This window comes from Puma concolor, chromosome B1 (assembly GCF_028749965.1).
Source record: "Puma concolor isolate L17-30 chromosome B1, mPumCon1.1.hap2, whole genome shotgun sequence".
Lineage (NCBI taxonomy): Eukaryota > Metazoa > Chordata > Mammalia > Carnivora > Felidae > Puma > Puma concolor.
The window spans coordinates 172,067,924-172,135,503 of record NC_141670.1 but is presented as its reverse complement, the minus strand read 5'-3'; the positions used below and the strand labels follow the sequence as shown (position 1 = coordinate 172,135,503).

Genomic DNA, 67,580 nt, shown 5'->3' with positions numbered 1-67,580 from the left:
TTTTGCCTTCTACAACTTGTAATTGGAGTGCCAGAAGGAGAGGAGAAAGAAGGGAGGACAGAAAATATGTTTGAAGAAATTACAGGAAAATTTTCCAAATATGATGAAAAATATAAACCCATAGTTTCAAGAAGTTGAACAAACCCCAGGTAGAATAAATATAAAGAAAACCAGACCAAGGCATATCATCATCAAACTTGAAAAAACATTGGTAAAAATCTTAAAAGCAGAGGACACATATGTCCAAAGATTCTTAGATTAGAAATATAGGAAAATTCACATCAGAGGCCCCTGGGTGCTCACTTGGTTGAGTGCCGGGACTCTTGATTTCAGCTCAGCTCATGATCCCAGTGTCATGGGATTGAGCTGCACATCCGGCTACATGCTGTCACTCTCAATCTCCCTCTGCTCCTCCCCCTTGCTCAGGTGCTCTCTTTCAGAAAGAAAGAAAGAAAGAAAGAAAGAAAGAAAGAAAGAAGAAAGAAAGAAAGGGAGGGAAAGAAAGAAAGAGAGAGAGAGAGAGAGAGAAAGAGAAAGAAAAGACAAAAAAAAAAAAAAGGAACTTCTGTGCAAGCCAGAAGAAAACAGACGGACATCTTTAAAATGCTAACAGAAACAAAACCTCTCAATCTAGAATTCTGTACTCGGGGAAGATCTCTTACAGAAGTGAAGGTGAAATAAAGAACTTTTCAGACACACAAAGCTGTAAGAATTCTTCAAACAGCAGGCCTCCACTACAAGAAAAGTTAAAGCAAGTTCTACAGGCAGAAGGAAAATGAAAACAGATGGAAATCTGGATAGAATGAAAAACACTGAAATAAGTGAGTAAATAGTAAAAATGTTTTCTTATTTTTAAAATGAATGGATAGTTGATGGTTTAAAGCAAAAATAAGTATATATTGTATTATAGGGCATGTATATGTCAAATGTAGAACTAAGATATATCGCAGCAATAGCATAGATACTAGCAGAGAAGAAATAGTGTACTGTTAGGAGGTTCTTATACCTGCAGAGGTGTTACAGTACTTGAAGGCAGATTGTGATAAATTGAAGATATACACTCTAATCTGTAAAGCAAACTTTAAAAAAGAAAACAAAGAGGTACAGCTAATATGAGCTTACAAAAGACATAAAATGGAATCATGAAAGATACACAAAACAGGGCAGAAAAAAGGAACAAAAAACCAAGGGATGAGACAGAAAAATCAATAGAAAATGGTAGATTTAAACAGAACTGTATCAATAATCACAGTAAGTATAAAATGAACTAAACACTTCAGTTAAAGGCAGAGATTGTGTGATAAGATAAAAAAGTAAGACCCAACGCTATGATGCCTATAAGAAATCCACTGTAATTATCAAGATTCCTATACACCTATATGCGTAATAGGATGGAATGAGTTATACCACATTAACATCAATCAAAAGAAAGTTGGAATAGGCATATTAATATCAGACAAAGTAGATATTAGAATAAAAAGTATTACCAGTTATAATGGAAGTTATTTCATAATGATAAAGTGGTTAATTCTTCAAGAGGTCAAAATAATCCAAGCATTTATGTATCTAAAAACAGAGTTTCAAAATACATGAAGCAAAAATTGATAGAACTGAAAGGAGAAACAGATAAACCCACATAGCACCCTTCTCACAGTAATCAATAGAAGGAGGCCAAAAAGCTAGTAAGTATATAGAAGATGTGAACAACACTAACAACTAACTTGACCTATTCAACATTTATAGAACATTCCACCCTAAAACAGAAATGCACATTCTTCTTTTGAAGGGCACTTGGGATATTTACCAATAAAGATCATATGCTTGGCCATAAAACACATGTCAATAAGAATTTATATCTTACAAAATATGTTCTTTGGCCAAAATGGGATCAAATTAAAAACTCATAAAATGTAGAATTAAAATATATGACAGCGGTAGCAACAAGGACAGGAAGAGAGAAATGGAGGGGTACTGTTGTATGATCCTTACACGATTCACAAAGTGGTATGACTTTATTTTAAGGCAGAGCATGATAGGTCGAAGATGTATATCGTAAATCACAGAGAAACCAGTAAAACACACATGTGCACACACCAAGAGGCGCAGCTACTAAGCCAACAGTGAAGATAAAATAGGATAATAATCCAAACAAGGCTGTAAACAAGGAACAAAGAAGAGACAAAACATAAATAAGATGTCAGCTTTAATTCTTATTTTAACTCAAAGAGGTAGATATCATTTCACAGATAAGGGAACTAAAACTCAGGGACCTTTATATAACTCGCCCAAAGTGACACACGCAGCATGTCCTCGGGGTGCCATGGCATTGTAGCATTGTGCGTGTGTATGCATTCTAGCTCCTTGCGCATGTAATTTGGAGAACCGAACCTATGTCCTCATCGTTTGTGCATATGATTGGCATTTATATTTCTGTGTGCCTATGTAACTAAAATGCATTCTCACTTTTCAAATGACAGTGAAGTTACACAGGATTATTGCTTGTTTTCCTATCTGTTCTCACTCTCCATCGCAGGTCGGGATATGCCAGCGTCTCTATAACTGAGGGAGTGGGGTGAGATGGCATAAGCAGCCTACACTGCTGTACAGCGCATCAGCTCACTGACTGCAAGTAGAACAACTTAAATTATTTCCCATAAATCTCTTCAAATCCTGACAAGCTTTTTGCTGTGTTCATCGTCTGTGTATATACATGGATAGGAGTACAGTACACTAACATGTTAAAAAATATCTTGGAACTCCATACAATATGTCAGCTACTGCGCTAGGCAGAAAATATGAAAAGGTGAAAAAATTAATTATGTCCCCTGACGTAAAGCTAAAAGTGTCACGAGGTGTACAGACTGAACAAGGAATCACACAAATACCTAATCATGATATTGTCATAAGTGCTATGGAAGCAACAGAATGCCATGATAGGTGGAAAGGATCATCTATTTGCTACCCCCCACCTCACCCCGAGTATTATTACCGTGCTAATGCTACTTGTTTGCCTTTCAAATTTCCGGGATATTCCTAGGGCTATTCATTGTTATCCACAAATTCAATGGGAATAGCCATTTTTTCTTTTACCAAGTGTTTGGAAGACTTTGAAACTATCACAAAGCCACCAAGCCAGAAGTTGACAGTAGGTAATATAGTTTACTAATAAAACAGTTCTTTCAACTTGAGCATGCTTGGACCCAAGCGATTTCTTTTTCACAAGATATTTCTAGTACTAGTAGTCTCTTGAGTAGGAAGGGCTGTCGCCTGCAATTATTTTGAGTTATTCATCCTTTCCTTTCCCCTCTGCTAAAACAATAATAATTTTTAAGAGTAAAGATTCAACTAGGAATTTTTCATTGTAACACAGGCTTTAACCATAGGATTTCAGAAGAAAACGCTTCAGGCCCTCCATTTACAAATGGGTGTGGACGACTTGGCTGTACCAGAGGGATGTCACCCCAGTACCAAAGGGGCACACCCAGATCCTAGCGCACTCATGGTGAGCTGTGTCCTGGGAGAAACAGCCCGGCTCAATGCCTAGGGGGCCCTCTGTCCTGTCTCGCCAAGACCAGATCTTGAAGGGATTGTTTCTGATTCTCTTCCACCACAGCCCATTGGCTGGAGCCGTGACCAGCTGCAAGCCCTAGTGTTGGTCTGAAAAGATCACGGGTTCTCTTGCTCCACAGTCTGTCTTTTCCCCCGGGGATAGAACCGGAGACCCAAGGGGCAGGGCCCAGAACTGAGCACTAGCACGGTGCCTAGCACATACTAAACAATAAATGCTTCAAAAAGAAAAAAAGGAAAAAGAAAAGGAAACATAAAATGGGTATTTGGCTTCCGATAGCTCGAAAGGGAGACAGAACTAAAGACAGTTTTTGTTGGTTTAGTTGTTGGGTAAGAACCACAGCAGGAAGAGACAAGAAGCAATGATTTTAAAAAGCACTGGATCATTATCTGGTTACTGGTTTGTAAAAGTAACTTTAGTTTAGGAACAAATTTGAGTGGCCAGGTTTTAAATATTCTCCCCAAGTATTTTCATGGGTAGGCACTTAGTACTTAGGCAAGAGGAACATCTGCTCGCTGAACGGATATGACTGCACAGGGTAAAGGCACTCAAACGACTCCGTTTGCCTTTCTGATTAGAACACAGGGGAGGTTGGGCGGGCGGAACACGGAGGGAACGGCGTGGGCGGCGGCTTCTGCAGTGTGTGCCTGCCGCCATGTAAATGGACACGTTTGTCCCGCTAACAGAATGGGCAGCATTGTTTCTAGCACAGAGCAATTGTCCTTCAAAAATGTTTCTTTATAAATGTTTTTATTAGTATAATATAAAGTTTTTAATATTAAAGAACCCACCATATTAAAGCTTGGCAGAATTTTGAGAAGGTACATGCGTTGGGTTTCAAGGTCTTGTGGGGATCAAAGCAGCTTTGTTTAAGTAATGATGTATGTAGCACAATGCTTTTTTAATAGTGTAATTTTCATCTTGAAAATGCCTCATCCATTTGTCTAATACCCTCTTTCTAGACTAATATTTTGGGCGTTTCATTTTAACACTTTAGAGCAGTGTATTTTACGCCAAAGTCTTTCTTATGTAGCCAACAAGTGCTATCAGAAGCAATGGAGAACTGTGAGATAAGCTATCAAGGAAAAGGTGGTTCTGAGCAGAGGAGAAGGTTCTAGGTTAAGAGTTTTTAACATGGAGACCACCGATAAGCTTTAGGGGACTCAAGAACCCTTGGGAATATCCTGGAAAATCCTTAGTGTCTGTTCATCTAGGGAGACAGTCCCTAGTTTGTATAGGATTCGAGTGGTTCTCACCCAAGAGTTAGAATCACTCTTGTAATAGGAGTCAACACAGACTAAGTCTGCTACAGGAACAATCTAATTCTGAGATCTTGGTAGCTTAAAGCCACAGTTGGTTCTCACTCATGAAGTTATTGCCCCTTCCAGCTCCTGTCAGACAACAGACACTTGTTCAGAGTTTACTCTGCTCAAAGGCTCCCAGGTAGGATCCCAGAGAGGGAGGGAAGCAGGTCCCCTGGACATCCCATGTCCTTCCCTCTGGGGCAAGTTCCTCACTTTTCCTTATCCATCAGATTCTCACCCTCATTGCAGGCAAGGAGGGGACAGAAACTTGGTGGGGAAGTGGCAGCAAGGTTGAGAGGATAGATTCTATGGATAAATTGGAACAGATAGTTTGAAATGTTTTTGTTGGTTTGGGGCAGGGACAAGGGACATAGATGACAGGAAGGGATAAAGGAGGTGTCATTTATTTTTTTTTTGTTTTTAATTTCTAAAATTTATTTATTTTTGAGAGACAGAGACAGAGCGTGAGTGGGGGAGGGGCAGAGAGAGAGGGAGACACAGAATCCAAAGCAGGGTCCAGGCTCTGAGCTGTCAGCAAAGACCTGACACGGGACTCAAACTCACAAACCACAAGATCATGACCTGAGCCGAAGTCAGATGCTGAACCGACTGAGCCACCCAGGCACCTGGAGGTGTCTTATTTCTGAAGTTAGATATTAAACACCACTACTGATGTTCTGGGAAGCATTCTAATATAATCTGGAATTCACCTATTTTCAGATAGAAATAGCTTTTATTTTTCAACGTTTTATTTTATTTTATTTTATTTTATTTTTGGGACAGAGAGAGACAGAGCATGAACGGGGGAGGGGCAGAGAGAGAGGGAGACACAGAATCGGAAACAGGCTCCAGGCTCTGAGCCATCAGCCCAGAGCCTGACGCGGGGCTCGAACTCACAGACCGCGAGATCGTGACCTGGCTGAAGTCGGACGCTTAACTGACTGCGCCACCCAGGCGCCCCGAAATAGCTTTTAATAATAAAGCACTGCTAAATGAACTTTCAGAGATAAATGCAAAGACAAGAAGGGGAAAAGAGGGGGTTGATGGTGGTAGAGAATAAGCATACCAGAAAAGCTGAGCTAAAGGAAGATGTAAGATACAACTTAACCCTAGGCTTCCTGACAGCCAAAGCAGAAAGGGAGACACCAATAAGAAATTTGGAAAACATGGTTTTAGGGGACTGCATTATTTTGATATTCATTTAGGCACTGCTGGGAGATAGCTGCATGAACTTGAGCAAATTACTAGAATTTTCCGGGCCTTACTTTTCCTTAAGTGATGGTAATTGCCTATTGAATCAGAAGATGTTGAAATTCCTTCTGTCCATAACTTCTCAATCATTATTACTAGGCCTTTCAGGGAAAGGGCTTGTTTTATACTTTTCACTAGGATTATACACTTTTTCATTAAACAATGAAAATACACTTTTTTATTAAACAAGTATTTATAGTTCCTTGTAAATTCATGAGAATTTTCCCCATTAAATATCCCTAAAGAGCAATGTGACAGAGTTCCCCAATCTTTACCAATTCTAGAGCTATCATATATTTCATATATCATATGCCTAGTTTTGGCTTTGACATTCTTCTGTAATCACAGAAAAACAGTCTACCCAAAAATACACCAGAAACTGAAAGGGTAATTATTTAGCACAAAATGCTAATAGAAAATACAATACAACCCACAATCAAACACGTTATTATGTTTGTTTTTTTTTTTTTTCAGTTGAATTGAAAATGCTTCTCTGTTGCCAGGAAGGAGAATGAATCATTGTCACTGGTACAAAAAAAGAGACAGAGTAGAAGACATTCATACCTCTGTTCCTCGGATCTCCCCAGGGCCTGAATTCCTCCTTAGCATCTGGCAGAGGCTGAAGAGTCTCTGTTTTCAGTCTCTTATTGGTGGGAAGAGGACCCTAGGTTTTAAAAAAGTGCCCGTATTTACAGTTACATGTTCTGGTCCCTGTGCTTCTATTCAAGCACACAGCCTACTATTTGTTATATTTCATTTTCATCAGTGTATTCTTAAATATTTTTGTGCCTTGATGAATTTTGACTTTTATAACTAAAGAAAGTAAACAAAATCAGGATCAATCTAGTCTATAAGATTTTTGTGAAGTGAGAATGAATGTTTATGTCTTAAAGCTATATTTCAAAACTATTGCATAAGCCAATTTATTAAAATTTGACATTTAATAAGTACAAAGACTCAGATTCTATTCTAGACATATTTCATTCCATCTTATTGATGATTGATCGATTGAAGCATTGTTTCTTAAACATCAGGACCAATGCGGGGCGCCTGGATGGCTCAGTCAGGTGAGTGTCTGGCTCTTGATTTCAGTTCAGGTCATGATCTCATGGTTTGTGGGATCAAGCCCTGAGTCAGGCTCTGTGTTGACAGTGTGGAGCCTGCTTGAGATTCTCTCTCCTTCTCTCTGCCCCTCCCCTGCTTGCTCTCTCTCTTGAAAATAAATAAACTTACACACACTAAAAGACATAAAGACCAACGAATAGGGAGGGCTGTTAGCAGAGGCATTGAGACTGTGTCTCTAATGAGCTTTAGTACTAAATATGAACCAAGACTTGCCTGGAACCCAGAAATTGCACAAGTGTTCATCTGTGCATTCTTTGCAGGATTTTAAGTGGCAGACTTCTCAGGCCATATTGAACGATAAATTATAGTTTGACCAGCCAGAGCCGGACAGAGTTAAGAGGTAGTTGCTGTGTTAGCCTAATTGTTGTAACTTTTTTCTGTCTTGAAAGTCCTACAGATACTACTACCTTCAAAGATGAGTTTTATTGAAGTAGGTAAAACCTATTCTTCTTACCTGTAGTTGCACTGCCTGGATTTGGACTGCCTGGATTAGTACCTTGGCTTCACCACTTCACCACTACTAGCTCTGTAACCTTGGGAAGCATTGGTTTACTCATCTGTAGAATGGGAATATTAGTTTACCTCAGACTCATTAAGAAGATATAGTGATAATTTTAGTAAAACACTTAACCTACTGACTAAATAAATATTAACTATTCCAATTTATTGAGAACTATAAGGTCACTTATGTAAAGAAGTCAACTCTCAGGATGTCGATGAGGTGGGACCAAAGAGCTCCATTATCAAATGTGCCTCATGTCCTCCCTGTGTCCTTTCTGCACTTGGCTTGGTGTCCCAGCATGTCAACTTGCATGGACATGAATGGGTTCCCTGCCTTCCGGTTTCCAGTTGCTTTCAGCTAGAGGGGAGCAGCAGAAGGAGTTGGAAAAGAGGAGGGAGACCAACATACTGACCCTCCAGCTCCCTCCCTACAGGCTCTGCCAAGTCTAACCATGTCTCTTACATGGAGATCACATTTCCTGGCGGGGAGCCTTCCCCACACGGTCCTAATTCCAGTGCTAGCACTCACTCCCCCTACCCCTCCAGGCTAATGACAGCACCCTGCTGTCCCAGGTCTGGACACTACACTCTCCCTTGTCATTTCAGTGCATCCTGCCTACACCTTTTTACCAAATGTCTTTATTAAACACTTCTCAGATCAACTGGGCCGTTTCCGGACAGGCTGAAATACCAGGTATGTACCACTACGACTGTGTCTATGAGAGGTCTGAATGACAGCTTTAAGATGGGGGAATAAAGGAAAAAAGAAAAAAAAGTAATTCAACAAGGATTTGGGAGTATAATAAATCATATATGAATAAATCTCTCCCTGACTTGGCATGTACTTTGGCAGAGACAGTCAAATTGAATTGTCTTGGTGATAGAGACACAGGCTCAGTAGTACTTATTTTCTCTCATTTTATGCCTGATTAAGCTTTTTGTATACAGCTCTATTTGGAGGAACAAGTTGCTCAGTGGAACTTGGGGTTTTCTCATTATTCACAATAGGTTTTTGTCATTTTCCTCCAAACAGGTACCCAGCCATTGGCTGTACTCCTTTGGTTCTTGGGATATGGTCCTTATAGTGCCAGACGCATCAGGCTTTCAATAAATAGGCTGTGCGAATGTATAATCAACTTTAAAGGGATTACATCATAATATATTCCATTCCTTAATTATGTAAACTGTGTACTGATCAGCATACTCTAAAATTGGCCTACCTAGCATTTTGACAATTCAGAATATTTCATTTTACAAATGGAGCCATATAAATGTGGCCATTTTGCCTGGTGTCTTGTAGCATATTTTCAAGGTTCATCCATATGGTATGGTAGTAGGTATTGGTATTTTACTCCTTCTTTTATGGCTGAATAATATTCTACCATGTGGCTACACCACATTTTTTTAACACCATATTTTGTTTATCCATTCATCAATTGATGGACATTTGGGTTGTTTCCATTTTTGGTCATTATAAAGAATGCTCCTGGGAACATCTGTATACAAGTTTTTGTGTAGACTAGAATTGCTGGGTCACATGTTAACTCTGTATGTAACTTTTCAAGCAACTGCGGGACTGCTCTTCAAAATGACAAGGTTTTGGTATCTCTGTATCCTTGCCAACATTTGTTATTGTGTGTCATCTTCACTGTAGCCATCCTAGAGAAGTGGCATTTCATTGTGGTTTGGTTTACATTTCCCTAACGACTAATGATGTTGAACCTCTTTTCATGTGCTTATTGGCCATTTATACATCTTCCTTGGAGAATGTGTATTCATCCTTTGCCCGCCTTTAATTGGGCTATTTATTGAGTTACGAGTTCTATATATTCTGACTACGAGTCTCTTATCACACATATGACTTGCAAGTATTTTCTCCTAGTCTGTGGGTTGTCTTTTCATTCCTCATAGTGTTCTCTGAAGCACAAAAGTAATGAAGTCCAGTTAATCTATTGTTTTTGATGTTGCTTATGCTTTTGGGTTTCACATATGGACAGATCCTATTCCCTAATCCAAGATCATGAAGATTTAATAGTTTTCTTCTAATAGTTCTATAATTTTAGCTCTTATATTTAGGTCTATGATCCAATTTGACTTTTTTTGCATATGGTGTTGACATAGGGGTCCAACAGCATTCTTCTTTTTTTTAAGGTAGTCTCTATCCCCAATATGGGGCTCAAACTCATGACCCCCAGATCAAGAGTCACGTGCTCTACTGAGCCAGTCAGGTACCCCTCTTTTTGATGAGGCGATGATGTGGTCCCAGCAACATTTGTTGAAAAGACTATGCTTTCCCCATTGAACTGTCTTGGCTCTTTGTTAAAAATCAATTGAACATAAATATAAGGATGTATATATGTTGGCTACCTGGGTTCCTTGCATTTCCCTATGAATTTAGGATCAGCTTGTCAATTTCTGCAAAGAATTCTGTGATTTGGATAGGAATTCCATTGAATCTGTAGATCATTTCCAGTATTGCCATCTTAAGTCTTCCACTCCATTTATCATTATGATCTAGATCTTTTAAACTTCCTTCCAACTGATGTTTTGTAGTTTCCAGTGTATAAGTCTGGCACTTATTTTGTTAAATTTATTCTTCAGTATATTATTCTTTCCAATATTATCGTAAGTAGAATTGTTTTCTTAAATTCATTTTCAAGTCGTTTGTTGCTGGTGTTTAGAAATACAATTAATTCTTGACTCTCATATCTTGCAACCTGAATTTGTTCCTAATACTTTTTAAGTATTTAAATCTGAAGCTTTACCCTATGTGTCTGGGGTAAATATTCAAAATATTTGAGAATATTTGATTACATATTTTTAATGTTTATTTTGCAGAAAGAGAGGGAGACCGAACGCGAGTGGGGGAGGGGCAGAGAGGGAGACAAGAGATTCTGAGGCAGGCTCCAAGCCCTGAGCTGTCAACACAGACCCCGACGTGGTGAACTCACGAACCATGAGACCATAACCTGAGCTGAAGTTGGACACTTAATTGAGCCACCCAGGTGCCCCTTGATTACATATTTTTAAGCTCGTTATTTAATAATCCTCTTTTAATGCTTTAGAATAATGAAATAATTTAAATTCCATTTTAATTGATATTCCAATTCAAACCCAAATTATTTGGATCAAATTACTGCTTCATCCAAAACAACTGGTTGAAATGTTGCATCTTATGGTGAAAAAAATCACATCTTTATGTTTCCCCTAAAATGAAACAAGTTTTTAGCTTTTACTTAGTCTGATTTATGAAATAACATTTATTCAAATTTATTATTCTGTAATGGTTGATATGCCTGATGTATATTTTATGCAATAACTAAAAGTGGGAAGCCACAACCATGCCACCCTATTTAGCCATAACTATTTTGTTTTTGTATTCAGATCACTGTTCAAAAACCATAAACAATCAACATTGTTCATTTTTAAAGGTCATGAGTAACAGCTGTAGGATTTTCTCCTCCTTGGTAGAATGGCTCTGTTGAGTAGGAAACAAGTGTGCTTGAAGTATGAATGTACAAAATAGCAGGCATAAGTCCTCCTGGATTCCATGCCTCTCTTAGATCGTCATTAGTTGTCTCTTTCATTCACTAGATTGCATGACTTTTCTGAATGATTTTTGGTCCATTCTCTGACATAAGTTGAGTATCTTGTATTTGGGTATTAAGTATGTAATATTTTCTTGGCATTCCAAGACAGGCAGAAAAGCCTTAGCTTCAGAGGGCATAATGTTCTTTTCAAAAACAAACAAACAAACAAACAAACAAATAAACAAACAAACAAAAACCACCACCACCTAGAAAACGTTCTTCAATGAATTGGGAGAAAGATGCAAAAGGCAAGTTGAAACACTTAACAGAGACTTGACATTTATTGTGCAATTTTATCTCCAACAGAACATGTGGCATTCTAGAGGTATATGAGGTAATAAAATCAATACTCCAATTAGAACACCTGAAATAATTGGCTCTAGTAACAAATGTTTCTTATAATTAAAAATATTGAATGTTTAAAAAACTCTTATAACATTTTAAGTTCCTAAAAGAAATGTGCCTAACACTTAAAAAACAACTTACTTTTCTATATAAATTGTTCACAAAAAATTCTTGCTAGTCTATATTACACTATGCATTTATAGTTTTATTAACATATCCCTAGTGGGTATTAATTCTACACAGTACAATCCAATAGAAATTATTCATAGAGAATCAACAAGACTCCAACAATAAAAATATTAGGATCAATGGATTTGTCACAGTTTCTCCACAAGTGTTCATCATAGAAAATAGAGTAAAGGCAAGTTGGCCCCAGTGTTAGGCTGCTACATGAAGTTCCAGAGAGGAGAGACACAGAGGCAGTGCTTACACTGGGCAAGGGCAGGCTTGACCAGTGACCTCAACAGTTTCAGGACCCATCACACGGTCTGGCATGCCCTGTTCCCAAGAAACACAAGCCAGGCCTTGGCAGGCTCTTGAACTTAAACACAGCCAAAGAGATGTTAAAGCCATAACTACAGGAAAGAATCGACAGATTACTGTATTTTCCTACAAAATCTTCACAACAGTTCTCACAGTGAAATCGTAAATTAAATCCCTCTCTTCCAAACCAGACTCATCAATCTAAGGCTACAAATACAACAAATGTGAAAAGTGAATGAAACATTAGCTCACTGATGCCCAGTGTCATTTCTAACATTTAGGAGTTCCCAAAGAGTATCACTTCACTGAGTTCAAATTTTTGCTTTTATATCCCTGCATTTTTGTACAGGAAATCTACAAAGCAGATGTGAACAAAGTAGCAATTTTAATTTATTCACTACTTAAAAATTTTTTCTAGTCTTTAACATGGAATCTTATGTAAGTCATGTCTTATGCAGAAACCTGGGCAGTTACCAGAGGATATATGGTTTATAAGTTCCTATTTAAGCATCAATGTATTTTAAAGGTGGTTTTTAAGAACACAAATATCATCTTTCCCTTGATGCCATAAATTAAACAAAATCCATCCCAAAGTGTTGATGGGATCTGAGAACTTTACTTTGACTACTGGAGAAAACTGAAGTAGTCACCCTGCTTATTACTAAGCCCAAAGTGATCCTCTTATTAGCTGAGTACCTTGAACAGTGTCCTTATCAATACACTGGGATAATAACAGGAACTTACAGCCTCAGAGGATGGTCAGGAGGGTTAAAAGGAGAGAATGCATTAAAGTGCTTAGTGAGTACCTGGCGCACAAGAACTCAATGAGTATCAGTTGTAGTTACTGCTGTTGTTAGTGGTTTGGGATGAGCCTAGTTTTCCAACGTGGCCAAGACCCACGTGGCCATTTATACTGTGGCAATTATTCTGAAAATGAACAGGTTTTTTAATGAGTCTTCTCAGCAGATAGATTTTCATTACAATTTGGGGAATTGTGATTCATAAACACCTAGACCTTGTATCAGCCAACTATGGATGGTCACGAGGAAAATGAATGTGGCCATTTTACCACAAAGATTTGGTAATTTAGTGGTTCAACAGCCAAACTAACCAAGCTGGTCATTAGGCGACCTGGACAGAGTCCAGTCCTCTCAATGCTTCTTGCAACTGAATACACTGTAGAGGGTAAAAGTGGTCTCTAATGCATAGATATTATCAGTTATGGTTTTGAATTTTACACACCAAGAGGCACGTATTGACGGGTCGTTACTTTTGCACTTCACACTGGTGTCAATCCTTCACTCTCTAAAAAAACAACCTAAATAGAAGACCCAATGCCATTGGCTGCCAATGCAAGTAACTTTGCAGAGGGCCATCAGCTGGGTAACATTTTCCTATTATTCCAAGAGATTATTCCAAGTTATTCCAAGAGAAGAGATCTTCATTCAGTCGTTATATGACTGAAAGAAGCCATCACTGTGTTTACAATAATATTCCATAGCGATACATACCGCTGTTTAGACACATTTACATTAGAGTTCTGACTCAAGCGTTCTAGTTGACATGTTTTGCCAGGCAGCTACGGCAAGTGTCGCCACATTAAACATACACCAGCAAGACTGGCACCATATGTGCAAAATCATTCTCTATTATATTTCTAGAAATTGGTATGTAAGAGCTGTCAAAAATTACAGATCTGCACTGTCAAACGACATAGCACTGAATGAGAAAAGTTACGTTTAAGTATTTCCTAAAAATAAAGTTACCCAAGAATGGGATTTTAACAAATGACTGAAATCTAAGAAAAAATGAAGGAGGTAGTGAATGGGTATTGGGTTTAGATTCTAGAGCACGGGTTTGACAGAATCCAAATGAGAGCAAATGTATGTTTGCTTTTCTGAAAATAGTGCCTGTTTCATCTCGCAGGACGCTCCCTCCATTTTCTGAGAGCAACAGAAGGGAGGACAAGACATTAAAGGTGGCAGGAAAATGGAGAAATCCAAGTTTGGATTATCGTCTAGACTCTGGATATTACAGGAATAGCTACTGGACTTTAAAAACCATTCTATCGACATCTGACACGTGGGGTAGTCAGACCAAATAATACATCGTGACACTTTATACCCCTATAATCCTGATAAATCTTTTAGTCAATGTATTTATAACTGATGAAGAGCCAAGAAAGATCCAGAATATAAATTCACTTACTTGCTCTACAGCTGTGAAACAGTTACCAAAGGAAAGGGCAGCAATTTTTTGCGGACAGTGTCATTACCCTCCTACATTCCTGGTGAAACCTTACACAAATGGTGACAGTAACCTAAACCCTGAGGTGGAAACTGGGGGTGTAACAGAGAGATGCCCAGGGTCAAGGGCTGGATGTAATATTTTCAAGTAAAAAGTACAAACTTTAATCTTTACAGATTTCCTTCAAAGCATTTAGCATGGGGGTTAAACCATGAGATTGTGAACAGCGCATCTCAAAGACTCTGTGAGAAACGTGCCTCTAGTTAAAGTGCTCACACAAAGTTCCCCTCCATGGGTTCCGGGCCTACATCCTCTGATGGGGATCACTGAGGTTATCCTGAGCCCAGCAGAACTGCATCTGGGGCTCCAGGTCAGTTTGAAAAGTAGGCATATACTCTTTGTCACAGGATTTTAATTTGGGAAAACACAAGACACATTAAGACACTGTCACTGTTGAGAACTCCTCTGATAGCTGGGATTAGGGGCTACAGCTAGTACTGATAAAAATGCCAAGTTTAGTCTTCCTGTCAGGCCAGCCTTGTGACCTCCTTCTGTCATCAAGGAAGTGGAGCATAGCTGCATCCTGAGCTGTTTTCACTCAATCCATTTTACACCAACAACAGAATGACCCAAGGAGGGTTCCAAAAGCTGACATGAGACTAAGTTTCTATCCATGAAAGCAATCGGTCCAATTGCCAGACATGTAGAAAATCCAACTCAAGAAAATAAGCAACATCTTAAGGACTTCAAAGAGATCAATAGAAAGACAGAGCAGTGTGTTCTTGGTGGTGAGCTTTTAAAATCTGGCTCCATAGAGGCCACATTGGTCTTACAAAAATAAGTGAACATCGTTTGCAAGCCCTGATTTACAAATCGGGTGACCATGCAGGCAACCACCATGAAGCAGGTTAACATAGCAGCCTTAAAGCTCAAATGGTGGCATGGACCAGACTTGAAGGAGAGGACATGGCAGAATATCCAAGCAGATGCTGTGCCACAGCCCAAGTGACCATCAGCATCTGGCTAAAGGAACACAGCTAGCGGGTGAAGGATGTAGTGGGACACCTGATTTGGGGCACATACTCTTAGGTACCAGGCCCGGGAGAAGCATTACAACTGGCTGTGTGATGTGAGTAAGCCACTCATCTTTCTGGGACTTGGTTTCCCCATGCGCGTAAGAGATGGCCAACATGTAGTTCCAATACTTTGGAATCCGTGAAGTACTGGAAAACAGCTGATAGACAAATAATCCACCTGGGATGGTGGGAAGGGAGGGAGACCAGGTGTGCCTGTGGAGCAAAGGCTGTGAGCAACCATGTAGCTTGGGAGCAGAGCTACCCAGTAGCCTTCTCGGGTGATGATAATTACAGCCAAACAGAAAGTTCCCGTCACGCTCTCTCACAGCAGTGGTGCGAGTCCTTCATCTTTAAACACGTCAACATGCAAGGCTACAGAGAGTGAGGGCAGAGAGGCTCTCCTCATCACCCACACTCAAGACCAGCATGACACAGAGCTCCACCATGATGGGCAGATGTGAAGACATGCCGAATTCTGAAGCTTGCAAGAAAACGTACGAGTTGGGAGTTTTTTTTAAAGCAGTAGTCAAATATTATTGCTAAAGGAAAAAAAGGACATTGAACTCAGCACTAAGGGTAACTGAAACCTAATACAAAAAAGCAAAGGTAAGTTGGAAATACAGATAATAATTTTCTTCTGGCCAAGATTTCCTCTCACCAAAGAATCTTGTAAGGCGTGGACTTCTCAGACCTCTAAAAACTTTTCAAAAAGTCTCTTTCTTCCGTGGATGGCCAAAGAACAGTCGTTCCCTGGTTCCCAACCAACATCACATTTGCCCTTATCATTTCTTTTACTTACAAATGTTAGCTAACTTGTCCAAAACGGGATTGAAATATTAGTTCTCCCCACACCACTGAACAGATCTGACAAAGAACCAGCTCTATAAACACTAAAGTTTTTAATGGATGAAACTAAGAATCATAACAAAAGCTAAAGAAGGACCGTGCATATAGCTGGTGCTAAGTACTGAGCATAAAGGGTAACTTACTGTCTCACAGAAAATGGGTCACAAAAACCTCCTCTTTATAAATGGATGCTCATAAACTTTCAGTGAATTTCCAACCCATTTTCAAAGCCCTTAGTCATGTTTGTAGAGGACATTGATAACCTGCAGTAACTTCTGCCCATGTAGCCCTATACTCTACAAAGAATGTAACCATCGGATCTGTGTGATGGAGGAAGCCTCTCCTGCCATCCAAATATGAAGCCCTCGGAAAGATTCTAGCACCTCCACAGTATTTATAGGTAAGGAATGCTCTCAAAGACAGTACTAATTTCCCAGAAGGAGCTCAACAAATTAAACAGGGGAACACAAGTGGGAGTGCTTTAGTGTTAACTTAGCCAGAGCTTGTCGCTCAAGGGAACACTGAGTGGGAAGGAGGCACAAAACATTGGGACGAAACATTTTCATCAGTGACAAGTAACAAAAGTTTGGTGCAAACTGTAAAGATCAACTCAGCACAGAGAGACCCTCATATTTCAGAGAAATTACAGACAAGCCTATTGCATAGCTGTCAGAATGGCCTCGAAGCTGTGTGTATACAATTCCAGAACATCTGGTCAATTCAGTGAGCCCCATCAGTCACACCACTTGTTTGCTCTTCAGTGCACCAAACAACTAATTGATTGAAATTCTCATCGCTCAGCCCATCACTCTGGCAATGTGTCAACAGAACCTGAGTTAAGGCCGTGGAAACTGTGGGTCTATGAACCTACAAAATTAAGCATTTGAAGGGGTTTTGGATCCTGGAGGTTTCTTGACTGACATAATAATGAAAGCTTGCTGTTTGTAAACACCAGAGATCATGTAGTGCCTTTCTAATCAACATGGTAGAATTTTAGGGGGTTAAAATAACTGAAAAAGAACCCAGCTGATTTCCAGTTAATCACTGTCTGGCAGTGCCTTTTCTCTGGCTTGTTTTTAATATAGGCTTTATCAAGGTAGAAACAGCATACAATGTCACCTAACCTAGGTCTTCGCTGAGAAGTATGAATTCAAGTCTTTGTAAACTATAGACAACTAATTTGAATTAAAGTAAGAGAATGTTTGTTCATTGTCCCTTAAAATAACTCCATGTCTCTACCTCCTCTCATGGGCAGGGACTCTAACTCAATCTTCTGTGAGGACCAGCTCTGCTCAGGAAGCAGCACTTACTTGAAGATTTCAGACAGCTGACCAGGAGTTCACCTATTCTTTTTACCTCCACTGTCTAGCTAGTAATCATTCCAAATCTCGTTTGTTTCTTTCTATAATATCCCGAAAGTCTGTTGCAGGTTCCAGAGACTTCCCAAATAACCCTAAAATGGATTTCTATTTGGGAAGTGTGGCAGTAGGTCAAGAGAGTTAAGGTTAGGGATGTGGAAAGTCTGACAGGAGGACATGCTTTGGACTCTCAGGTGATGATAACAGGACACTGACAACTGGAAATCTTCGGAGGACCAGCTACTACAGTGTAAAGATTTTGTCCACTAATCCCCAGACCCATCCTGGGAATTTTTATTGAAGACCTCATCCTGGGAAGCCTGGTGATCGATCCCTTCATAAAACGAGCCACCGTTGTGCAGGAAAGTCCCTACTGCCCGCCCCTGCCGGGCATGACCCACAGCGTCGCTGAACACTTTGTTTATTTGTTCCTCAGAGGGCATCCACCAGTCGGGGTTGGAGGTACAGTGCATCCTAATGAATTCTGTGGGAATAAACACAACAATAAAGAGAGAGAGAGAAAAACAACTGGTTTTTGCAGAAAATGACAGACAGGCTGCTTAAACATTTACAGAAGCTCTACAAGAAATCTTTATGGGAAATCCGATGTAATGCTATGATGATGTCACTCCTTAGACTCAACTCACTACATGTAAGTTTTCTACTCATGTGCAAAAGTACAAATCCTCCTAAGGAACATCTCCTATCGAAATGAAAGGTAAATGTGATCTGTAAGATGTACGAGATACACCATGCTTGGTAAGAGTTATGAAGTACATTTCAAACCTATGGTGGCATCTGTTCACATTTTTAGAATGTTAACTATTTCCGGAAACACAGCAAATATTGTTGGCATGGTATTCTTTAAGCTGCCACTAATCTGCAGATTAAGTGCAACAGGATTAACAAAATCTCAATGACTGAGAAACTGCCCAAATTGTAGCTCAGAACAGATTTTCACATTCTCAACATGTATCATAGGTTATGCTTATTTCTCTCATTAGAATGTCCATACATGTACTGACAAATTATTTCTTACATCAGATTTCTTCTAAATACTTAATTTCACCAGAAGGCAATCAGCATGCCTAGAAGGGTACATATATAGAAAGTAGCCAAGGCTCCCATAAAATAAACTCGGCTTCCAAATGACCTATTCTTCCTGTTTTCTCAGGGGGTCAGGCCACAGGCATAACTCCTACCTGGCTATTTTAATATGAGCCCTTATAAACTGAAGTGAGCATTTTGGAAAAAGTTCTAAGTCAAACTGTGTTATTTTTTGCATAGCTGATTCTAAGTCCAATGTGACTATTATTTACACAGTTTCCTCTCCAACACCGCTCCCTCTACAAGACAATAGGTCTGGTTGTAGGACTGGATTTGTCTAAAATTACTGCGTGCAATTCTGGCCCTATCTGCCTTTGGGAGATGCTGATGCTTTTCAAGTATTTGGACCTCAAAAATCTCAAGAACTGAACTGTGCCCATCTTAGTATATAGAGTCTAGCTCAGCTGAGAAGCAGGGGCATCACTGAGTTCACTGGCATTCCCTTCAATTTTGTTCCTGGGGTGAGAACCTCGCTCATCTCACCGGAGTCCCAGCCTTGGTTACCTTCCTCAAGGGAAATAACAATGTTTATTCAGCAACTCATCCTCCAAAACTGCCAGAATCAGATGGCTTATCCTTGGGTGCAGGCCTGGGAAACACTGAAGGCTAACTCCCTGATCCTCTTCTGTCCCCCTCACACCCCTACTGTATTTAGTAAGTATTCAATAACTGTTGTAGTTTCCCGTCGTCTCTGTCCAGACTCTTCACTCCTATCAGTAGGATTTAAAAGCTAAGGAATGAGGACACTGTGACCTTGCAACTCTGAGAATGTGCCCGCTCTATGACACCTCTCAACCTCCACCTTCTCCTTAGTGTCTGTTGCTGACACAGGACTTTCTCTAATATTGTGGTAAAGACTATTAAAAACTAAATGCAGAGTTCACTCTGTTACACAGATAGGAAGCATCTTCACAGGCCCTCTTCCCTCTAAGGTCAGACCACCTTCAGGAAGGGTCAACCTGGAGTTTGGTTCCATTTTAGAAAGCACCCTGTTTTCAAAGTGTCCAATGGTCTGAGGTTTCCTTGGCTGTTCTAATCTTGCTCACAACAGGGATGTCCACCTTGGGAATCACCAGGTCTAAACCTTTATGAAAGGGATGCCATCTGGGTCACAGGAAGGCCTTAGGATTTCAGCCTTTGGGACAAGCATATAAACAGTCTAATTGGCTGCCCCTGACACAAACAGTCACCACGTTCTGCCTGTGTATTCTCCACCCATGGGCTGGGTGGAAGCCTGTGGCTGTGTCCCAAGGTGAGGCACGAGCTGGAGAATGTAGATTCTGGTCAGCCAACCTGGACTTTGTCAGTGTCACGGTGGGTCAGGCAACATGCTCAGGGCAGCAGCACTGTGCTTTGGGATGCATGTTAATCCCCCAGTTTCACTGACTTGCTGGTTAAAATGTAAACCATTTAGTAAGAATTTCTGGAAAGGGATACAATTGTGAGGCCTCTTGTCCTGACTCCCCTTATAAGCCCCAGGGCAACTTCTTGGAGTACAGTGTTCCCAGGAGCGCCTCAATCTCACAAATGCCTCTGTCACTCTTGGTGAGTAACGCTGTCAGCTCTAATGATGTTGAGAAATAAAGGAAACTCTGGCTTAGTCTGCTAAGACCCTGGAAATTTCCATCACCCACTGAGTAGGTGGAATTTTCAGACTGGCCAACAGGCGGTGCTCTGGCTCACCCATGCCTAGGGGACACTGGGGTTTTCATTCCTGGTGGTTTTCTCAAGGATGGGCCACCTGAACCAGAATCACCAGCAATGCATGCCTCTCTCACTCCTACTCCAGATGTGCTAAATCGGAAGCCTGGGGGCTGGGGGGGAGGCACTAAGGAATTGCAGCTGCTAACAAAATCTACACATGTCTTAGGCGCCGTGATGTTGCCGAATACTGTGGGCATCCTGGGAGGGAATGCTGGAGTGTCCTTTCTGAAAACAAGTCCTCATCAGTAATGATGTTTCTTCACTGTCATTTCTTCGCCAGGAAATATTTTGATCCCTGTCTTAAGTAAATTATTAATAAGCTTTTCCAACCAATAAAATTACTAGTGAATTATAAAGGTTAATGTTTGAGCCTTTTGATGTGAATCTGTCATGTGTGATCAGTGTTCCTGGTGGCGCTATAATGTTTCTACTTGTCTAAATCTGTGTTTATTTGCACCTGCTGAATCAACTGTGTAGCTCTTGATTCCTCCTTCTCACCCTCTGCCTGGCCTACCACAGTGTAGATCAGCTGCAAAGTAATCAGTTGTTAATACTGAGGAAATGGTAGCTTATCTAAGTAGTATTTTTAATATAGAAACTTCAAAAATGCTGACAAAATAAAGTTTGATGGGGCCAGGAATACTTTAGGCACCCCAATTTTAAGGGAAATTAATTCTAAATAAATTTAATAAGGAGTTAGGTGCAAGTACTCTTGAGGAGGTAGCTGGCGGGTGGTGGGAGGCACAAGCTGCAAATGGAAATGGGATATATCATTTTACTAATTTTTGGCAAATTCCACGTCCTCCCTTCCTCCGTGCATTTCCCAATGCTCCAGTTTTGCTGGAGGTGGCCTTCTGTGGCAGCAAAGAAACTCTAGATTTAAAGCGTGAAACATGAGGTGCTATGCAATGCTTATGTGCCACTAAGTGAGAACGCCAAGGCTAAAGCAAACGAAGGTGTTTTAAAGAACTTCTCGATACCAAGTAGATGGGCCACATGAAGCCTAGAAAGGTCTCAGCGGAAAAAACCAAAATACAGTAAAGGCTGAACACTTGCACGGGGGAGCCACAGCCAATGCAGTGAAATGAGATCACAGATGGTGACACTGAGCGGAAGGATGCAGTACCTCGGAGGCATGTTACTTTAACTGGATCCAGAGGGCGTCTTTCAGGACCTGTCTCTCCTGACTGCACTGACCTTTTCCTTTTCCCAAGGCCGCATGAGTACTTAAGCTCATCGGTTGTGAAAACAAATCTGATGAGGTATCGAAGGAGCCGTCTCCCATCTTTCTTTGAAGAATTTACCGCCTCGTCCCACTGTTTGCTCGTTATGTAGACAGGATAGTTGTTCAACAGCTGCTTGCTTCCCTGGAAAAGCGAAGTATTTTCTCATTACCTTAACTTAGCCAGCCAGCCAGCCAGCCAAGGCGATCTCCATTTCAAAGGCAAACATGCTTTTTAACCAAGTGGCTCTGCTGACAATGAACCAGGTACTGAAGAGCACAGGTAATTGCTCACACTGAGAACGGGCACTTTTCAAATTACATTTGCATTTTCTATAACAAGAGCCAATGAGGTATAATGAACACCTTTGAAAGAGGAGCTATTTATAACTTGCATTTTAACAGGTAGGTTAAAATGTGTCAAGATCCAATGACAGGGAACAGTATTTAAATATAACCCGTAACTTTCCTTTTCAATCTATTAAAATATGCAAAAATGACTTTGAAGAGTGTGATCAAACAGGTCTCTTCATCCTTTGGTTGGCGGTTAAGTATTTTTAGAAATGATGCTGGTGGTCTATTTTCATAAGGTATTTACTACTTGTGCTTAATTCGCCTAACACCTGATAGCCACTGCATAACAGTGGAAATGACATTAAAAAGTGAATTTAAAAAAGGGAGAATTGTGAAAACTAAAGAAAAAAAAATCAATAACGCAAACCAGGTTTCCTCAAATTATAGCTTCTGCAAATGCCACTATGTCAACTCAAAATTTTTCTTCCTTTTCATCTTCTTAATTTATGTCTGCTATAAAATTCCCAGGCTCAATAGCTGCAGTGGGACTAATTACAGGAATTTCTGTAACATTTATAAGCCATGTTTAGTCAATTCCACCTACACAACCATTACTTTAGTTCTGGTTGTCCATAAAATTCTACAGTCCAGGACAAATTAATTAACCCATGATCTTAGCTTTAATGTACTCCTTCCCTAGTAATTAAGGTGTACAAAATAAAGAAAAACTCATTCAGTTTTACAACTCTGCAAATTTACTACAGGTTATAAATTTGGCACTGTTTGGGTCTGATAGGGTTTTATTTCAAAAACTGCTGTTAGTTGAGCACTGAGAAGGGCAAATGGCACAGGACCCAGGAGGAAAGGTGCAGACAAGACTGTCCCCTAAAGCTGCATGGAATCACACCCGGGGAAAGTCATCACCACACTGGTCACACTTCCTTGAACTAGAAGGAGTGTGGCTCAGGTTCCTTGTTATAAGGGAGGCAGCTGAGGCACACGGTTTGTACTCTGAATTTAGACCAGCTGCAGTCTGAACTGAATCTTGGTTCCAGGTGTTATTTGTGTTTCTTGAGCAAGTGACTTCAACTGGTTGCACCAAAGTTTCCCTGTTTATAAAATGGGAAGAACTAAATTATCATGGGTTTAAGACTTGAGTATAGGGGAGCATGAACCAAGACTTGGCTCTGGTGCTGTAAATGATCACAGATGGGCAAGAGCCCAGAGGTTCAGAAAGGGTCCCCTCAGCCCAGGCTGCTCTCTCACAGCCCGGGGTGAGAGACGGAGGGTTGATAGGAGTCTGAGGTAGCACAGAGAAGCAAGGAGGAAAGATACAGAATCCAGGAGGGCAGGCAACCATTCCAGTGAGCCAGGGTGTGGGGGACTGAAGAGTCAAGGTGATTCCCAGGTGAAATGGCAGTGTCCTTCACAAAGACAAGGAACAGAGAGAGGGTCACGGCATGGAGAAGGAGATAGATTGCAAGGAAGAGAATTCTCCTGCTTCCCATGCACAGGGAGAAAAGGGTTTACCAGGGTTGTGATTAGTGGAGCTCTCAGGACAACAGGGTGGGGCCCGAGGAAGGTGGAATCCAGGGCTGGTTGCCTCAGACCACGGATTGTGTCAAAAAGTATTTCTGTGGAAGAACATTACTGATAACCGCCACCATTTACACAATCAGCGATGCACAGACTGAGGCTAGCCCCGTGCACTCTGTGGCCTTGGCCTCTTCGCTGCTCACACGTGGTGCTGCCAGTACCCTTGCAGAGCCGGGCTCTGGGGCAGGCCTCAGACAGGTGACCGACATGGAAGCTTCAGCTCTGTCTGTCAAACTAAGGATAATGATCCCCGCTTGCAGCTTTGTGGTGGGGAAACCACCCATCTCCCCACCTGAAGATAATAAGCCCATGAGGGCTGGGGTTTTTAGTCTGTGCTTTACTCAATGCCTTATTCTCAGGGCTGAGAACAGTGTCCGACACACAGTAGGTGCAGTGAATATCTGTACAATGACTGATGCAGTAGATGCTAGTGTGGCTGCTATGAAGCACACGCTCAAGAATGGTGGCTACAATGAAGAGTTCTTTCTTGTTTTCTTTCTCTCTCTTTTTACTGCTGCGGCACTGGGACATGTGAAGAGCTTCTGATGAATAGAAATGGGCAGAGTGAAAGATCTTTAAGGAGAGCAACAAAGACAAGGGGCCATTAAAAGCTGGTACTAGGGACAGAGGGCTTCTGCCAATCCTTAATTTAAGATCATCCTTTCAGTGATGGTCCTTGTAAGTACACCTGTCAGCCTCAGAAAAGGAGACTGAGCAGTGGGTTGTTAAACCTTTTACTTATTTAATGTTGTGCAAGTTTTTTTTATTATTAAAAAAATTTTTAATGTTTGTTTACTTTTGACAGAAAGAGAGAGTAACAGAGTGAGAGCAGGGAAGGGGCAGAGAGAGAGGGAGACACAGAATCTGAAGCAGGCTCCAGGCTCCGAGCTGTCAGCACAGAGCCTGACGTGGGGCTCCAACTCATGAACCGCGAGATCATGACCTGAACCAAAGTCGGACGCTTAGCCAACTGAGCCACTCAGGAGCCTCTAATACTGTGCAAGTTTTAAAAACAGCTTTCCCGGGGTGCCTGGGTGGCTCAGTCGGTTGGGCGTCTGACTTCGGCTCAGGTCATGATCTCGCAGTTCATGGGTTCGAGCCCCACGTTGGACTCTGTGCTGACGGCTCAGAGCCTGGAGCCTGCTTTGGATTCTGTGTCTCCCTCTCTCTCTGACCCTCCCCCATTCATGCTCTGTCTCTCTCTGTCTCACAAATAAATAAACGTTAAAAAAAATTTTTTAAATAAATAAATAAATAAATAAATAAATAAATAAATAAATAAAAACAGCTTTCCCTTGGGTGTCTGAGCTCATTGGGCAAGACAGGGTTCCTGTAACTGTTTTGCCAAGGATGTTAAATCCTTTTCCAAGGTCTCACAAGACAAAAGGTGGAACTAGGAACCTGGTCCTTGAATTCAGAGCCCACCCCTAAGACCAGGGTTGAGTCTGTTTCAAGATGAGAGGTGCTGGAGATGAGGAAGCTCAGAAACCAAGGAATGAACTTTCTCAAATCCTTAAAAAGAATCCACTCGTACAGAAGAACTCAACAGCTCTCCAAAAAATGAAGCTCTCCATAAGTGTAGAAATACCATTTGGAGGTAATTTTCTTAAAAAAAAAAAAAAAAAAAAAGGAAAAGCAGGAAGAAAGTAATTTACAGCCCCAAACAACTCAGATGCTCCCTGTTTTAAGGATGAGATTTACCATACTGTTTTATTTTTTTAAATGTTTATTTATTTTTGAGAGAGAGAATGTGAGCAAGGGAGGGGCAGAGAAAGAGGGAGACACAGAATCTGAAGCAGGCTCCAGGCTCTGGGCTGTTAGCACAGAGCCCGAGGCGGGGCTTGGACCCATGGACCGTGAGATCATGACCTGAGCCGAAGTCAGATGCTTAACCAAACTGAGCTACCCAGGAACCCTGATATTTACCATACTGTTTTACCATAGTTAATAGAAATAAAATGTGATCAATAATATTGAGAAAATGCCCACATGCCTGAAATGACAGTAAAAACAGCATAATAATGGTGATGATGGGTAATAAAAAAGTTTGAATATTCCTATCCAGAGGAAATGTAGATATGTCCCTTTTTTATGTTTTCATAAATTCTGATTGCATAGTCTCTTCAATTAGCCACCAACAGGTTATTAAACTCTCATCTATAAATCACTTTGAAAAAACCAAAATAAAAAGCATTCATTTAATGCATTCACAGACTCAAACAAATGGAAGACATATTACTTAACATTTAAGTAATTTCTGAATTACTCTTAGGAACAATGTGCTCTGTGAGCACAGAGAGGGTATGGCAATCAGGGAGAACTTCTTGGAGGAAGTGGGCTTTTTAGAAGTGTTTTTCTGTATAACAGAAATGTCAAGTTGGGAAATGTGGACCCTATTCTAGGGAGTAAACAAAGGATTTCAAGCATGTGACATTTATTCTGGAATAAATACTGGTTTAGAAAACTAACTTCCTAGTGTGGAGAAAGGAGAAGAATATGTTGCATAGTCCAGGTAAAAAGTGTGGGGTGAGAGGTAGAGAAAAGAGACACTACTCAATGTAGCTGTGGAACAAGCAGATGTCAGGAATGAGGAAGGAATCAGTAATGCCTCAGAAATTTCTGCCTGGGGTTGTTGCTGCCTTTACTGCAGAGAAAACAGGGGTAGGGATGGGCATTCAGAGGCCATGCCATGAGTTTGAGGGTGCAAGAGCATTCCATTGTTGGTCAGCAGTTGGACACAGTGGCTGGGAGTTGGGGACTGGTGGCCCAGATCTAGATTTGGGACTTGTTAACCTGCATGTAGCTGGTGTTCAGAGAGAGAACATAACTGACTGGAGAAGGGCAGTGGATGGTGAGAGAGGGAAATGAAAGATGACACTCTGGGGAAATGGTGGATGGAAAAGGACAAGGAAGGAGAAGACAGTCCTGACACTGAGTCCAAGAGAAAGCATGGAGCAGAAAGGTGAGGTCCTGGGGATAATGGGAGCTGGAAAAAGGGCCCCTGCACTGGCGCTGGGAATGTCCCCAGGGCCACTTGCAGAGGACTCTGGTAAGTAGTCAAGGTGCAGCCAGATTCTTGGGGGTAAAAGAGCAAGTTGGAAACCAAGAATGGAGTAACAAATACAGACCAGTCTTTCAAGTGTTTTAATCTCTAAAGAAATGAGGTGACCATTCTCCAAGTGCCTTCAATGACAGGCACTGGAGACATGGCCCAACCTTCAAGGAGCCTGATGCATGGTGGTGCACAGTGGAAGGGTGGACAGAGACTGCAGTGCGTGATGGAAAGAGAAAGAAAAGATGATAATGGAGGGAGTGTGGGAGCATCAAGGGAAGGCCGAGTTTCATGGTGTTTGATACTCAGAGGAGTGACCCGGTAAATCGGTGCACAAGACAAGGAATAACTGATGGCACAAAGCCCCAGAAGGGGGAGGGCAGCATGGATGAAAGAACAGGCGTGGATGGGTAGCCCCAACAAGGGGCAGGGGCATGGCTTCCTGGGGGCACCAGGTGTGCCAGAAGGTAGGAATCAGTGCAGCAGAATTCACCGGATTGACTTCAACTTGGTATCGCTTACTTTTTTGCAGAATTCAAGAGAGGGAGGGTGGTGGCCCCAGGGACGGGGCACTGGAGGAAAGGGGCAGACACTCTGAAGTAGCTCCTCCAAACTTCAGGGAAAGGGAGTGACTGCCAAACATGTCTCATGCCACAGGTGAGTTTCCGTGTCTTTTCATTCTCTGGTCTATTTTATGTGCAGAAAAGTGGGGAGTGGTGTTTTCTTGTCTATCTTCAGCAGCGAGGCATGGGGTCAGGGTGGGAATGGCAGGTGTGAGGCTGGATCTATGAAGTGGATAGCACAAGGATAGAATTTTTTAATATTTATTTTTGAGAGAGAGAGAGAGAGAGAGAGAGAGAGAGAGAGAGAGAGAGAATAGGGGAGGGGGAGACAGAGAATTTGAAGCAGAATCCAGGCTCTGAGCTGTCAGCACAGAGCCCGATGTGGGGCTCAAACTCACGAACCATGAGATCATAACCTGAGCCGAAGTCAGACGCTTAACTGACTGAGCCACCCAGGCGCCCCTTGAGAAAGGAATTTCAAGATGATTTCAACTAGACACAGACAGTATGGAAGGATGTGTGAAGATGAGATGAGAAGGTCCACAGCCTGCTGTCACCAGTGAACAATTCACCTTGCCAAAAGAAGCAAACTACGTAAAAAGAGCTGACATACTGCTATCAATCTAGGACATTTCTAACCTCAGCACCATACAGTGCTGTTGTTACTTCCATTGGATTTAGGTTCTAAAGTCTGTATGATTAAAACAACATATTTTAAAACCGAGCCTTGAAAATCTTGTAAAAATGTACCATGTTTAAACTGACATGCCATTACCAGCAGAACAGACCCTTTCTCCTACACTTTGGAAGGGGCTGTGGTTGCTCCTACCAAGGTCCAGAGGAAGAAATGCTCATGTTTCAGAGCCCAGGGTCTGGTGAACACCCATCTAAAAATCAAGAAGTGTGGGAGGTGCCTTAGAGCAAGAGGTTTTTTGGAATACTGGCTCTGCCAGAGAAGGGCAGGCTGGTGTTTCCCATTTCAGCCCCTGTGCCGCAAGAATGCCAAAAGACTTGCCTATGCCATTTAAACTGGCATTTCTTTACCGCCCCCTCTCAAGAGTACAGCGTTGAATCTTGGTGAGTCAAGTACACGCATGATCTTCCTCCAAAGTACATGGACTCATAGGTAATAAGCACCACAGACCTCAGAGAGTCAAAAATGTGTCTTGCCGGCCATCTGTTCTGGCGCATCCGTGGAAGCTATTGAGAAGCTTGGTCTGAAGGAAACTTCAGACAGAATGATGTCTACCTTCTTCCCTAGGAACCTACCTCGGCGGGCTGGTCGGCTGGCTGGGGGATCAGGAGCTGGTTGTGATGCTGCAGCACAGTCTTCAAATAATCCAGAACAGTCTGGCAGGGCACTGGGTGGGAGAGATGGCAACGATTACACATTAGCTACCCCGGGACAAGGAAATCAAAAGCTTTAAAGTTTGAAGAGATTTTTGATGTAAACATCTAAATAAAAAAAGACTTATTTTCTAAAGGAAATAGAATCTTCTTTCATTTGACATCCGTAGTTATTTCAGTTTGTAAATACAGAACAGATGCTATGATTTGGGGAGAATTTTTAGGCTCAGCACAATTCACTGAAAACTTTCAAGTCATACTTAAAGATGGATTTGGGTCAATAATATGATCAATGAACCACTCACAGAAGATATGTATCTTGACTTCTTTGACTCAAGTTGTAACATCAGCACTCAGTGATGTTTTTTAAAATCAAGGTACTGCAAACTCATGTTTTGCCAGTTTTTAATTAATAATATAATGCCCAATTTTACTGACAGATTCATTCCTAGCTCTGCAAGCAAGCAGGAATGCCATGCAGTGTAGACCTGCTTCCCAACGTGGATACAGCTGGCCAGGGTTTTTACTCATCTGGTCCAATACAGAGTTGGTTATTGTGTATTTCATTAACTGTTGCACTAATCTTTTCAGGTTGAAGCTCATAGATTCATTGAATAATTACCATAAACTAAACAGATAGTAACCCAACATGGTACATTTTTTGTACCACTGCAGAAATAATTCCTACATCTTAAGATTAAGAGCCATTTCAGAAGTAGTACTAATTGCCTTTAAAGGTCTTGGTAGCTTAGTTAATAACCCAGTTTATAGGAATTATTGCCACTATCTGTCTCAGATGTGTGTTTTCTTTAGCTTTTTTTTTTGTCACAGTAAAGAAAATAATGAATATTTAACCGAAATCCCCAGTTTAAAGTATCACTACTGCTTCTTGGTTTTTCTCACCTTTTTTTTTTTTTTTAAAAGATTGCAAACATAAGTTATCATCTTTATCTACACAGCTAATAGCTTTGGGTTTTTCAGGTGACATCACGTATTAATATAACAAATCAAAAAACTACATCAACATCCTTTTGAAGAATCTGAATGATAGGAAGTAGAAGTAGTTTAAGAATCTTGCCCAGGGGCGCCTGGGTGGCGCAGTCGGTTAAGCGTCCGACTTCAGCCAGGTCACGATCTCGCGGTCCGTGAGTTCGAGCCCCGCGTCGGGCTCTGGGCTGATGGCTCAGAGCCTGGAGCCTGTTTCCAATTCTGTGTCTCCCTCTCTCTCTGCCCCTCGCCCGTTCATGCTGTCTCTCTCTGTCCCAAAAATAAATAAACGTTGAAAAAAAAATTAAAAAAAAAAAAAAAAAAAGAATCTTGCCCAAAAAAAGTACCATATATTCTTAAATAATCATCCTTATGGACCTGTGCATTATAGACCTGTCACAGGCCATGCCTAAGCAGTCCTTCGAATATGGTCTTCAAATTGGAGAAGCATTTGCCGAATAACCACAAACTCAACAAGAAGAAGGCATACGTGCATCAGTTTGAAATAGGCCTTTTATTAAACCAAAGTTTAGTAAAACCTGTCAAGTACCTCTAATTCACTGGCCTGTTAAAAGTCTAACCCACTTTACTGATGCCACAGCAAGAATGACTCTTTTGTTAATGGCATTGACTGTGGGGGGAAAAGCAGGAGACCTGAGAAGCTAATGCTGAGTTCCGGGTTTCCACTAACTGTGTGGCCCCACTGAACTTGTGTCCAAGTCTCCTGCAACCAGCGTGGAGTGGGAGGCTCCCAATGGCAGCACTGGGTCCTTCCCGGTTTGTGCTCAGAAGCAAACACCGCTGTAGACGTCACTGCTTTGCCAAGCGACGCATGCAAGGTGTTACTCTGGATTTATTTGGGAAGTCTTTTTTTTTTAATAATTTTTTTTAATGTTTATTTATTATTGAGAGGCAGAGAGACACAGAGTGTGAGCAGGGCAGGGGGGGTGGGGGGAGACACAGAATCCCAAGCAGGCTCCAGGCTCTGAGCTGTCAGCACAGAGTCCAACGCGAGGCTCGAACTCACGAACTGCAAAATCATGACCTGAGCCAAAGTCTGTTACCTGACCAACTGAGCCACCCAGGTGCCCCTATTTGGGAAGTCTTAGTAAAATTTGCAAATACTCGTGGACTGATTAGGATTTGAATGAGACTTCTTTTGATCCTTTACCCATATTTTTTAGTCATTAAGATGTCTAAGAAAAAATGTTTAAATGAAACACTAAAATGCTTACAAAACTGAATATTCAGCATGACCTCAACCATGTTATGAATAATTATGTACATAAAGAGATTGAAAAGAAATAAACCAAAGTGTTAATAATAATTAAAAACGATTATATTTTAGTAGCAAGATTAGGGCAGTTAACACTATCATCCTCGTAAAAACCAGTTTAAAAACATTTCTACAGTGGGCATGTATTATAATTTAAAAGTGGTTTGAAGAATATCTACATAATTATTATCCCCCCCCCCTTCCTTTGCTATATATTATCTGCAGTGTTTGTACACAGCCCTGGAAAGGCTTGGAGGCTGACTCTCCCATCTCCTAGCAGTGCTAAGCTATGAGCAAGGCCAGCTGATTCAAATGTTGGAAGAAAACAGAATTTCATGCTCATTTACTGGCTGTAGGGGGCAAGTGGGTCCTGTAGGTTGATATCTGGGCACAAGACTGAAGGCCAGGAAGACAAGACAAAGCTATTTAGCCAGTTATGAAAGAGAACTCAGTTGTTAAGTGTCCGATTCTTGGTGTCAGCTCAGGTCATGATCTTGCAATTTGGTGGGTTTGAACCCCATGTCAGGGTCCATGCTGACAGCATGGAGGCTGCTTGGGATTCTCTCTCTCTCTCTCTCTCTCTCTCTCTCTCTCTCTCTCCCTCTCTCTGCCCCTCCCCCCCTCATGCTGTCTCTCTCAAAATAAATAAATGTAAAAAAAAAAAAAAAAAGAAATAGCCACCAGGCATGATGCTGGGCCCTGAGTAACACCCTCCTCCAGCCCCTCCCTAGTGCGCTCCTGGCCCTGACCCTCACAAGGCAGAGGACTCCAGGCCCCTATCCAGCACAGGGCATGTCCCTGCTGTTACAGATTTGAAACATCGCTCTCTGCTAGGGCTCTTTGGAGGGTTGCCTAGATTTATAATAGGGAAGCTGTAGAATCAAATGAAATATTTTTGGTGGAAAAAAAAAAAAAAAGAAAGTCTGGAAAATAGAGATAGTTGTGTCTATTCAAGAGGGATGAAAGCGGAAGGAAACATTATCCTGACCCACAGCTACACCATGCTGCCTTCCCAGAGAAGCACTGGGCACTGAGAAGGCAATCGTGGAAAACCCCCTGTCCTCCTGCCCTGCTGTTGTGTCAATCTACAGTTTTGTAGACACACTGTGGAATTTCCCAGTGAGCACATGTGGCCCTCAGAGACGGGGAATAAGAGGCCTTTGCTTCCTTTGAGATTCCTGCAGTCCTGGCCTCCAAGAGATGAGAGATGGGGTCAGGGCTTCCACCAAGAAAGGAGCAGCAGGATCCTCAAGGAGCTGATTATGCCCCAGACACCTCACATCCAACTGCCTCCTCACGCACACTCTGAATTAAGCAAGTCATTCCCGTCGATGGAGAAGCTACCACCTCGGACCCATTGGGCAGGTTTCATGTATTTACTTATATATTCTGCAAAAGAAAGACACACGCACCTAGCAGGTTTAATGAGACAATAAATGAGGAACCAAAAACTGTAAAAGCTTCTATTAAAGGGAAGGGAGAATATAAAGGTACCCCAAATGTCCCTAGTTGTATCCTGATATTGAGAATTTCCACCCCCAGCCATGTAATAGCATTTTAATTTTTTTTAATGTTTATTTTTGAGAGAGAGAGAGAGAGAGAGAGAGAGAGAGCACGTGCACGCGAGGGAGGAGCAGAGAGAGAGGGAGACTGATTCTGAAGCAGGCTCCAGGCTCTGAGCTGTCAGCACAGAACCTGACGCAGGGCTCGAACCCACACACAGTGAGATCACACCTGAGCTGAAGCTTGATGCTTAACCAACTGAACCACCCAGGCGCTCACCACATAACAGCATTTTAAAATGCATACCAGAGAATCCTAGAAAGAGCAAAAAACCTGAGAGGAAAAAAGCAAATTAGGAACATCTTTCATGTCAACAGATAAAGACTGAGGGAAACAGGTTACAAATACTCTGTTGGGTATCTAAGACATCCAGATGAATGTGCTACTCTCAAAAACAAACACACCCTCTAGCTTGGATGGCTTGATTTTGTCATGGCCAGTGTTAAGTTAGTTAAATCCACACAGACAGGGTCTTCAACACATTCTCAGTACTAGTATATAATAGCTGACAAGAAGGCGTGAGAAGAATTGGTCCCAAAGTAATCCATGGGTACTTTTTTTCCCCTTAACGTACTGCCTCTGGCACTAGGAACTGTGATTCTGGGCAAGTTACTCAACCTCTCTTAGGCTCTGTTATCTCATCTGTAAAACCTGGACAATTGCCTACTGTATACAGTTACTGTAAAGTTTAAAATAATACACGTAAAGCAGAAAGCACCCAGTAGATACTGCCTAATGTAAGCTATTATTATTTTACGAGTAGGAGCCTAGTGAGTTCCTTAAAGGTTACTTCACTGACTGCTGACTTTGTTTTAAGGCTCTTCCAAGGAAAACTGTTCCAATTCTGTTTTCTCCCCCCATATTAAGGGTGCTTGGGCTTGAGTACCCAATTTTCATTGCAGATCATTATGTTAAAATTTTGATCAGAGTAGAGTTTTCTCTTCTTGTTTCTCAAGCATTTAATCTACTTTGCTGTATAATTGTTTTTAAAGACTTACAAAATACAACACCTGTGATTTTATAGGGAGATTGAAATTATTTACTGTCCTCTGATGACCATGCCATCTGTGCGATTATATCATCTTTAAGCGTCCTATTCACATTGTGTCTGTAAGGTAGAAGCACCTGAATTGTAAATATGAAGAAATAAACGATGAGCTTTAGAAAATACTCAGCCTTACAGATGCATGGTTATGCTTTTGATTATGACAATGTCCCATTTCTGTCTAATTTATTTATTTATTTATTTATTGTTTAAATTTCTTTAATGTTTATTTTTGAGAGAGAGAGACACAGAGTGTGAGTGGGGAAAGGGTGGAGAGGGAGACACAGAATCGAAAACAGGCTCCAGGCTCTGAGCTGTCAGCATAGAGTCCGACGCAGGTCTTGAACCCTCAAACCATGAGATCATGACCTGAGCCAAAGTCAGATGCCCAACTGGTTGAGCCACCCAGGCGCCCCCCATCTCTAATTTAACTGATGAGGGTAGATGCCACAACATGCCTGACACTGGGCTAGAATTTAGGATACACAGATAATGTTGACTTCATCTTTGCCTTCAAGGAGCTCAGATGGCCAGCCTCTCTTCATATTGGGACACCAGGGAGAGATAGAAAGAGAAAAAACAAATACACACAGTAAAAACTTCCTGATACTGACTTTCACAGACATATACATGATATATTATGGCAAGTGGTTAATTCTGCCTGGGAACAGGGAGGGGTAGAATTTGTTACAGAGGTGAGCGTCACCTGAACTGGGTACTGAAGGATGAGTTGGAATTTCTCAAGTGGGGAAAAGAAGAATATGTTCTTGAAATGGAAGGAACAGCAGGAGTGAGGGAAAACCAGAAGCAAGTATAAGGTTGCACAGGAATCACAACTGTCCAGTGGGGTTGGAATACTTGGTGTATGGTGGGAACTGAGAGTCTAGTCTCTAAAAATGGACAGGAAAAGATTCAGGTAGAAAGAGACCCCATGTGTCAGAGTGCTGGAATTTACTCTACAGACCAGGTGAAGCCTTTAGAGGCTTTTTAGCAGGGAGAGGCTGGAGTCTGGGAGTAGGTGAGTGGCTACTGAAGTAGTCCATGTTGAGATAGGCCCGGATGAAAACAGTGGGGAGAGGAGGAACCCATACTGATGTGTATCCAAAAGGCGGAATCCAGAGAGGAGACTGATAGGACATAGGGGAGAGACATGCGTAATGGATGGATTGGAGGTTTCTAACCTGGGTAACTGCATACTGACCTCTTTTTAAGGATACCACTTACAACTGGGGGCGCCCTGGGTGGCTCAGCTGGTTAAGCGTCTGACTTCAGCTCAGGTCATGATCTCATAGTCTGTGAGTCTGAGCCCTGTGTTGGGCACTGTGCTGTCAGCTCAGAGCTTGAAGCCTGCTTCAGATTCTGTCTTCCTCTCTCTGCCCTTTCCCCACTCACACACTGTCTCAAAAATAAATAAACATTTAAAAAAATTAACAAAAATACCACTTACAATCTAAGAAAAACACTTAAAATTTCTGTATTACTAGGCACAGAACACTTTCCCTCTGTTTCTTTCTTTTTTTAAAAATGTTTACTTATTTTGAGAGAGAGAAATAAAGAGTGTGAGCGAGCAGGGGAGGGGCAGAGAAAAAGGGAGACAGAATCCCAAGCAGGCTTCAGCTGTCAGCACAGAGCCTGATGCAGGGCTCGATCTCACGAACTGTGAGATCACAACCTGAGCTGAAACCAAGTCTCTGCCGCCTAAGCAACTGTGCCACCCAGGCTCCCCTCCTGTTTTTAAACTTGCTATTTATTGAGCACTTACTGGAAGAACTAATAGACATCCAACTGCTACTTAATGAACTTAATACTTCCAACATTCTAATAGTATTTTTTTTTTTAATGTTTATTTATTTTTGAGAGAGAGACACAGAGCGTGAGCAGGGGAGAGGTAGAGAGAGGAGAGACACAGAATCTGAAGCAGGCTCCAGGCTCCCAGCTGTCAGCACAGAGCCCGATGCGGGGCTCAACCTCACAATCTGCGAGATCATGACCCGAGCCAAAGTCAGACGCTCAACCGACTGAGCCACCCAGGCACCCCCTAATAGTATTATTAATTTCACGGTACAGAAAGAAACTGAGGTTCAGAATGGTTGATTTGCCAAAAATCACAGCTAGCAAATAGCAGAAGCAGAAATCCAAACCCAGGTTTGACTCCAAACCCATTGTCTTTTATCATATTCTGTCTCTCTCAATCTCATGGCCATAGTAAGAGTTATGAGGACTTTTACCAATTTCTAAGTAAAAGAACTAAATCCTTTATACCTCTCTGTTCCTATCATTTGCTCTAAGTTTTTACTCAGGATATATTCACGGGTCTTCATCCTCCTTAGAACCCCCCACACTAAATGTGGACAATAGGCTTCTGAGGACTAGAAGCCGCCCTGAACATTCCTGCACAGGCACTTCTGGGCATGTGTAAGTGGGAGGCTGCCGAGAGGGCCCCAGGACATCCACGACACACTCACTCCAGGGGCTTTTTACTGTTGTAAAATTATCCAAAAAACGGACATTACTGATTTATCTTTCTAAAATATTCTTAGAAAATGACAACTGTGGACTAATAGGATCAGTGGTGCATAATTCAAGGTGAGTTTTCTGGTTTGTACTCTTTTGAGTAAGTACAATCCACCCTCATTATTTGCAGAGCACATGTTTTCAAATTTGCCAATTTGCTAAAATGTATTTGTAACTGTCAAATCCATGTTTCCTGGTGCTCTAGCAGTCATCTGCGGACTTTTGCAGATCACTGAAAACCTGGGTTGCACAATGCACACATTCCCAGCTAAGGCTGAACAAGGTTTAACACTTCAGCTGTTTGTTTCACCTCACAGGGTAACAAGTGTTCTTCTCTTCACGTGCCATGTTTTTCATATTTTGTGCTTTTTCTTGGTGATTCTGCTGTTTAAAAGGTACCCCAAACACAGAGCTGAAGTGCGGTCTAGAGTTCCTAAGTTCAGGAATGCTATGATGAGCCTTAGGGAGAAAATACGTATTAGATAAGCTTCATTCACGCATGAGTTATAGGGCTATTGGCTGTGAGTTCAATGTTAATCTGACAACGCTATATATTAAATAAAGTCTCTTTAGACAAAAACATACATAAAATAAGGTTATGCATTGATCAGTTGGTAAAAATGTGACTAAAGGTTCTCAGGGACATAGCTCTGTACTTTTCCTAGGGGTAACGCTTTGGTATTCACTAATTCAGTCTTGACGGTGACTTTATAGAACATAACTACGATGAATAGTAAGAATCGACTGTATTTTTGGGGTGGAAGAGGGTATTACACTAGATCTAGAATCAAGAGACTTTGATTATAATTCTAGCTCTGCCATGGGGGCGCCTGGGTGGCTTCGTCAGTTAAGCATCCAACTCTTGATTTCGGCTCAGGTCATGATCTCCAGGTTCGTGAGTTTGAGACCTGCACTGGGCTCTGTGCTGACAGTGTGGAGCTGCATGGGATTCCCTGTCTCACTCTCTCTCTGCCCCTCCCCTGCTCATGCTCCCTCTCTCAAAGTCAAATAAATAAACTTAAAAAAAAAAATAATCCTAGCTCTGCCACAGACTTCACCTATCCAGGTTTCAACCTCTTTGCCTATAAAATAGGAATATTAGTATTTGTTTGGAGTTATGAAGATAAATTGATAATTATAAATGTACTTTTTAAAAAAGTAGAAAGTCCTTGGGGTGCCTGGGTGGCTCACTCGGTTGAACGTCTGACTTAGGATCACATCATGATCTCACAGTTCATGGGTTTGAGCTTGTGTTGGGCTCTGTGCTGACAGAGCCTGGAGCCTGCTTCAGATTCTCTGTCTCCCTCTCTCTCTGCCCCTCCCCTGCTTGTGCACGCACGCTTTATCTCTTTCAAAAATAAATAAACATTCAAATATAAAAGTAGAAAATTCTTTGACAACATTAATAGTGTACTTCTATCTGGCACTTAGAACATCCCAAGGTATTTTTAAAAAACGTTTACTTATTTTATTTTGAGAGATGAAAAGAGATAGCACAGGTGGGGGAGGAACAGAGAGGGAGAGAAAGAGAAAGAATCCCAATCAGGCTTCCTGCTGTCAGGGTAGAGCCCAATGTGGGGCTTGATTCAACAAACTGTTGAGATCATCTTAGCCAAAATCAAGAGTTGGCCACCTAACCAACTGAGCCATCCAGGCACCCCCAATCTCAAGGTGTTTTTAATATGTCATAATTATTTTACTTTGGAAGTTATTTTTTTAAATTACCATATTTTATGATCCTAAGACCCACATTTTTTTCGTGTTTTAATATCTCTGAGCTTGTTCAAAGATGCAATTATGATTCACAGTGTTTTTTCCTTCTTTCTTAGTGGAACATAGAATATTGGCGCATCTTGCATTCAATGGGTCTTAAATTAGATGACATACAGTATTTTGTATCTATCCTCCCTTAGGTTCTCTCATCTTGTGTTGACTGTATGCTTTCTAAACAAGCATGCAGGGGGCACCTGGGTGGCTCAGTTGGTTAAGCATCTGATTTCGGCTCAGATCATGACCTCGTGGTTTGTGAGTTTGAATCCCACATTGGGCTCACTGCCGTCAGCCTGTCCGCATAGAGCCCATTTCAGATCCTCTGTCCCCCCCCCTCTCTGCCCCTCCCCTGCTCGCGCTCTCCCAACAAACAAACATGCCAGCTCTAAACTGACACCCTCTCCAGTGAGAAGATTTCCCAACATTTTCCTTCTTTTAATAACGTCTCAACTTTTTGTAATCCTGATCTAAATATCAATTCTGTGGCTTTTTACTTTTAACCTATCTTTGCTTTCTTGCCTTTAAAAAATTAAACTTTTCAACTAACTTTCTTAATTTCTAGTGTGATCATCTAACACCAAAGAGTAAGTGCTAATGCTCTTTCCTTGGGATAAAATATTTAATCGCCTACATCTGCAAGTAACTGTGGACAGGAAGTCAGAGTATTATTCTCCAGAAGCCCCTTGCTTGCATGTGGCTGATATTAATCAACAGGACTTTGTGGAGTGTTTCACAAATAAAACAGTTACCCAGCCCTCCCAGGTGGTGCTGGAGGTGCACCTTCCCCAAACTCTTCCTTCTTTAGAAAGGTCTGCACTTTCCCATCCTCTTTTATAGTTGCCCTTCCTAGATACGAATGCTTGTATTTCAGGAAAAGAAAATAAAGAAACAGGAATCTCAAAATTTCTCAATAGCACAACTCTGGAGTGGCAGAGAAGGAACTAAAACCAGGGTCTCAGCTCTGACCTGGGGCAGGTGTCCCTATCTTCTTGTTAACTTTATTTCCTCTGAATGCTTTGTGTCTTTTTGAAGTTTATTTTATTTTGAGAGAGAGAGAGAGAGAGAGCGGGGCAGAGACAGAGAGGGAGAGACAGAACCCCAACTAGGCTCCACATTGTCAGCACAGAGCCCAACTCAGGGCTCGAACCTACAAACCATGAGATCATGACCTAAGCTGAAATCGAGAGTCGGACATTTAATCAACTAAGCCACCCAGGCGCCCTGAATGCTTTCTCCTTTGTACTCATCCATCCTGTTTGGCTGTAAATACAGTTATATCAAACATAAGGGTAATTTCTACCCAGGAAGGTTGCAGGTGCTTCCGTGGAAATGCACTGCCCTCTGGAACAACAGAGGTCTTTTGAAGCCATTGGGAAACAGTGATGATTCTTAAGGAAAATCCATCCCAAATTCCACAGGAGAGTTACTGCTTGCAAAATACTCTTGTTAGATGCAAAACCAGAGTGTACTACTTGCTGCACTTTTCTTCAAACGACTGTCTAAAAGTTACAGATTTCCCCCACAAAATTAGTAGCTAATGGAATGAAAGGTGGATTCTTAGGTGATCACTATCTGGTTTGTAAGTGACACGTTCAACTGGACACCCAATACTAAGGTGTCCCTAGGTAATGAGTACATGTGTTAAATAAGCTAATCTTTCTTCAATTTTACACTAAGTTTTTTCTGTTCATAATTGACAAACTGATGTTTATTTACATAGTTGAGTTTCAGTATGAATTATAGCAATCATGGCTCTCCATATGAAATGGCTATTGATTCAAGTTTATGGAGGGGACTGTCAACAGAGCTGGAATATTTGCACTAACAGTGGTGACCACACCCTAATTTCAACAAGTGTCCTTCAATACTGGACCATCAAGAAGGCTCAAGAAATTTCAGCATTTTCATCTTTCTGGAAATGGAAAAAGACGGTGATTAGTGGCAGGTCAGCAGTGAGTTAGTTATATCCACGACACAGCCCTTCCACCTGGCACAGTTTGGGAAATGGGAGGACTAAACCCCAAATTTGCTTGATATTTACCAAGGTCAAATATTTAGGACTGGGAATTAGACAATACCACTCTGGACTTCTGTGTCACCTGTCCCTGCGCTCTGAAACTCTTACCCACAGTTCTGAATGGCTGACGTAAGTATCTAAAATTGGCTGATCTCCAGGATAGTATTTTCTCCCCCAGAAAGGCAGAGAGGAGGGTGGGGAGTGAGATGGAAAACACCCCTTTGGGTCGGATCAAACCCATAATTAACTGACCATAATTTATGGAATTGTGAAAGCTGTAAAATCCCAGCATGTTAGCTACACCCCTCTCTTTCTCTGCCATGGAGAACCCAGTGGAACAATGGTTCCACTGTATTCTTTAACCTCTACCCAGTGTCTCCTGTGGTCCCTGCCTTCCTGACTTGGGAAGACACCACGGCCCTTTTATCTAACCCCAACGCTCAACTGCAAAGAGAGAGAATGTTTTCTTACATTTTTTTAGTATTTTTTTTTGAGAGAGAGTGAGAGAGAGACACACACAGTGCAAGTGGGGGAGGGCAGAGAGAGAGGGAGACACAGAATACAAAGCAGATTCCAGGCTCTGAGATGTCAGCACAGACCCCAATGCAGGGCTTGAATCCATGAGACGGGAGATCATGACCTGAGCCAAAGTCAGATGCTTAACCGACTGAGCCACCCAGGCGCCCCAGAGAGAGAATGAGTTTACTTCACCTCCTGCACACACGACTCCCCCACAACATGACTGCATTAAACCTAATTCCAAAATATTCTGAACCAAACCTCAGGTCTATTTGAGTAATGCTTTTAAATGAAAGGACAGAAAGAAAATAGATTTCTGATCTGGCAATTCTTAACACTTGTTTTTTGCTTCCTAAGGGAACTAATAAACAAGTGGGTGATGTTCTTCAATATTTCCTTATTTTTAAGTCAGCTGCCAAACTGGGCGGTTCAAAGACACTGAGTTAGGAAACGAACATACTTTCTATTTATGTATCGGCCTTTAAAATTTTTAACATGCTATATATGCTTTATTTTGAAATATACTTTATTAGCATACTAGGACATGTATGTGTTAACCAAGAAGCGTGTACATTGGTGGATACATTCTCAAAATTTTTTATCAGTGGGCTGCACGATTAAAAGGATTTGAAGATATTGCTCTAGCTAACGATCTCACTATCTTTTGTAAGCCACAGACATGCAGGAATGAATTCAAAGGTATAAGCAAAATTGGTACCTTTTCAAATAGTAAAAAAAAAAAATGGCTTTGCAACCCAGAGAAGATCTTGCCATAAAGATGACTTTACTATGCAGCAAATCTAATGTCTCTAAGAGGCAGGAAGTGCCTGCTTTGCCAGGGGCACAAATAGTTTGAGATCTGCTTAATTACTGGTCTGTCTTTGATCTTTTCCTTTCAGTTTACAGTTGCTCATTTAACAGGGAGCTTGCATGCTAAAAAGAGAAGATACCTGTTGATACTTAACAAGAATGGCAAGAAATGAATGGAACAGAAGAGACCACTTGTTCAGTACTACTCAAGTCCAACCACCGAAGGTATCAGTTCACTTTCATCTTTATTACTAACTAATAAAACACATACAACAAAATCTTTAAAAATACAAAAGCCGCTTTTAAAAAAAGAGGGCCACATTTTGAAGAAAACTCAGGCTCACTGTACTTGGCCTATTTCAATCTTATTGCACCACGTCTGGAATCTTTTTTATATGGACAGAGACATCTTTGAATAGGGCGGTGGTCTTCAGGCCTCTCTCTCTTAAAATTGGACTTAAACATAGAACAAGGCTAGTAGTTTATCCTGAAACTTCTGTGTGGTACTGGAAGGGTAAGGACACCCTGTGCATGCCTGTTTTTTCAACTTTTTTACCTCACTGGCCAAAACCATACATATACATGCGTGCATGCACGCATGCACACAGAGACACCAGGAAGGAATGATCTGCAGTTAGCTTGCAAGGAATATGGCACAGTACCTGGGATGCTCTCTAATTTCCGTCTGAGCTCTTCATTTTCTTGTTGCAGTGAAATAACCTCCTGCTCCAGCTCTTGGCATCTAGGACAGTAGCCTTCCTCTTCCTCCTCCTCTTCCTCCTCGGGCAGTGTAGAAGAGGACGGGTGACCATGGGATTCGGATGTTGCCGGGGAGGTCCAGCCACCTAGTGTATGCACGGGGGAGGTTGACAGAGGATCCACGTCGGCCAGGTGGCCATACTCACTGACTGATGAGGTGTTTGGAGTTGGAAAGCTCCCCGAGAGCAGGTAATTTTGTAGGGAGTCAGTGAAAACCCTCAAAAAGGCAGAAGTTTGTTGTTTCCTTTGCATATATTGCATGTCTATGTCTACATTATCTGACGTCTGACTGTGGACCCCTTTCCCGACGTGACACTGTTCCTGTCTCTCAGTATAACTCGAGCCTTCCTGCTTGACACAAGAAATCATGGATTGAGAATGGTTGGAGTCCAGTAGTTTTCCTCCACAATTTAAGAGACTAAGAACTCGACTGCATTGCTGGGCAAAGGCATCCAAGATCATACGACTCTCTGAAACACATGAAAAAACACATCAGAGACGGACAGCCAAAGACAAGGGTAAGTAAGGTCCTCAATTTTGAGGTTAACATTCAAAAATGTTAAAATTATGTATTTCTACTCTCCATCCCAAACCAAGGTAACACAGTGAATGTACTTTTAGTAGGATGCATAGCTTCCTGTCATTCTGCAACCAGAGGGGTGTCTGAAGAGTCATTCCCAGTCCCTCATTCTGGGAAATGGCTGCACTGTGACTTTGGGCACCACAGAGAGATTTCCCTCTCTGTGGCATTAACTGGCCTGTACAAGTCTGAACTCACACCTTTGGCTTCATTAAGATCCTTACTCTAACGAATCGAGCCAGCTACCGCAGACTCAATTCCTCCTTGATAGGAGGGCTTACAGCAATCATTACTTCTATTTCTGGAGTGCCCTCATGCCCTTGCTATTAATCAGGTGATACAATCCCTGACGAGAGTACGTTGCTTCCAGATGCAAACTGGAGAAGAAAGATAAGTCTTTTTGAAGAGCTCACTAGACATCTAAAGTAAAACAAAGGATGGCCTATAAGGCAAAAGATGATGAGCCCAAAAGCAAAACTGTGTTATCCAACATCTGTGTTCACTATTCTTTCTCTTCATTTATCTGTGAACTTGGATTTCTTGTCAAGGCCAATATTTAGGCCAATCCCTACAAGTATCATGTAAAAAGCAGTAGTGCTTCTTTCATGAGCCTCTTCCGTTAGGTTGCCAAATCTTTTAAATGGCATGTGTCCAGACTGCTGATTAGTTGACATAAATGTATTCTAAAGCATACTAATTGTCAATCAGTGAAAAATAAAAAGCAAACGGAAAACAATCAGTTCAAACAACCAAAAACACCTCAAAAATTGTGCAAATGTGATTTAATTCTGTCAGTCTTGGATCTTGAAAATTCACCCTAAATGCAAATATCACTAGGTGCAGCCTCTTCTTTCTGGACTACCACCCAGAATGGGCTATTTATAAATATACAGAGATACTTTATAGGGCTTGTATACAGCTATAGGATGCCTCTCATTTCATCTCTTCCCTATCCAGAATAATGGCAACAAACAAAATACTGTAGATTTTAGATGCCAATAAGTATTTATGATAGAAATTTAACTAGCTACCTACTGTCTCTGAAAATGTTGGCTCTATCTTTTGCTCAGGGAAAAAAACTTTAAAAATGAAAAATGGTGAAATGTTTGAGGGCTTCTATGGGAACAACAAAATATTTACTGAATGCATGTGGGTCCTCTCATAAATATATAGATCTTCATTTGTAACACTGGACATTGCTTTGGCTGCATTCTGGGTAGGCTGAGAGTCCACGGGACTACTTTGTTCTTGCCATGGTGCTTTCCTATGCTTAGGAGCAGTACCACCCTTAGACATAGGGAGGGGGGCCCTGCCCTAATCATCCTCCTCCATCCCTTCCCCTCCCCATGGTAAGGTACCCAAGATCCAGGAATTCCTTACTTAAACTGCTTCGAGGGCCTGTGCTGGACTCTTCCCTGAGCCATCCTCCCAAGGATAGACCATGGTGCCAGAGCCTGGAAGTTTGGACGGGGGCATCCATTCGTGTGTATGTGAGGCTCCTCCTATTAGAAGATGAAGCTGGGGGTGGGGAGAGAAGGCCATGGGCTGGCTGAAAACTCCAAAGTCAGATCTGGTCATTAAGGTATATTTGTCAGGGGAGGTGGATGGAACATATTTTATTTAATAGTTTGTTAATTATTTAGATATATGGTATGTAGGCCTGCATCTGTACTCTTGTCCTAAATCCCACAAATATTAGGCACAGGCCTGTTTTTTACACAGTGATTTTGAGTGCTGAAGAAGAAAACCAGATGTCAGGCATAGTTTCAGGCTAGAATTGATTGATGGGCTGGGAACTTCACTGAAGCAGCAGCCAGGACAAAGTTCACTTGCTATACTAGAGAAAAGGGAGATGGATATAAGAAGTATCTTTTACACACCAAACAGTGGAATTGATGCCTCTGCCCCCTGCCAGATGGAAGGGAAGGACTCAGCCCCTGATTTAAACCAAAAGGTAATGGGGAAAGACCTTAAATATTTGGGTATTAATTCTTTACACTGACCAAAACCAAATAAACAAAGTAAACAGCTGAACCATAAAAGTGGGAAGCCTTAAGATGTTGCACAGTGGTCTTCATTTCCGGGTTTTTGTTCTTTTATTAGTAAAATCAAAGAATGTTATTGATCACGAATTTTCAATTCTAGCACACTGGCAGTTTTCATTCATTTTAATCCTATAATCCCATTCTAGACCTGAAGTCGTATTTACTGTTTGCATTTTAATCAGCATGGCCCTAACTGATTTACAGCCTATACACCTTTAACGTAACCTTGATGAAAGGAACAAAATATGCAAAGAAAGGCTAAAATAGAAGTGGCTATAAAGAATTGCTCAAATATATTTGTTGAATGTCCTAAAACACACTCAGTAGCTTTAATCATATTGATACATCACATTAGAGTATAGATTTTAAGGGAAAAAAATCTGACTTAGGGACAAGCATGATTTGTTTTCTTAATTGAAGGATAAGCTTGTAATATGCTGAGAAAAAAATCATTATGTAATACACTACATTATGAAGATAATGTATTAAAGTGCACCCAAGTATCAGAGAATAGCTACAACCATAAAACACTTCTTGCCTTCAGTTTTTACAAATGCTTCATTCTGAATTTGTTCTCAGAATTGATAGATGCAAAAATAACGACCATAAAAAGTTGAATTTCTCCTTTTTGGTACCTTAAAATATTTAAATACTGTTTTAACGTCAATATACAGAAAGATATGATGAACAATATTACTATTACACTTGGCAGAAAACAGCAAATCTTTCTACCTACTACATATTGCAGCCAGCAATACTTTAGCTTTCCAGACAGAATATAATTAGAAATGCAAGTACTGTGCAATGCTCATTATCGCTAAGAAATGGAGAAAAGTTCTGTTTTCATATGAACACAATTGAATGGTCACTGACCCATGATTCTTAATTGAGCAAAGTATGAACATGTATTTTGAAATTTTTTAACTGTTTTTTTTTTTTCCCTAGTTACAGAATGCTCCACTCAAGAGATGGCAGGGAAGAACACCAACAGTTTACAAAGGGGCTTTAAAACTACCTACTTTATTCTTAACTTCTCTAAAATTAAACACCACAAAATATTCATACAGCACAACCACGAAGCACTATAAAGTGACCACTTGTAATTTATTTTGCTCTACTGCACAATCTGTTGGGATAGTATCATGTTGGAAATTTTGCCTAGTCTGATTCCAAAATCTGAACCCGTGATTATTTATAATTAAAAAATTCATTTCTAGAAATTCTTCTGAATGTAAGTGGTTTAAGCCATCCTACATCTGATAAGTGAATAAGAAGAGGGATGGGAACTCGGCAATCAAACACAGGCGCCTTACTTTAATGTCCTTCTTTGTAAGTAAAGCCTTGAATGGAATTTGCCCATCACAGCACATACCCAAGAGTATTCTGTTACTATGAAGGAGATCACAGCCATCGAGATTAGTGGTAACCTTTTGATTTTAACCCAGCGGAGGGTGAAATATATTAATATTAAAAATGCAGAAGCAGAAAAAATTTTTTGTGACCTATTATCATGTATCCATACATTATATCTACCAAAAGGATTTCCAGCTAGTTCAAAATAGATGATTTCCTTAAAACATTAATATAACTTCTTAAGAGAAGACTTCAAGGCATAGAAAATAGAAGTTAGAAAATAAAAGCATCTTTGGAAACATCACCCTTGTCTTAAATCAATGAACTATGTCTTAAAAAAAAAATGCCATCCAATTTTTTTTCATAATGGCAAACATCAAAACAGCAAAACAGGATGCAATTTTTCTAAATAAATAAATCAATGATGTGTCAAAAATTAACAGATGAGTTAATATACTTGGTGCTATCAAAACCAGATGGTGCTTCCTAATATTCATCCTGCTCAGTCAATCCCTGAATATTTTCTGGACCATCGGTATATAAAATAGGATGCTGCTATTTGTGATGGCAAACAAAAGCAATCATGCCTGCCAAGCACATACTATAACAGGCAGCATTTCAGCTCTGCTAGACAGAAAGTAATTAGAATGCTTTTAATGTCCAAAAGAATGATGCTGATAGGCTGCCACAGATGTGTAGATTTATGAATATTTATATGGTGGTTTATAGCTGACACTTTTATCAGTTGAAGAAGATAAAATATCTGCCTGACTCAAAAGCTTGACAGTCAGGTTAATAAAATCTCATTAAAGAGAATGACCTATGCAATTATATAGGATTTATTGTAATTCATTTTTGATTGTACTCTGCTTAAAGATGCAATTTCCCATTTCCTGATGCCAAATTTAGGCTGCATATCAAGATCTACGTGGGTTTTAACTCTAAGCCTCCCACAGAGGAAAAATACGCTTTTAAAACCATGGTATATTACCCCTTTTAGGGAAAATTATACTCTTCATGAGATTTTATAAGAATGCTGAAAAATCTATTTTTAATCACATTTCTCCTCTCAATGGTTTATGGCTTTTAATGGGAAATAAGATTCACTTCAACCTTTTCATCTTTTCACTGCCTTTACGCTGGACACTCAGTTTTATCTCTTCTGTCCTTGACTCATTTCATCACATCAATGTTTTGGCTATTTTCAGTCTATTAGGTGGCCCTTGAGGCTACAGTAACACTTCTGTGAGGGTGCAACAAGCAACTTACCACCTCCTCCAGCCCCCTCCTCAATATGCTTAAATGGTGTCTGTCTGTACACACATGCTCATTGGTTCAAAGTGGAACCACTAGTTCCTCAAAGAGCCAATCAGCTCTTAAGGTGACTGTCCCTCTGATGGCCACTCACATCTCTGTGCTGGGTTAAGAGATGGGTTTGTCCATCAATGATTAATATTATGACCACAATTCAGGATGTCTAGTACTATGGCCTTTTTTTTTTTTCTTTTTGCTGCCAGACCATTTTCTTCATTGCATGGAAGAAACCTACTATCCAATTCCCATTTTTCCAACAAGCAAATGGCATCCTGCCCTTGGTGCTATCAAGCTTACTCTTTATGACCTGAAAGAAACAAAGAAAGAAAGAACGAACGAACGAAAGCAAGTAAGCAAGCAGCCTTTAAGAATAAAAGGTAATAAAAAATATAGGGAGTTTCAGGGGTATCAAACAAAGCCCCTTTTCACTCTTTTAGATTCAGTGATGTTGTGATTTCCACCTGGGGATGGAGACAAAATTAGCTAAGAAGAAACACTGAAAGAGTACATTTACAACAAGGTGAAAAAGGAAAACAACACCCACAAACTCCTTGTGAATGAAAGACAGCAAGGACACTGCCAGAGTAGGAAGGAGCATGGAAAGGACAGCAAGTGGCTGGTGCAGAAAAAAGAAACAATGCAGGAAAAATAGCAGGAAAAAGCAAGGTTAAAACTATGGATGAAAATGGCAATGAGGGAGCAGATTTATAGTGTATAAAAGGAAATAAAAGATTGAAAGACAGCAAAGACTAAAAGGAGAAAGCAAGATGAGATTAAAGACTGAACAGGCAGATAAAAAAGGGGAACCCTCCCCCAGTAAACATGGTGGAACTAAGGTTATGCAAGGGAGTAAACAAATACAGAACATGGGAAAAGAACCCAAACTGCTGAGAAAGAACATAAAAAAAGATAAAGATTAAGCAGAACTAGGGAATAAACACGGGCATGAACTAAAAGTAGTATAAATAAGACTCCAAACACAGAGAGAAAGAACACAAACCTATTACTAAGAAGGGGAGAACACAGAAGAAAAATGAGAAAAATGGAAGTGGATGGGTAGCCTAACAATGAATATAAAAACACAAGAGACTATTGGGTCAAGGGCAACTGAAAATAAAAAACCCACCCCACCAACAATAAGACACCTACACAAGAACCCCACTCAAAGCCAACAAACAGCTCCAAATCAGTGAGACATGTGACAGAACAGTAAGTCTTCACTATTACCTGTAATTAGATTTTCTTTCTCAAAACCAATCCCTCATGTGTCAAAATATTGACAAACAACATAACATTAGCATAGGCGTCTAAAACTCATTTAGAGACAATGCTCACATTTTCATTAGGACAAAAACCTTGGACTCACCGATATGCAGAACTTGGGGGGTTCTAAAATACCAAAAGAGGCCTGAGCAGGAACTTTTAGTTCTGATAAGCGAGATAAACGCGGAGGGCCCTTGGGCCAGGCCCCCAGGCTACGGCTTTTCTACCAGCCCACCTCCCATAGCTTAACCCGCAGGAGAGCTGGCTTTTCCCAGGGGACCTCCTGCAGCCTCCCGGTGGAGAGGCATTTCTTCAAGGGGCAGGACAGATGCTCGGGAGGCTCGCGATCCCGGGATGAAGCCCCCACCCTCCTGGTGGGGAAGGGGTATGAGCGGCGGGCCCCGAGAGCCCGGGGTGGGGGTGGGGGAATCTTCTGGGCTGGGGGGAGGGGCGGGACGTCTCCTTCCCTAAAGTCCGCTACAGAGGCGAGCGTCAGGTCCACCCGCGTGGCTGGTGCAGAGGAACCCGCTGTCTGACACGGTTTGGGACTCTGGGGTGGGTGGGGAAAGAGGGGCAGAGGGAGCGGACAGCGCGCGCATGAGAAACACAAGCGCACAGAAGAAAAAAAAAAAAAAAAAAAAAAGAACCCAAGAGCCAGCCGAGTGGACCGCGACAGAGTAATAGTGCACCAAAGAGGTGGTTAAAAAGATAATCAGAAGGCCAGGAAAGAGAGAGAAGGAAAAACAAGAAGAGAAGAAAGAGAGGTAAATGAAGAAGTGGAAGGAAAAAGTGAAACAGCCGAGGATAAAGGGAAGGCGTCCCCGAGCGCCGCCAGAGCAGCCCCAGCCTCTCCGGGAGCGGCCGTGGCGGTCACCCTGGGGTGTCCCGCGCGCGGCCTCGGCGCCAAGCCTGCTTCTCTGACCCCCGCCCGAAAGACCCCTGCCGCCGACCGCCACAGCCCGGCTTCCTGGGCGCGAAGCCGCAACCGAGCGCGGAGCCACCTGTTAGGAGGAGCGCGCGCCGTCGGAAGCTCCGCACGCGGCGGCGGCGGCGGGGAATCCTCTAGAAGTTGCTGCCCGCGCGTGGAGGCCTCAGGGGTGCGCTCGGACGCCCGACTCTCTCTCGGCCCGGACTGCACTCGCCCCTCTCCACCTCTCCGCTCACCCCTCACGACCCCCCCGCCAGTCCGGCGCGCGGAAAAGGTGTCCGCCATGCCCAGCTTCTGGCTCCCGGGCCCCCACCCCTCCCCGCGGCCGAGCGGGAAGGAAAGTTGCGCCCAGGAGTTGGTACCTGCGCTGAGCTCCAGGCTGGCGCCGTCGCTGCCCGCGCTGCTGCTGCCCGCGGCGGCCGCCGGGCCCGGGCCATACCTGACGACGGCGGCGAAAGACGAGGATGATGAGGCGGCGGGGGACGCCGGCGGCGGCGCCGGAGTCCTCAGGTGGCCCTGGGACGCGGCGGGCGTGCACGATGGAGACGACGACGACGCGGCGGCGGCTGCCCGGCCGGGCCCGGCGGGGTAGGTGCTCTGCGCCTGGAACTGCTGCGGCGGCGGCGGCTCGCTGCTGCTGATGGAGACGGCGGCGTGCGGCGCGAAAGGCGGCGGGGGCGGCGGCGGCGGCCGGACGTGCGGCAGCTCCACCAGGGTGGGTCTGTCGTAGCGCTTGGCCAGCGCCGGTCTCTTGCTGGGGAACGTCTTGAGGACGCTGTAGGGGCTGCGCTGCTTGTAGATTTTGGGGACGCTGGGCCCCTCCTCCGCCGGCTGCATCTCCTCCTCCATCCTGCGCCTCGGGGCCGGTCCCCGGTCGCACGCCCCCTCCCCGCCGGGCGCCGGGCTCCGAGGGTGCCTCCGCCTCCCGCCCGCCGGCTCTGCCCGAGTACGCGCGTGTGGGAGGGTGTGTGCCTGTGCCTGGGCCGCCGCCGCCGCCGCCACTGCCGCCTGTCGCTGAGGCTGGCATAGCTGAGCCCCCGCGCGGGGGGCTGCCGCCCGAGCGCTGATTGACAGGCCGCCTCGCCAATGCCTGGAGGGAGAAAGGAGGTAAAGAGCAAGTGTTTAGGGTAATATCTGCTAATGATAATGGGGGCGGGGGCGGGGCTTGGCGCCGCCGCCGCCGCCCGTGGGGTCCGCGCGCCGGGTGTGCGCCTCCGACGGGGGGAGGGAGGGGGAAAGCCGGATCCCGAGGGCGCGCGGGTAAACAGGGCGAGGTTCCGGCCAGCGCGAGACTTTGGAGCCCCACGTGCAGACTTGAGGCTTCTGCCGTTGCGGGCGGGGTTAAGCTTCGGAAATGAGCCCCTGGCGCCCCCTACGTGACCCCAAACTCTCCGGGTTGCACAGAGGGGCTGGTAGTAGTTGGGGCGGGGCGTGTGTCCTTTGGGAAGGTATCCCCACAGCCAGTTGTTCTGCCCACGGGGAATTGCTCCCCCAATCTTCTGTAAAGAACGTCTTGAAGGTCCTGATCCATGGTCGCTGCGCGTTGTTTGCACTTCTCGGGGTCTGCCCACATGGTCTTTGAGCTCATGCATATCACAAGGCCGCACAGGGCGTCGGACTTTTACGTTATTTTATTAATTTCCCATAGGAGCCCCGAAAGTGTGTAACAGAATCATTTACTCCATTCTGCAGATGAGTAAACCGAGGCTCGCGAGGTAATTGCCCAAAGCCAGACACTCAGGGAATGTGTAGTCGAGTGCAGAGATGCATCCAGATCATTTGAATTCATATCCTCACTCCTTCTCATAGCACGTAGACTGTCTGTGCAATTGAGGGAAAAATATGACCAGATACCTCCCTTTGGGATGGTGATTAGATACTTTCAACAATGTCATTTGATATATACGTAAATGTGCTTGTAGAACCAAGGCGGCCTAAGAGCTTGCCTCCTGCATCGCCCACTGCATCTGGGGCCACCAGGCCAATGTTTCTGGAAGACACACAATTTCAGTAATTATTTGAATGAGAGAAGAGCCTCTGTGGTCTGGAGGAGGATCCCCATGGAGTAGCGCTGTCTTCAAATCTAGAGGAGTGTCCTGGCCTCTCCCAGAGGCTCTTTGGAGCAAATCAGCCTTCCCCTAGGTCAGCTCCAATGCCAGCATACTCCTTCCCAGGAACATTGGTTGCCAGCCGTCAGTCTTCATTTTCCAGGTTTAGGATTCTGGGTGCATCTCCTCTCTGATATATGACTCCCCTCTCTCCACTCTGAAGTTAACATTTCTTTTCAGTTTTCCTTTTAATCTTGGGAAAGTGACCCATTTTCTTCTGTGGGTTCAGGTCTTTTCCTCTTATTTCCCATATCTCCCTTCTCTTAGAAGCCTTCTCTTCGTTGGTTCAGCCTGTGTTCCTCCACCTAGGATAGTCTCCCTTTCTCCTGCAACCTCCTCAGATCATGCTGTGGGTACCCCCCCCTTCCATTTATTAGAGATGAAATAAATAATGCCATAAATAAAAGTATTTGGGAGTCCAGGAACTGTCAGGGCTGATTAGGGCATAGAGGACATTTTCTTTCTCATTATGCAAAAGCATTTCATGGGGAAATAAAAGAGGTTTCATTGTAACTCATGCATGTCATATTTCAAGGAATTCAAGATATTAATCATATTTAACATTATTTGCAACGTTTCTCCCTGGCTTCTGAAAACTGCTAAATGAGGACACGTGGATCACTAGGAAAAAAGGAGACAAGCATGAGAGGGACAGTTAAGAAATAATGAAATGCTGGTAAAAGACAGGGAGAGAGAATGAGATGCCAAAGAGATGTCTCTTAGGCACATAAGTGAGAAATGGGGGAGCTGCTTCTGAGACGTGAGACAGCTGAAATTGAATGATATACTGGAGGAAATAAATGATAACAAACCTTCCCACACTTTTCTTCCTATAAAGCAGTTCTGAATTTTGCATCGAAATGTTTCCCTCCCACTTTACTCCCAGATAATTTGCCAATAAGCTGTGGCTTTTGAAAAGCAATTGGGGTAGTGGCAGTGTGTGTGTGAGGTGGCTTCAAGGGGAGAGATTCTTGAGTCCTTCTACTGAAGAAGTAATTTCCTATGCCTGAGAGCTTTCTCTTTTGCTTATGTATTTTTTGTTTGTATCATCCTCACCACTTAAACACCTTAAGAGACTGGGAACAGTATTTCTGTTGTCATATTTTCCCAACTAAAAGGACCTACTTTCCTATATGTCAAAAAGTGGTCGTTTCTGTAAAAGTAAATGCTAAAATTAGTGATCCAGCTTTAAAAGAAAAGGTGGGGGGAAGGCTCCTAGTGGAAAAATATTGGAAATTTGAAAATGATCAACTTTCAGGTCTTCATGCTAACAGTTGAGTCCATAGATAAATGAAGCGCTTTATAATCACTCTTGAGAAAATAAAATGGGCATTTTTTCCAACTGTATAGTTGAACTCAATTTTAAAATTGTAACTGGCCACTAATCCCTGCCTGGGCTTGTACTTAGCTGAGTATCGGACATAAGTAATGTATTGAAGTGTTTATAAAATCACTGGTAGCACTTTGTAAGCATCTTTCTGTAAGTTATAGTCTAAATTATCAGATGGTGACTTTGCTGATATCTTCTCTTTAGGGTCTCATAGGGGCTGATAGGATGGTAATTACACCTATGCTTTAAATCTCTTTAGATATTTACTCTTATCTCAAAAAAAAAAAAAAGGTAGTGAACTTTTAAAAGCCAAGTGGCTATTTATGGACAGGGTGATTTTTGATTGGCAGCATGTCAATTCCTTGAGCCATCCAGAATATAGCTTTTAAGTAATAAGCCAGCCATGGGAAATGCTTTTTATTGCGCCAATTTCAATGATATTTAATGAGCTTCTGATTGACTGTTTGATCTCCCAATGTTTTGTGCTACTTTTAATTCATTTCGTATAATAGAAAAAAAAAGTAATTGGAATAAAATTTTGTGACAAGATAATGACCTTCCACTTTGAAATTAAATGTCTGATTAGCTTCAACATTTTAATGCGGAGATGATATTGCGGCAGGAATAGGAGTGTGCACACCATCATTTGGTGGAAAATGTCTGAGGATTACTTTGCTTTTCCCGTTGCATGACAGAAAGGGTGTAGTAGCCATAGAATCCTAGCCTTGTAGTACTAGAAGAGCCCTTCAGGCTCCTTTATTCTTGTGACCGAGCCTATGCCTATGGTTTTGCTATGACATTCCCAAGTGGTTGTACAAACCCTGCCTACATACTTCCAGTGATACCTGAATACCTCACTACTTCCAGAAGCATCATTCACCCAAGGATTGTTTGGTTGTTGTTGTTGTTGTTTTTAAGTAAGCTCTTTGTCCAATGTGGGGCTTGAAGTCATGACCCCATGATTATATGCTCTACTGACTGAGTCAGCCAGGTGCCCTTCACCCAAGCATTTATTCAACAAATATTTTTTGAATGCCTACTATGTGCTAGATACCTTTCTAAGCATTGGGGGATATAATGGAACCAGATTCCAAGATCCTACTATTATGGAATTTGGGTGGGCAGGTAATAAATAAACTAGAAACTAACCAAACAATGTTAGCATATCACATTTACATAATATAATAAATACATAAATGTATATGCTTATATGATTATCTTACTAATATTAATATATAAAAAGCATATGTAATAATAGCACAATTATTGACAGTATTTCAGAAATAATTGTGATAAAAAAATAGGATGGGGATGTTACTTTTGATAGAATAGTGTGTATGAGAAGATCTTTCTGAGGTGGAACAGTTGAGCTGAGAGTTTACTCAAGAAAAAAAGCCATCCATGAAAAGAGCCGTCCAGGCTGAGGGACAGCAGGTGCAGGGACCATAAGGTAGGAACAAGTTTGATGTTCTCATGGAGCTGAAGCAAGGGCAAGTAGTTGGAGTGTCCTGGCGTGGGGCAGAGTGAGGAGATGAGGCCCAGGGGCAAACCGGGCCCAGGCTTGGCCATGTTTTGTGCACCTTGGAAAATGTTTGACATTCATTTTATTTGTGTGTTTGTTTATTATTTAAAGAAAAAGTTTTATTTATTTTTGAGAGAGACAGAGACAGTGTGAGCAGGTGAGGAGCAGACAGAGAGAGGGAGAGAGAGAATTGCAAGCAGGCTCCTCACTCTCAGGACAGAGCTTGATGCAGGGCTCAAACTCATGAAACTGTGAGATCATGGCTCGAGCTGAAACCAAGAGTCGGATGCTTAATTGACTGAGCCACCCAGGTGCCCCTGGCATTCATTTTAACTGCAACAGGAAGCTTGGGAGGGGTAAAGCTGGGGAGTGACACCACCTGATTTATGTTCTTAAAAGATAATTTTCAGAAAAAGTAAAATTATGATTCTCATACCGACAAAAAAAAATGAACAGATGTTAAAGATTTTCTTTAACTTGTTCAATGCCCTCATAGTATTCAAAGGAAAAGTCAAAACACAGATTGATATGGAATAAGGCAATGTTGAATTGAATGTGTAAATGGTTTTAACATGTGTAAACTCGTGTTTCCATGGAGGGGGCATGCAGGTGAGAGGGGAAGGGAACCTTTATCAGACAGGACAGTTTGCATGTCTATCAGTTATCTAAACTTTCAAAGGTGTAAAAATAGTTCAAAGACAATGAAAGAATAGAATCAGGTAACTGGGAAGGATGTGCTATACGTAGACAATGCAGACTTTTTCGTAGACAATGCAGACTTTTCCGCCAGAACGCAATGTCTTTTCTACAGTTTTTTTTCAAGTAAACTTTTTGTTTGAAAATAATTGCACATTCACAAGGAAGTTGCAAAGACAGGTCAGAAAGGTCCTGGGTACCTTTCATCTATTTCCTCCAATGGGCACTTTTCATGTAACTGTAGTTATATGAATAGAGCCATGCAATATGTGATCTTTTGAGACTTTCTTCTTAGTTTAATGCCCTTGAGATCACTCCATGTTGTGTGTATCAATAGTTTGTTCCATTTTATTGCCAAGTAGTATTCCATAGCAGGGATGTCTCTCCATTTGTTTAACCATTTGCCTACATACAAACTGTGCCTACATTTGTAGGACATTCTCATTGTTTTCAGTTTGGGACTGTTACAAACAAGGCAGTTCTGAAAAGCCACATATAGGTGTTTGTGTGGATGTAAACTTTATTTTGGGGGGAGTAAATGTCCAGGAGTGGATTGCTGGACAATGTTTTAGAAGATTCATTCTGCTTTGTGGACAGTGGACTGTAGAGAATCAGATTGGCAGCAGGAAGACAATTTATTTTCCAAACAGCAACTGAGTGACCCTTTTAAAATATAATCATGTCTCTCCACTGCCCTTTATTGTCTTTCTCCTCCATAGAGTAAAACCCAGAGTCTGTGCAATTGCTTTCTTAAGACTTGTCACGATCCACAACCATCCACCACCTCTTGGACCTCAATCTTTCTTCCCTCCCTTTCCATCACTCTACTCCAGTCTGACTGGTCTTGAAGAGGCCCTAATGTCCTGTCCAGATTCTTCTGCTTCAAATATTTCTTCTGCTTCAAGTATTCTTTCCCCAGATATCTGCATCAGTCCCTAGCCTATCTCTTTAGCTCTAGCATCTCTTTTTCAGTGAGGGCCTCGCTGATCACTCTATTTATATTGCAACTGGGCCCTCCACCCATGCTCCCCATCTCCTTTCCCATCTAGTACCTAGCGCCATATGTCATGTTGTATGTGGTACTTGTAAGTTGCTTGTTTCCCCTATGCAGAATGCAGACTCCTTTAGGTCAGGGGTTTTTGTTCTGCTCCCTACTGAGTCCTCAGCATTTTTATGTGTTCTACTCCCTGCTGAGTCCTCAGCATCGTGCCTAGCACAGATTAGAGGCTTGACACATATCTGCTGAGTGCATGAATGACTTTAGGAGGCTCTGGTAGTAACTCTGATGGGAGCGGAGATGAGTTGGACTGGTGCAGCAGCAGTGAGGATGAAAGAAAGGTACATGGATACAGAACATATTCAAGAGGGGGTCTGTTCCATTTTATGCAGCTCTGGGTCATGAAAAGGTGTTCCTTACCTTGAACCCAAATTTGCTTCTTCCAACTGCTGGCCCTCGGGCTATTCAGAGGAAGTTCAGTCCCCTCCCTTTCCTTCATATGACAACTTCTAGGACCTTTTTAGAACAGATACATTCTTTTTAAAGAGTAGAAAAGAACAGCCACCTTTGATCTAATTACTATTTTTCTCACTAACAGGATTCCATATATTTATTAGGACTCTTTTAGTAGCCAGTGACAGAAACCCAATGCAAATGGATTAAGCATAAAAATGCTTATGGCTCACAAGACCCTGAAGACTGTATATATTTATATGTATATGTATATACATATACATGTATTGGGTATAGAATAGGCATCAATCCTTCTCTGATGTTATTAGGAAGGATCTCTCTCTCCATTTCTCTCCTCTGATTTTCCTTGTGTTTTTTTTCATTCTCTGGCAGGCTCTTCCCTTGTAGTGTTCATCTAGCTACCAGCAGTTGTCAACTGTGTGGAAAGAGAGCACCAGTTTCCCATTGGCTCCAGCAAAAGAATTGGCCATCATTGTCTAATTGTGTCAGGTTAATGGGTTAGTTTATTTACTCATTGACCCATTCACTGTTACAATATGTTAGGGCTATTTCGCATAAAGTGAAGAGAACTAAAGAACAAGGAATTGAAGAAATTTCCCAAAGTCACAAAGCAGGTCACTGGAGGATTTAACTTAAGTCAAGGTTCTTCTATTTAATCAAAGTAGCAAACATACCTGGTCAAACTTAGTAAATTTAATATTTTATTCTCCATTCTTCACTTTCCTCCAATTTTTAGAAGAACATTTCTCCCAAAGAGCTGAAAGAACCCTGGGCAGAAGTTTGAGCTTGGGATATTTATGAGAACAAAGTTGGATATTAAAGCCAGGAGGGAAAATGGTGGAAAGAAAAAAGTCATTAAGAGAAAGTTGAGGAGATGTGGTAACAAGAAGTCAGAGATGCGTTCAGGTTCTTAGTGGAGTTAGCAGCCTCCACCAGCAAGATGCATTCTGCCCTCTCTTAATTTCTTTGTATGAGTATTGTATTGCAATAAGACAGAATGAGTTCACAATGTTAATTAGTGTTTAGCCCCACATCTTATTCCAAAGTACCCCAGAAGGACCAGCTTCCATGAAGAAGGTTCTGAAATGAGCCAATGAAATACAGTCTCAAATAAGGGCAACTTGAGGTTTCCTAACATCACACGTTATACAGTTTACTGGGCTTTCTATAAATTAATCCATGCCAAATGTCCCTAACCAAGAAAGCAATTGGATTTGACTGATGCACTGGTTGCTTGGAGTATTTCATGGTTTGCTAACAAAGCTTCTGTTAGTACCCATTTCTGAAGACCAATAGAAATATGTTTTTGCTGTAAAAATTATGATAATTTTCTAACTGATTTCTATAATGCCCAGGCAGCTAGGCTTTTGGAATTTGTTTTCTAGGCTAGGAAAAAGGAAAGTTTTGGTTTTTGTTCCTCTTCTTTTGTTTTCAAAAAGCAGCTGGTAATAAACTTCATGCGTTGCATAAAGATCAGCAATGACCCTTTAACTTACTGCTTTTGGGTTATTTAGACTTCTGGGTCTTTCCCCTGATCACTACAGGCAGCATTAAAGGTGAACGATTACAGAATCATAGACTTTTCCTTTCTGCAAGGGACTATATTTGTCTCCTAGGGCTATCGTAACCAAGTTCCACAAACTGGGTGGCTTAAACCACAGAAAGTTTTTGTCTCACAGTTCTGGAGAAGGGAAGTCCAAGAGCAGGGTGTCAGCCACATTGGTTCCTTCTGAGGGCTGTGAGGAAAAGTCTGTCCCACGACCTCCCTTAGATTCTGGTGGGTGCTTTGCTGGCCATCTCTGGTGTCCCTGGCTTGTAGAAGCATCGCCTGCACATCTGCCTTCCTCTTCCCATGGCACTCTCCCTGTGTGTGTCTGTGTGCCCATTTGTTTGTGGTCCCTTCTTATCACAGCCCTAGAAAATTAATACATATACCATTTAGGTGGGCTATGACATCATCTCTGTTAACCAAAGTGAGTTTTGTCAGAAAGGTCAAGTGTCTGATTTTTTTTTAAACAAGTCTACCAGAACTTGAATAATATATATAGGCAGAAGACCAATCCACACAACAGATATGCACACTTTGGCACAAACGCTGGGCTCCCATGAGGCCACAGAAGACAGGGACAGTGTGTAAGTGATGTTAAGAACAGGGCCTTTGATCATCCCCATCATACCCCTGGAGATATTCACTGTGCTTTAATGAATTCAAGCACACCCCCAGGAGATACTGAAGGAGAGTTACATAGGGCTGACACCTCCATGCCGTCTCCAACCCCATCCCCAAGGCACGGTCAGAGAACAAGTTATTCTAGTTGATTCAAACCTAAAAATCATTAAAAACACATATAGATTTTTTTTTTTTTTTTAGGTCTTAATCTTGGCTGACTTAACCTTGGCTGGGAGAATTTTTAAAAAGATTGATGATGCTCAGGACCTTCCCCAGACCAATTAAAACAGAACCTCTGGGGCAAGACCTCATCGCCTTGGTGGGTTAAGAATCTCTTCAGGTGATTTGTATATACGGCTATCTTAAGAACCACTGCTTGAAGCAATGGCAGTGTCACTGGTATAACTGCATCATGGTATCGAGGTAGCCACTTGGAAGACCACTTCACATTGGGGGGGTGCTTGAGCATTTTGCTGTTTATGAGCAAACAGCATATGGCCCTGTCTTTGCAAAGACAGACTAAGTTACTGCAGCTAGAGAGTAATCACATTGGCCAGAAGTCCAGGCTAAGCAGGGCATGAAACAGGAAGAAATGGATTAAAATCAGAGGATGATTCAAACTAGAATGTCGACGGGTTTATTGGATATAAAAGAAACTCAGTCTTTTGTAAGAGAGGGAAATACATTCAGCTCAGGCAGGCACCTTCTGGGAGAGGTCAAGGCAGTGATTTAAACTTTTAGTCTTTTATATTATGACTCTTTTGGTTGCAAGAGACAGAAACCCAACTCAAACCAGATTAAGCAAAAGGGAAATTTATTGGCTCATTCAACTCAGAAGGATGCTAAGGCATCTCACAGGAAGGAAGAAAACTACAGAAGTTAGAGTCTTTGAGATTAGAAAAAGGGACTCACTGGTTCTAGAATTTTCTCTGTCTCCACCCTACTCATCTCTCCATGTTGCAGGAAAGATGGGCCCAGCAGACACAAAATCCACAAGAGAAAGAGATGTTACATGCCATCCTTGGACAAGTGTATTGCTTGGGAGAGAGGGTTGTGTTATGAGCCCTGCGATCCAGGCCTCCCCACTGGAACTGCACATAGGGATGTGCTTCCCTAAGGAAAGAATGCTAGGTAGACCAGAGCAACTGCTGTCTTGGAGAGCAGACTAATAGCTCTCTCTCAACCTTTCACAAAAGCTATTTCTGTGGAATAAAGATGTTCTCTAAATCAAGGAAAAAGCCTTCTTTGGAATTATAAGGGAAAAACCAAAATGACAAAGGAAGACCATCTTGAATGTCAAAAGCCAGTTTTATGCTTTGCTATCTCCACTTTTCTATTTGGTGAAATTTAGGAGGATTGATCTGGACTTGTTTGTTCATGGACAGATACACCTGTGCAAACAGTGACTTGACTTGCGACACAGTCTGCTCTGTAAAGCAAGTAATGTACTTTCTGTAATATGCGTGGCGGCAGCTGTTACTTAGCTGTTACTTTCCCTTTAATGGGAGAGCCTAGTGGTTTTCTTCCGTATTTTTTTTTTTTTTTTCTCTTCCAGCTGGGTTTCCAGGCTTCCCAGGAAAGGTCATTCATGAATCCAGAAGATAAGAGCAGAAGTGTGATGCCTGCCTAGCTGCCTAGCAGAACCTCCCCCAACCTCCCACCCCCCCCCCCACACCCATTTTGAACCTGTAGAGATCGTTGTTTTCAGTCTGTTGACACTATTATAGGCATTTGAGATTTCCAAGAACACAGATATGGTTTCAAGTATAGAAATGGAATCAAGTTGAAAGAGATCCTGTTTTTTTTCCTTAGAAACACGTAAGCTGCTCCATGTTCCAAGGGTCTCATTTTTGCCAATAGAAGGGTAGCGTGAGTGTTGTTCTGAATAAAAGTCTGAGCGGCACAGTGTAGAATCAGGAAGTTGTAGGCTGTGCTAACTACCCATTATCTGTGTGTCTTAGAAACAGGAGAGCATAGAAGTTGGGAGTATGAGCTCTGGAGCTAGTTGCTTGGGTTTTCTGTTGCGTCTATCATTTACCAGCTGTGTGTCCTTGTACCAGTTACTTAACCTTCAGTATCTTGGTTTTCCGTCTATAAAATGGGGATAATAACAGTGCCCACTTGACAATATTGTTCTAAGGACAACAGGGATAAATGCATGGCGTGTAAACAGAGTCTGGCACACGGAAAACACTCCAGAAAGCTTAGTTCTTATCATTGTCTTCATCATCCCTAGATATAATCAAATGAAATCCTTTGTATATATCTTAATCCCAAACAAACAACTGCCCATGAGTGGGATCTTTGTAGCTTAGGCTAGTCTGCTGGCCTCACCCTAAATTGGGTGAAGAGCACAGATGTTGGAACCAGCACCTCTGGACCCTGCTTTAGGCTCCGGCACTCATTGACTCTGAGATGGTGGACAAGTTGTGTGACTCTAGGCAGCGTGGGCGTGCCTCTGAGTCCCATTTTTCTCAACTGTGAACCCTGGAAAATCACACTGACCTGCCTCCTCTGCTGACTGGATAGATGGAGGAGACCACATTTTCCAGCTGCCCCTGACCTGAGACCCGGCATCAGTGGGCGGCCCCCCGGCTCAGATGTATTCCTTCTCTCCTTTCCCCCCACTGGTAATATTTCAGTAAATGCAAGACACCCGAGATGCATTGTGACTTCTTTTTAACTCCCCCATTTGGTCCCTGTCTCGTCCTCAAGTTTTCGCTGTTCTGAATATCAGGAAATAGTTCAGTTGCCAAAATTGGTTGAATGAGCTACTTTCAAAATCAGTCAAGTGATACAAAGTACTGCTTTGCAGAGTGGGTCTAGCAATTCCCTGTCATGGAACCATTCTGTAAGAGAGTGTTTTGACAAAAGGGGAGGATTTATAAAATTCACATTATGAGAACGCTTACCGTCTTATCCAGGAAAATCCCTGTGTAATATAAATCTCTTCCCTTCCTAAAGCAGAGCATCAAGATAAATCAAGACATGGATCATTATCAAGTAACTTCCATGGAGGTATCCAAAGATAGAAATTTTAAAGTTATTATTCTTAGTCCCTTCAACAGTGAGGTCCCGTCTTGGGCTACTGGTTCAGTCCTGTCTGGATGGCCTCAGGTTCTAACCTTAGCTATTTGGTTTAAACTCAGTTCAGCAGCTCATGTTTATGGATAAATGAGCAAAACAGTAAAGATCAAAAGCAAAAAATAAAATTACTATGGAATTCAATATTTCAGAAGCCAGAGTCGGGTAAATGTTAGTGAAGTGTGGCGTTCAGAACGAAAGGCCCTCACTTATGATAATGCGCCTAACAAGGAAATGAGATTGACACAGCAATTCTCTGTTTTTGTTGTCCCCTGAGGTTAGAGATTATGCAGTGCGTGTTTCTGTTTTTAGCTTCTTTGGTAATTCCTATGGTGAGAGACTACACTCTGCATATCTGTCAAGGTTGCACTCCTCTTAGGTGCTGGCTCTCTGAGGTAGTGCAGGAAACACTGTTCTCACCTGAGCCCCCCTCCCCCTCCCCCAGTTGCCCCGTGATACTGAGTCCCCCCCCCCCCCCCCCCATGGCTGCCTTCTTTATTTATGTTCGGTTGCTAGGGAATTCCACAGAGGAAACATAGGTCTGTCTTAACCACAGGTGTTGCTGTGAGAAATGTTCAGATGGGTGGCAGGTGACAAGATGTTTACGTTGTTTATTTGATGTCTCATTGTAATCCTGCAGCCTTTTAACACCAATTGAAAGTAGACTAAGAACAAGAGACTAGGGAAGATCTGCATGGATTTGAATAAAAAATAAACTAGTTAGCTTTCCTTTAGGTATGACAAAACGAAAAAACGAAAACAAAAAAACCCACATGGATCCAGGGCGTCTTTGGTATTAGTTACTGTAGCTGAATCCTCAGGTAGAGGTGTTACCCGTAAACCCAGCTCAGGTCTGCTGAAGGAGCAAAGGGCTGTATTGACTGAGGAAGGTGGGAGGGGGTAACAGGGTCACCAGAGCAGCAAGGCTATAGCAACCAGAACCACGGATTGGAGCTGGCAGAACTCCTTCCCTCCCCACCTGGTACTCATCCCTGCGTGCCTCAGTTTCTCTCGGTGAGTCGTCCTCGTTCTGTCCTACTGAAGGTGGACTGTCTGCACGCCAGAGCCAGCAGACTGCCACCCGCAGCTTCAGTTTGGGTGAGAGAGCTTCTTTCATCCAGCACTTGTACTATACATCCCAGGCTGGGAGGCTGATTCACTCTACTTTGGCATATATGCCCAACCCTTGGACCAATCAATCTCTGTTGCCAAAGAGTACATATTACAATTGGTTGATCTGGGTCTGATGCTTACCACTGTGGCCGGGGGCAGAGTGTGTGTTCTCAGGAGAAGAGGGATGAGATCATTGTCAGTGGAGTCCAGGGCAGTCCCGCCCTTAGCTATCTGCGACATACATAGCATAATACCACCAGAATGCTTTTGTTTATCGTAACTGTCCCGCGTGCAACCAAAATACGCTTATATACTCCCTATCAAGAGAATCAACCTGATGTCACATCCAGTTACTACATCTAGCTCCAAGGGTAGCATTTCTAGGCAATCCCTTTTCCTCTAGGTCGGGTTCAAGCATGCCTCTTTATGGTCTGGCAACCTTTGACTAATAGTCTCCAAATGCCCAGTGTACAATAATAGGGTAAAAGGATCAATGCAATTAAAGCCTCTCAGTTAGAAAAATAAGAAAATGGAAAGCAAAATGCAGCAATCACAGTCCTTAGCCTTTTTTCACATCCTGGTATCCAGGAATAGCAAGGAATTCTTTCTCTAGTAGTGAGTCCCCTCCCAAATCCAGTCACTTGATATGAGGTGGCTTTACTGGGAAGCTTAAAAGTAAACAATAGGAAGGGCATGTCACATTTCTCTGAGGAGACGTGGAGGCCGTACTCTGATGCCTGACATCCACGCCATCCTCAAACCAGACTTTCTATGGCTTGTGTGATGCTCTGGCCATATATTCCAAAACCCAGCCTGGGCTTCACTGACCAGTGATTCAGGAACCACTTTCAGGCATGTCCAGGAATGTGTAGTTTATTTATTTTTATTTTTTATTTGTAATGTTTATTTATTTTTGAGAGAGAGAGAGAGATGGAGTGTGAGTAGGGGAAGGGCAGAGAGAGAGGGAGACACAGAATCGGAAGCAGGCTCTAGGCCCTGAGCTGTCAGCACAGAGCCTGATGCAGGGCTCGAACTCATGAACCATGAGATCATCACCTGAGCCGAAGTCGGATGCTTAACCGACTGAGGCACCCAGGCGCTCCAGGAGTATGTAGTTTAGATGACAAAACATTTGCATTTTTGGGACTTTATTTTTCTTTTCTTTTTTAAAAAAAAAGTTTTTCATTTGAGTATGGCTGACACACAATATTACACTAGTTTCCGGTGTGTCAGGGATTTTCCTTTTCACGTGAACCATCGGTGTTAGAAGCCTTCCTACAGTATATTATGCACTTCTCTGCCTCGAGAAAAATGTGAGTAATCTCTGTTCCTTGCGGAAAAGGAAAAGACACAGATTACCCATAATATCACAGTCCAGACACGGCAGTAACCACTTGACTTCCAGTCTTCTGTATGTTCTTTTCTTATAGTACGTGCCTGTGTGTTTGTGTGCGTGCTGGACGAAAGTGGAATCCCGTTGTGCAACGTGTCTAAAACCTGCCTGCTTTTCCCCGGGGGCCTTCCTCAGAGGTGATAGGAGGACGCAGGGGAGATGGAAGAGGGCTGGCCTGAGTGCCTGTGGAGATGCCCACCATCTTGTTGGATCAGGATTACGAACCCAGGAGCATCGCAGTGAGTGGCGGCCCCAGCCTGGGACTCAGCTACTGGGCACATCCTGAACTTCCCCCTCGTTCTCCTCCTCATGACTCCTGAGCATTATTAGTTCCCCTGGGTAGATGTCCCTTCCTCCAGCCTACCCTTCTCTTCTCTCTGTGACACAGACCTCTGATGTCTTCTATTGGCAGCCTTGTGGGAAGTTCTTCAGGGACAATTTTTAATGGTTTGTGGGGCCAGTGGGATATGCTGTATGAAATCATGACTGTCCTAGAATCTGTAGGACCAACGGTCACCATTGAACTGAGATAGGAAAACTGAAGGGACTCCATGTTTAGAAAGGCTCCACGTCTGCTGTTTTTCTGCTAGGCCCCATTGACTAACGTTCTGTATTTTACCCTGCATCTCAGTAAACTGAAGAAGCTATGTTCCCACGCCAAGGGGGAAGCAAGAAAGTTAATCATTCTCTGAGTTTCATCCCAGGCCCCTAAACACCTGATAACATCTAAGAAGAGCCCGTCATGTTCCAGGACATTAGCTGTGGTCAAACCTTGGCCAGCCCTGGCATCAATACCCCTAACTTCGATGATCTGTGAAAGAACACTTACTATTTACCTGTCACTTGCCTTTGGTTGGACCCCATCCTGGAGTCCTGAAGAAACACATACCATGGACCCCTTTCTAATATAAACCCCTCACCCCAAGCGATGATAAGACTTACTGTCTCCTTTCTGACTCCCTCAGACACTTGGTCTGCTACCACTTAACGCCATTCAGTAAGCTCTGCTTTCATTTCCTGTTAGCTCAAATGTGATTTCTATCCTGCAGGAAGCCAAGAACCCTCTTGGTTGGTCCTGCGGGACCCCCTCTGGGGGTCTTTGGACCCAGCCTGCCTACATCAAAGCATCAGGGTACAAGCTTAGCTCCCACAGGGAGGGCGCACTCTAGGCTGGGGCGGCAGTGCCTGGCCCTTTCCTCAAGACTGAATTTAGGTTTTGGGTCAGATGCAGTCCTTTCGCTTCTTCCTTCTTTCTCTCTTCATGTTCCCTTCAGCCACTGTACCCCCAAATCTGACTGGACCAGAAGGGAACTGTGAGTGTGGTCCAGGAGCTGCAGACCCTGGCACATGTATAACCTGACTCGTGGAGAAGCGGCTCTGTTCTATCCTGTACTACCCTGTGCATCTCTGTGCTATGTTTAAAAAGAATTGCTGTTTTCTGCATTTTTGCAAAACGACCCCTCAGCCAAGTGTTGAAAATCTCAGCAGGAGTATTGAAATGGAGTTGATGGACAGGTAGGAACTCTAGAAGTTTAAGTCTTAATTTTTTTGGGGGGTTGAGGGCTTCAGGTCAAATATGTCTAGCACCTGAGTGCTGCTTCCAGAGTGATACTTATTTTTTTTTTAAGTTTATTTATTTATTTTGAGAGAGAGAGAGCACATACACGTGAGTGGGCGAAGGGCAGAGAGAGAGAGGGAGGGAATCCCAAGCAGGCTTCTCACTGCCTGACATGGGGCTCGAACCCACAAACTGTGAGATCATGACGTGAGCTGAAATCAAGAGTCACATGCTCAACCAACTGAGCCACCCAGGTGCCCCAAGAGTGATGCTTTTTTATTTTATTTTATTTTATTTTATTTTATTTTATTAAATTTTTTTTAATGTTTATTTTTGAAGGAAAGAGACAGAGACAGAGCATGAGCAGGGGAGGGGCAGAGGGAGAGAGGGAGACACAGAATTCAAAGCAGGCTCCAGGCTCCGAGCTGTCAGCACAGAGCCGGATGCGGGGCTCGAATCCACGAACCATGAGATCATGACCTGAGCTGAAGTCGTAAGTTTAACCACCTGAGCAACCCAGGCATCCCTGGAGTAATGCTTTTTTTTTTTTTTTTTCAACGTTTATTTTATTTTTGGGACAGAGAGAGACAGAGCATGAACGGGGGAGGGGCAGAGAGAGAGGGAGACACAATCGGAAACAGGCTCCAGGCTCTGAGCCATCAGCCCAGAGCCTGATGCGGGGCTCGAACTCACGTACTGCGAGATCGTGACCTGGCCAAAGTCGGACGCTTAACTGACTGCGCCACCCAGGCGCCCCTGGAGTGATGCTTTTTAAAGGACAGTCAGTCATATCACTGCTTTGCTCAGGCCCGCAATGCTTTCCCCTCTCACTCACACAAAGCCTGCAAAGGCCTTCTTGCCGGCCCCTCTGTCCCATACCTCTGATCTCGACTCCCACGACCAGCACACTCCATCCACACCAGCCTTGCTGTTTCTGGAACACTTGAAGGGCAGCCCCATTTCAGGGTCTTTCTGCTTGCTGTTCCCTCTGCCTGGAACTCTCCCTGCTCCCCTGCTGCCATCCATAGTACCTGCTCCTTCACCTTCTTCAGGTCTGTGACCATATTGTCAGCGTGAGAGAGCTTGCCCTGAGTGTCAAAATCTCATCTCGTGAGACGGGCCCTGTCCTGCTGCCATGCTCACTAGCCTTCTCTCTGCTTCTTCTCCAAAGGCCTTGTAACTAGTACTTTCTCTGTTTACTTCCTTCGTTTATGGTCTGCCTCTCCTCACTGGGATGCAAACCCCCTGGAGGCAGAGAGTTTTGTTCACTTCAGCATTCCCAGCCCCTATAACAGTGTCTGGCCCAATAAAAATTTGTTGAATGTGTGAACTGAAGGCAGTTTCCTCAGAGGCTAAACGATCATCGTCTGGAACCCCTTCTTTTTAGAAGTACAGTGTCCACTCATTAATGGAGTAGATACCTTTTTGTTTGTTGGCTATAAAATCAAATCCATTTGCCTCTTGATTTTCATTATGAAATTAAAGATGCATTTCTATGGAAGAAAAAAACAAAACTCCCATGGAGATTAAACAAGGATTAGGACAACTTCCAAGCTTTTGACATTCCGGGCATCACTGCCATGCTGTGTTTGCTTGCTGCCTTGGCATTCACCCATCAGTTCCTGCTCCTTTGTAATATTTGTAGCCCATGGTGGTGATTCTAATGCTGTCGCTCGCTCTCTAAGGAGGGGATCTTTTTTTCTTTTTAAATGCCAGATCCCCTTGCTTCCTGTTCATAATGTTCTGAACTTTCTTCTCTTTTCCTTTTCCTTATGCCTAATGTATAATGGTGTTGCCCAAAGTTTACCAAGCA

The 67,580-nt window shown here is 42.5% G+C and overlaps 1 protein-coding gene and 1 long non-coding RNA gene across 4 annotated transcripts; one reads left to right on the top strand and one right to left on the bottom strand.

Annotated features, from left to right (window-relative positions):
* Positions 1–11,601: 11,601 nt before the first annotated feature.
* Positions 11,602–50,302, bottom strand: BEND4 (BEN domain containing 4). 3 transcript variants are annotated; one of them, XM_086705154.1, is made up of 6 exons: positions 49,685–50,302; positions 43,800–43,937; positions 41,743–42,309; positions 28,502–28,593; positions 21,632–21,872; positions 11,602–18,178 (listed from the first exon to the last, which is right to left on the bottom strand). In XM_086705154.1, exons 1-6 carry the CDS (start codon positions 50,169–50,171, stop codon positions 17,961–17,963), a joined length of 1,743 nt encoding a protein of 580 aa, XP_086561280.1. In that variant the 5' UTR covers positions 50,172–50,302; the 3' UTR covers positions 11,602–17,960. The 3 variants fall into 3 exon arrangements, with proteins under 3 accessions (XP_086561280.1, XP_025778109.2, XP_086561281.1); XM_086705155.1 differs by having other exon boundaries at positions 17,948–18,178; positions 21,703–21,872; XM_025922324.2 differs by lacking the exon at positions 43,800–43,937.
* Positions 19,715–28,713, top strand: LOC147582025 (uncharacterized). Its single transcript, XR_015250492.1, has 3 exons — positions 19,715–20,346; positions 27,202–27,326; positions 28,494–28,713. It is a non-coding gene; the product is annotated as an uncharacterized LOC147582025 (long non-coding RNA).
* Positions 50,303–67,580: the final 17,278 nt, after the last annotated feature.

Excerpts from the sequence above, each read along its gene's own strand:
- BEND4 (XM_086705154.1), bottom strand. The coding sequence starts at position 50,171 with ATGGAGGAGGAGATGCAGCCGGCGGAGGAGGGGCCCAGCGTCCCCAAA. Across the intron at positions 28,594-41,742 it reads GAAATTAGAGAGCATCCCAG|TGCCCTGCCAGACTGTTCTG; the intron begins GTACTGTGCCAT and ends TCTCCCACCCAG. Across the intron at positions 18,179-21,631 it reads TAAAGTAACATGCCTCCGAG|AATTCATTAGGATGCACTGT; the intron begins GTACTGCATCCT and ends TTATTCCCACAG.